Source organism: Vicia villosa, linkage group LG6 (assembly GCF_029867415.1).
Source record: "Vicia villosa cultivar HV-30 ecotype Madison, WI linkage group LG6, Vvil1.0, whole genome shotgun sequence".
In the NCBI taxonomy this organism is placed as follows: Eukaryota; Viridiplantae; Streptophyta; class Magnoliopsida; order Fabales; family Fabaceae; genus Vicia; species Vicia villosa.
The window spans coordinates 133,113,783-133,185,871 of record NC_081185.1 but is presented as its reverse complement, the minus strand read 5'-3'; the positions used below and the strand labels follow the sequence as shown (position 1 = coordinate 133,185,871).

Below are 72,089 nucleotides of genomic sequence, written 5' to 3'. Positions count from 1 at the left end.
AACCAAGACCTAATCAACGGTCTCCTATATTTTGGGCCCTAAAGTTACGCCCAGACCCACAAATATAAGACAACCTAGTCCAACATTGAAGAGAACATTATAAATAACCGTTGTACCTTTGTTCTCGCTCTTACTTTGGCAGTATGTTGCAGGTACAACTCCCTTTTTTCCTCAACCATCACCGAAGATCAAGCCGTCATTGCTGGTAGGGGTGGCAAAATGGGCGGAGGCCCGCCGGCTTGGCCCGCTCACCCGCAAAAAATGGCGGGTCGGGTTAGTATTTTGGACCCGCCGCCCACCAAAGTCCGCCCCGTCAAAACCCGTCGTCCGCCTAAGCTCGCCCCGCCAAAGCCCGCCTCACCTATTCGTTAAGCTGGTCTTTTTTTTAGTTAATTCTAGTAATTATAATTCTTCATGGTCTTATTTTATACATTTATTTGTAAATATATGAAGTATTTTTTTAGGTAAAATTTGTTTAAAAGATGCTTTATAAAAACTTGTTCTAAAAAATATGTAAAAAATTTAATGGAAAGGTAAAAAGAGACTATTAATCTATTAAAAAACAAAAGAAAAATAAATAAATAAAATAGAAGGGCAAGCCCGTCGTCCGCTAACCCCCGCCACCTTGGTGGAGCGGGCATGATTTTTATGCCCATTTTATTTGGTGGGTTTGCCCGCCCCGCTCATTTTTTGGCAGGCTTAAGGTGGGGCGGGCGCGGGGCGTGGCAGGCGGCCCGTTTTGCCACCCCTAATTGCTGGTCACCTGTTCCGACTCATTTCGAACACTTATGTTAATAGGTAAACTTGAACAAGTAAATGCAGATAAGCATTTAGTCTTATTGGTATTTTAATTTGTTAGTCTATTTATACATTAGTTTAATTGCTTATTTATAAATGTTTAAATTAAATAGGCTCTTATGTAGGCTAATAGGCTTAACAGACCTTCGAAAATGTCAGTCTCAGTCTCTCAGGTCCAAAAATAAGCCTATGATATGTCACAGACCAGACTTAGACTTTGTAATTTTTAGCAGGCCAGACTCAAGCCTGGCAAATCCTAGTTCGGCCTAGCCTATTCCCGCCCCTAATGGTTAGATCTTATTCCCATGAAAATATAATATTCTCATCCTTTTGCATGGGAATACAAAATAAAAAAATCAAGTGTAAATTAAGTTCCATGGAATAAAAAGTTTCAAGGCATAATTGATAAACACTTGAAACAAACATGGGAATAAAAAAATTAATGTCACATTCTTACGAATAAATTAGTAATCCATAAAACAAACGTCCCCTTAAAATTTTATTTAATTTTGGAATGATGAGGTCAATTTTGATAAGTTTAGTTTGATTTGGACTATTGATAATACACAAAAAGGAGAAGGGTATTAGATTAAGACTCTTTCAATATGATTTTTTTTAAAAGAAACTCAATCTAAGTTAATTCTTTACAAAATCATTATTAATTGTTAAATGAATTGAGCGTGTGTTTGGCATTTTACAGTATCGCATTTACACCACACGTTACAACGAAGTTAACACTTGGAGCTTCCAAAAATTGTGGTGGAATAGCGTTTTAACGCGAGGTAGCCGTGTGCTACCGTATAAACAAACACGCAATGAGTACAAAAGAGTTAAAGACAAGAAGTACAGCCTAAGCTAGAAAAAAATCACACAAGAGTTTTCTTTTTATGAATATGTGTGAAGTGTAATGACAAAAGACATATTAACAATGATTTATTATTATTTTTTTACAATGAAGTCATCTATTTCTAAAAGATGCCAAGAAAGCAAAGAATCTTTTGAAAAAACTTATCACAATAAAAGAGTCGCTCTCAATCCAAAACTTAAGTCATCCTCTTTTTCTAGCAATTTCCATGACTATAAAAACTGCAGAAAGTTCTACATATAAGAAATTGATACTTATAGTTGGTCCAACAAATCCTAATATAAAATTACCTTTTGAATCTTTAAAGATACCTCCACACCCATTTGCTTGAGGATCAAAGAGACATCATAATTGCATTTACGCTAATTGTTAATGGGAGACTGTCAAATGACCTCTTTCACCATAGGAACAGACATATAATGGATGTTGACTATGAAGGATTTGAGGAAATTGAAGTTCACAATAGAAGAGGAAGAATAAAGCGAGGGATTGTTTCCAGTAATTGTGATTTGGCCAATTATATTTACAGTGGTTATGTGAAAGGGAAGAGCCTTACCTTGGTATTTTTTTCACGTTTCGAGCCAGACAAATGAAAAAGAAGGTGAACACTATGGCAACTAGGGGTGGAAGTAGGCTAGGCCGCCAACAGGGGCCTAGAGTCTGGCCTATTTATGGTCTGGCTTGACATGGCCTATATAATAAAAATGCTAGGTTTAGACTTTTCAAAAAGCCTATTTAATTAAGCAGGCCAGATTTAGGCTTTTAAAAAAGCCTATTAGGCCTGATAGACCAACCTATTTAGTAGTATATACATGAAGTCCAAGGGTTTTTATATTGAATAATATTAATACCTAAAAAATGAATTATAATAATGAATGAATTAAAATTTATATTAAGAATTGAAGAGTCATCCGGACAAAGAAAATGTATTGGTCATTCGAAAAGGTGGAAAGTAGTGAATTAAATAGGTAATTCAAAATTTACTAGGCATTAAACAAATAAGAAAAGTAAACAACATGTTATAAACAACATTGAGCAAAAAGGAGAGAAATACAACCTTCGTTGCTCTTTGTGTTCTCCATACCGTTGGTCCATCTCCACACCGTTTGTCACCGCAAGTCCGTCGCCAGTTGTCTTTAAAGTAAGCACGTAAAGAGGTCCCTCTCACATCGAGCATCTCTATCGCCACCGTTACTAACACCGTCATCATCACCATCTTTTCTCAGATAACATAAAACTTCTTTTCATTTTTTAAACTTGTTATAGTTTTTAATTTTTCTTTCTTATTTCGAAGGTGGCGGCTGAACAACATCAGGAGACCACCTTAAAGATTTGAGTCCCTTTTTATGTTTAATGGTGTCTGGGTTGCTGCATATTTATTAAGTTATTGCAGCAAGGTTTTCTTATATTATATGTTATATAATTTCAAAGACTAGTTGTTATATACAGAGCAGAGTTATGGTGTTGTTCCTATTAGATTTTATATATATTTAATTGAATGTAGTGTTGTTAGAGTTATGGCGTTGTTTAGAGTTATGGTGTTGTTCCTGTTAGATTTAAAATTTTCTGCTATTTCATGATGAAGCATGTGAGTTGAATGGAGTAAATTTTCTACTATTTCATGATGAAATTTTAAATAATAATTTTATAATTTTAATTTAACTAATTTAAATAATAATTATATAATTTAAATAATAATTATAGTTATAATTAAGAATTTATTTGACATTTTATAACTAAATTTAAATAATAGTTATAATTTGGAATTTTAAAATTTTAGAGAGTACAAAATAAAATAGGCTTTTAAATAGGTTAATAGGCCAGACCAGACTTATAAAAAGGCTAGGCCAGGCCTAAATTAAAGCCTATGATAGATAATAGGCCAGGCTTAGGCTTTGAATTTAAAAAATAGGCCGAGCCTTTTTATGAAAAGTCTGGTCTGGCCTGACCTACTTCCACCCCTAATGGCAACCTTGATAATAATTTATGCTTGAGGGGATATACTCTTGTTGCATAAGGGCCAAACATCTTCTTTCGAAGCAATGATAATGGAAGAACTGAGGGTCGTGTAGAGCCATTTCCAAATTTTAATTGCATCAGAACAATGAAAAAAAAAAGACACGAGCATATGTTTCAATATGTGACTTGCAAATGTTGCATTTGATAACCAAGGTGCAACCTCTATGTTGTAGCAGATCGGGAATGATTTAGAATGAGTCAAGTCTTGATTTCAAATGCATCCAACCCTATAAGATTTGATTGAAGGTGTTGACTTGCTTATATACGCATCTTTTAAGGAGAGTTTTCCATTTAAGGAAGCATGCCAAATCCTTCTATCTAACTCCTCTGGTGAGGGGCTAACCAGAGTCATATCTTAGTTCAAAAAGGAAACAATTTATGCTAGTGATTAGGGATATATCAATCTCCATTGTGCTGCATGTCACAAACCAACAAGTTAGGGTCAATTCCATCCTCATCCAACATAGTTATATTATTTTTATATAGCAAGGTGTGACCACACCAATTATCCTTCCAAAACCTAATTTGTCTACCTTTACCCAAGAGCTAGGCAGTGTTGGTATGCAGGAATTGAAATTCAGGTTTGACGGTGAACCAAATAGTCAAAGGTATATGGTGCTTTATTATGCCATGCTTCCTTAAAACCCCAACTCTCACCAGAATAGCCCAATGCTTATCATTAATGCTCTTGTCCTAACCCGGTTTAAAGTTGATAGTATTGTTTAGAGTTATGAGAGATCTTATGCTTAAGCCTCCATGATCTTTAGAATGATAGGCCTTTTTCCAAGCAACTATTACAGACCTCCTAGAGTTGACATTGCCACACCATATGAAGAGTATATTGTTATTAAATGATAAATCATACTCTTCCATCATAAGTTAGAGTTGAACCTTTCTAAGCAGACAACTTTGCCACCTTTTTGTCTACAAAAGCTTAAAGGTGGATTCTCTTGACATTTCCTTTGAAGATTGGAACTCAAGTAAATGAAAGACAAAGTACCTCAGTTAAATCTAGTGAAATGAATAAAGAGATATGCCTTTGTAAAAGACATTGATCCAAAGAAGATAAAAGACTTCAAGTTGTTAATGATCTAGCCAAAAGCAGCAGAGTATTCATGGAATAATTTCTAAAGAGCTATAATGTTGGAAGTTTTTCCCATGCATAAGACAATAAAATTACCTGCATACAATGTATGTGTAGGAATGCTAAGGTCCCAGTTGCCTTTATAAGAGTGAGCTTGTCCGTACAAACCAGGTTGGTTATATTCCTACTCACTTGTCTAACCCCTTTCTTGACATATAGGTATAATAAGTGGATCCATTCAAAGCAATAGAGACTTTGGCAGATTCCTGAATTGTTGTTATCCAATTACAAAAAGTAATGTTAAGTCCATACTTCTTGAGGACCTTGATGAGGAAATCCCAATTGATGGTATCAAAGGCCTTTGTGACGTCAACCTTGAGGGTAATGTTACCTCCATGAGGATTCTTGTCTAGGAGATTAGCTACTTCAGATGTTATACATAAGTAGTCTTTTATGTTTCTCCCTTGAACAAGCCCTTTATGTTCATTGGACACCAAGAAATGCATGATTTTGGTGAGCCTTTCAGCAATAATCTTAGAGATGAGCTAGGACTTGTGATTTGCAAGAGAAATTGGCATGAACTTGCCCATAGAGTCAACAACACTAGTTTTTGGGATAATAACTCTAATATTTTCATCGAAATTCGAAAGCTTCCATCCTGGACAATTTTTAGACTGCATTGTAGACATTAGCTTGAATAGTACTCCAATATGCTTGGAAAATTACTTCTCCTAAGCCATATGGACCAAGAGCACTATCCTTCCTAAGACAAAAAACAACTACAATAATTTCTTCTATGGATGGCATACTATTAAGAATTACATTCATAAAGTTATTAACCAATGTAGGGATAATGTCATTCAGATCAGAATCTTGAACAACACCTGCAAAACTAAAAATGTTATATAATAAATAATTGCATGTCCTAAGGCTTGTTATTTTTCTTCTAAAGTCTTTTATTTTGGTAACTCTGTGAAAGTATGAGGCATTTCTTTCACCATGTTTGTGCCATCTAATTCTTTACTTTATCATCCAGAAGAGTTCTTCCTTATCTAAAGCTTGCTCCATGTTTTATTGTGCTTTAATATTCTGCTCCTTTAGACATTTATTCATACCAATCAACTTAATTTTCTCTTGAACTTTGTTGAGATTAAGAGTGGAGGTTTAGACCAATTGGTGAATGTCTCGAAAACCTCCTTGTTCCAAGTTTAAGATTGTTTTTCAGGTTTTGAAGCTTTTGGGAAAAAATGTACATTGGGTATCCTACGATGGGCTATAACCAAATATTTTCTATTAAGGCTCTACATTAATCATGGAGAGTCTACATGCTAATAAATCTAAAGCTAGTTTTGAACTTGATTGTATTGAAGGTACCTTCCTCAAAAATGGGAAAATGATCAGATCTCAGCTTCGGAAGAGTGACTATATGGGTGGTATTTCATGTCGTTATCCAGTTTTGATTGTAGAAAACCCTGTCCAATTTGCTTTCCATGTGAGCTACCCCACACCTACCATTGAACCATGTGAAAAAGAAGCCCTTAGTTGGCATATCAATAAGCAGTTTTGGTTAACCCAATCTTGAAAGTCATTGATAGAGGCTCTAGAGGGAGGAAGTTTGTCTATATGTTCATGGGCTCCAAGGATTGCATTGAAATCCCCTAAGAAACGCCAAGGTATAATATGGTTATTTTGGGGACTAGTCAGGACAGTCCATAAGGTTTTCCTTTTGTGGTGACATGTGGAGGCATATATAACAATTATACCAATGTTCCGATTGTCTAAGTTAATAGAAAAAACAACATATTGGTTAGTAATTAAAAGGATTTGAGGGTTAACTTTTTTAGAGTAAACACACCAGAGGCTGGAAAGGCCATTTGGTATGGATTGGTGGATTTTTTTTTTTTAAGGTTGAGAGAGTCAATAAGCTTAGGAGGAAAATGTTGCAGATCCATACAAAGTTTTGCCAAGAAGTAGAGATCAAGTTGGTGAGTGTTGAGGGTATTATAGAGAACAAATTTGGTAGGGGTATTGGCTAGACCCCGTTCATTAAAAAAATGAACTTCATGAGGTATATTTAGAAGTACCAAATTTGGATATGGTGAGATAACTGGATTTAACTTTGGCTTTGTAATCATGGCACTTGCACCACATGTCACTGTTGATGTCCCAACATCAGAGCATGACGTCAATATGTTACAACTCATGTGAACAGACATAACAGAACAAATCAAACCAGATTGTAATTATGCATACATAAGTTACACAATCACAAATCACAATGTCAAGACAGATGTATTGACATCGTCTGCTCATACAACACACATATACCAAATAGAAAATCATGTAGTATTAATTGTAGAATGGTAAATAACACCGTCAATTGTTAACTCAGCTTGGTGTAACATCACCTATTCTTGGGGCTACCAAGCCAGGAAGAAAATCCACTATAATAGTATTAATTCAAAGCCTAAACTGTCTCAGTTTAAAACTTATCTTCTAATCACTATCCCATGCAACTTCTAACTAGAAATCAACATCTAGATATGAGAAATCCCATCTTACTTCCAATCATCATAGTGATATACCTGCAACCAAAAACCTTGTGACTGGAATCAAAAGAACCCAACAGAAAGATTACACTCTCAAATACACAATACTTAGTTTTGCTTAAAAGCTTTAACCAAGAACAATACTCAACTCTACGCTTAAAAGCTTTAAGAGTGAGAACAATAACTTGACAAACAGTCAAGTAACAATCTGTCTACCACATGGTATCAAAAGATACATGGGTGACTTAAAACACAAGAGACTCTCAAAACCTAAGACTTCAATTTAGGTTGGCCACACCTCTTTTCGAGTTGATTACCATACTGAATTCTCTCATGTAATATCCAAAAATTCAAAAGATGGTCAGACTCGAGTATCATTCACCCTCACTTGACACTGAAGGAAAGATAAAGTTCACCTAGTTTGCACTTAAGATGGATGACGATTTAAAGATTTTGTGGAGTACTTTTCACTTATACTCTACTAAAGGTCTGATTGAAGTTGAGCAAAGCTTCAAAGATCGGGAGAAGATGTTATCAAAATGTTGCAACGTCCTTAGCTACTCATTTATAACAATATGTAATGTTAAGCTACTTTGGTTTTAAGGTTTTTGTTTCTGATTAGTAGTCAGTGTTTACTTCGGATATGTGTGTCCGAAAACTATTATTTGGTGCATTCAAATATGTATCTTTGCATTTATTCAATAAAAAACTAAAATGTGTTAAGTTCGGATATGTATAATCGAATTAGGAAAATATTACATAAAATTGACCAAGGACTCCTAAAAACCAAGAAACTTCCAACTTATTGGTTCTCATATAGTTAGGCCCACTACAAGCCCAAGATCCCGGAAATAAGATCTACAAACGCGTAAATTGTGCCCAATCAAATCCAAGGACTCCCATAATATAGACTAATAGAATATTCTAGAAGAACTTTGAAACCCTAACTATATAAGCTAACTTCCACTACTAACAACCTCCTTTCACTTCTAATCACAGTTTCAGGCTGTGATTTCCATCCTCTTCCTCTCAGATCTCTCTCTTTTGCGTAACGTACCAAAAGAGCGAAATCCAATGGCCGGAAAGGGAGAGGGACCAGCTATCGGAATCGATCTCGGAACCACATACTCTTGCGTCGGTGTCTGGCAACATGACAGAGTTGAAATTATCGCCAACGACCAAGGTAACAGAACCACGCCGTCGTACGTCGCTTTCACCGACTCCGAGCGTCTCATCGGTGATGCTGCTAAGAATCAGGTCGCCATGAACCCTATCAACACCGTTTTTGGTTAGTTATTCTACACCTTGCTACTTTGCTCAGTTAACTCTTCTATTTGCTAGATCTATCCGTTATTTTATGTTTAGTTACTTGTTTATCTGCTTTTGATTACTAATTAATTAATTAGTTACTTTTTACTTAGATTCATATATAGAATTTGTCAAATGTATATATTGCTAAACTTGCACATACCTAAAATACTACGTATTTTAATTGCTTTGCTATGTTGCTACGTATGTATTGTGTATTGTCTGGAATAATATTTTGGATGTATGTTTGATATGATGGATGTTGTGCTAGAATTTATCTCTAAATAGATGAATTTTGAGTTTGTGATTTTAAGACTATTTTCTCTTTTGTAGATGCTAAGAGGTTGATTGGACGTAGAGTCAGTGATGCATCAGTTCAGAGTGATATGAAGTTGTGGCCTTTTAAGATTATTGCTGGCCCTGCTGAAAAGCCAATGATTGTTGTTAACTACAAGGGTGAGGACAAGCAATTTGCTGCTGAAGAGATCTCTTCAATGGTTCTGATGAAGATGCGTGAGATTGCTGAAGCTTACCTTGGCTCTGCAATTAAGAATGCTGTTGTTACTGTCCCTGCTTACTTTAATGATTCCCAGCGTCAAGCTACTAAGGATGCTGGGGTTATTGCTGGTCTTAATGTTATGCGTATCATCAATGAGCCAACAGCTGCTGCCATTGCTTATGGGCTAGACAAGAAAGCAACCAGCGTTGGTGAGAAGAATGTCTTGATTTTTGACCTTGGTGGTGGTACTTTTGATGTCTCTTTGCTTACTATTGAAGAGGGTATCTTTGAGGTGAAAGCCACTGCTGGAGACACACATCTTGGAGGTGAGGATTTTGATAACAGAATGGTGAATCACTTTGTTCAAGAGTTCAAGAGGAAGAACAAGAAGGACATCAGTGGCAACCCTAGAGCACTCAGGAGATTGAGAACTGCTTGTGAGAGGGCGAAGAGAACTCTTTCATCTACTGCCCAGACTACCATTGAAATTGACTCTCTATTTGAGGGAATTGATTTCTACTCCCCTATTACTCGTGCCAGATTTGAGGAGCTGAACATGGATCTTTTCAGGAAATGTATGGAACCAGTTGAGAAATGTTTGAGAGATGCTAAGATGGACAAAAAAAGCATCCATGATGTTGTTCTTGTAGGTGGTTCTACCAGAATTCCCAAGGTTCAACAACTTTTGCAGGATTTCTTTAATGGAAAGGAGCTTTGCAAAAGCATTAATCCCGATGAGGCTGTTGCATATGGAGCAGCTGTCCAGGCTGCAATCTTGAGTGGTGAGGGAAATGAGAAGGTGCAGGATCTTCTCCTTCTTGATGTCACCCCTCTCTCTCTTGGTTTGGAGACTGCTGGAGGTGTGATGACTGTTTTGATCCAAAGGAATACCACCATTCCAACAAAGAAAGAACAGGTTTTCTCAACCTATTCTGACAACCAGCCTGGTGTGTTGATCCAAGTCTTTGAAGGAGAGAGAACAAGGACTAGGGATAACAATTTGTTGGGCAAGTTTGAACTTTCTGGCATTCCTCCTGCACCCAGGGGTGTTCCCCAAATTACCGTGTGCTTTGACATTGATGCCAATGGTATATTGAATGTCTCTGCTGAAGACAAGACTACCGGACAGAAGAACAAGATCACCATCACAAATGACAAGGGTAGGCTTTCGAAGGATGATATTGAGAAGATGGTTCAAGAGGCTGAGAAGTACAAATCTGAGGATGAAGAGCACAAGAAGAAGGTTGAGGCCAAGAATGCATTGGAAAACTATGCATACAACATGAGGAACACCATCAAGGATGACAAGATTGCAGGCAAACTTGATTCTGAAGACAAGAAGAAGATTGAGGACACCATTGAGCAGGCTATCCAGTGGTTAGACAGCAACCAACTTGCTGAGGCAGATGAGTTTGAGGACAAGATGAAGGAATTGGAAAGTGTCTGCAACCCTATCATTGCCAAGATGTACCAGGGTGGTGCCGGTCCTGACATGGGTGCTGCTGCAGATGATGATGATGCTCCTACTGGTGGAAGTGGTGCTGGCCCCAAGATTGAGGAAGTCGACTAAGTGTAGTTTCTTTCTTCCTAACTATGATTAATTTTTTTCAAGTTATATTTTGTCTGATGCATTTGCCATGTATTCTGTTTGCTTTAGCTGGATTTTGGAGCTATTTAGGCTATTTCGTTATGTTGTACTGTTAAGGATTATGTTATTGTTATATTGCAAGTTTCATATACATTGTGTTTCTGTTTGTTTTGAGATAACCCGAGCTGAGTGCTAATATTTATGCAGAGATTTCTCGTAATACAATCTGTCACTCTTAGAAGTCGATAGACACCACTCTCTCTTTACTGATACTGAAATCTATCGGTTGGAAATCTTTTTTAATTTAAGACATCCGAACAGTTTGTGTTGTACATTTTACTATGAGCTTGATTATTCTGTCACGTAAAATTAGAAAGCGTTCAGAGTTGCTAATTGATAGATTATGGATAAGCATAGTTAACTATTTGCTGCAGAAGGATAAAAGTGGAATATGACATAAACGCAAATGACAACAGTATTGTAACATGCTTAAACTGAAAATGCAAGTAATTGATTAACACTAAGGTTAAGTTATACATTCAGTTGTTACTCATACTCTATGGCAATTATGAAATCAGTCTCCATATCCGCAGCTTGAAAAAATTGCCGTACCCGAGTCCATATTCGCATGGAATCTAATCTGTATCCATTTATCCGTGTTTGTAGTAAAATTAAATCGATTAATTACAAAATATCATATAATTTTAATTTTTTTAACAATATTAAAAAAATTGTATTTTATTATTGTTTTAAGAAATAAATAAACATTTTTATTAATACTTATTATTAAACTGTGTAATAGTTAATAATCATATATATTTTAAAAATTGATATACAACTAATTTACATTGTCAATGTATTTTCTTTTTTCTCATAACATAAATGACTTTACATAAATATGTAATGCGGGTATGAGACGGAGTGGGTAGTAAAATATCCGCTTATTTTAATGGATAATTACTCTTGTCAGTATCCGTATTCATTTAGTGGATTTTTAGCCTACCCGTTGTAGGTATTTTTTGCAGGCACCCTATTCAAGATTAAGGAGAAAAGACCATCTACCAGGTTTGACTTGTATCTCTTGGAGACCATCTACCAGGTTTGACTTGTATCTCTTGGAGACATGAGCTATTTCTCCATTTTTAAAAGTTAAGTTCCGTTCAGACCAAATTTAAAAAACTGAGAACCATTAGAGTTTGTCGATTCCTTGTTCAAGATATATGGCATGTTTGGATTAGCGTCAATAAAATCATGTTCCAATGGACTTCTAACTACGAAAATACAAAAGCTAAGCTACTAATTGAAGCTTCCACTAAAAACATGCTAATAATCAACAACAATAACAACAATGTCCAAGATTTAAAATCCAAAATCCTTGACCTCTTCAATTTCTCTTTAGTCAAGCTGTCTGTTATGTCTATTTAAGTTTCCGTCTCATCCTTTAATTTTCCTTCTCGCATTCCTTTCTCTCCTGTTATGGTTCTCTCAGCCATTCCAATTAAAATCTGTTGCAACAGCTTCCTATTTAATCACTAGATATAAAGCCGACTTTTATTTTATTTTATTTTATTTTATTTTATTTGAGCTTAACAAACTATTATTTGGACAGCTAATGTATACTCTCAAACAACAAAATAAATTATACATTGTTCTTGTAGTATATTTCTTCTGTTTCACAATGAGTGCCGTTTTTGCAAATAAAACTTCTTTTAAAATGAATGTCATTCTCACTTTTCAATATAGTAATAATTGTTATTTCTCCAATTCTATCCTTCAATTATTACTCTGTACACTACTTCCAATACATTTATAAGGGTAATTTAGTATAAATACAGTGTCACATGACAATATTATTACATTCCTTAATCTATGTGAAAAACCTTAAACAACACTCATTTTAAACAGAGGAAGTAACTTCTAAAAATGATCCAAGTCCAAACAAAGAATAAAAAGAGCCTAATAATGATAATAAATGTCTATACAATAAAAGAAAAAGATGATCCATAAAAATAAGGGACTAGGATAAGACCCTCTAAAAAATTGTCATACAATCAATCTATCAAGAAGTAGAAAATGTATAAGGTATTCCTAGCCTATTTATACAAAATTCTTTATAATGTCCATCGGTATAGATTCAAAAATGGTTAGGTAGTAACAGGTTAAGCTAATTCGCACAGGAGTTTCCTTCTCTACACATATGGGAGATGAAAATGCTTCTATGCGCAAAAAAAGTTAGACAAACATTCCCCTTGTTTCAAATTTTCCAAGGAACCAAAGAAGCTTTGAGGAAAGCTTGTACGACATTGATTGAGTCTATTTCAATCCATAACTTATTCCAAACCTTTTCCTTCGTAATTTATATTGTCTTTAGGACTGCATCAAATTCTGCTAAGTAAGATGGAGGCCACACCACCTCACCAACGAAGATGGGAAGAAAATCCCCCGACTGTTACAAAAAAATGCCTACACAACTGGCCGAATTAAGGTTGTACGAGCCATCACAATTACATTTTATCTAGTAAAGAGGGGGAGGATGTCTGATGACTTCAGAAGTTTTAGGAGGATTGATACGAACATTGAAAGCTTTCATGATTTAAAAGTCTTCCATGGAAGAAGAAGAGGTAGTTGTGGTCTATCGCCTTGTTAGAACCAATTGCTGTTGAATTTTAACAATTGTATGCTTTAGTATGAAATGATGCTTATGAACCTGTCCTAATTTATAGCTTCCCAAATGTAATACAATATATAAATGATGCCAACTTTCAAGATTAGAGCACACTACTTTGATTTGTTACTGTTAAAACAATCCACTAGTCCTTAAGCGTTGAAGGAGGGTTGATAATCTTGGCAGAGGCATAAAACCAAAACCAAATTCTCTTGGCATAGAAGTAATCAAAGAACAAGTGTTGTGATATTTCTTCTTCAATCTGCAAAGGCTCCAACGAGTGATAATCTGGCAGCCTTGCACCCGTAATTGGTCATCATTAGGGATCTTGTTCAACATAAGTCTCCAAGCAATCGTGGATTTAGATGGAGGGATATCTACACACCAAATAATTTTTGGCCAAGACTGAGGCAAAGTGGGAGCCTTGAATTAATAAGCAGGCTCTAAGTCTAGAATATTTGACTGAGCAAAAGGCCATATTGCCATATCTTCAGAGTTTATATTGCTTAACATTGTTTGATTGAGTTTGTGCTAGATGGTAGGATAGTGGATGTGCCAATCACTAGGTAAATTCCAATTCCCATCAAAGATAAAATTTGCCATCTTCGAGGAACTGGAGATTCCACACCATAAATCCTGCCAAAAATTAATGCAATTACCATTCCCAAAAATCCAAGTGATGTGAGAGGATAAGGTACTTCACTTATATTTTATGCTAGACCAGAGAGAGGAGAAAATGTGATATTTAATTATGCCAAGATGTTTAAAAATCCTAGCTTTAAAAAATAATGGATAAAGGATCAGTACTTTTTAAAATATCCCAAGCGAATTTTAGGCTGGAAGCGACATTAAGGTTCATTAGAGACCTCAATCCTAGCCCACCATGAGATTGAACAGTACATATCATTTCCAAGCCACTGATACAAGGTTATTCCTGTTAACAACACTTGTCAAACAAAATTCCTAAAATCCTTCTCAATTTTTTTAAATAGAGAGGTAGGGCAAGTGTAACAGGTAATAGTGTCTGTGAGCATACTTTGAATAACTGATTTACCTAGCAAAACCCTTCCAGCCATAGATAGGGATAATACCTTCCAAAAGCTCAATTTTGAGATGATCCTATCTGCAACGAATTTCATATATATATATATATATATATATATATATATATATATATATATATATATATATATATATATATAGATTTGACTATACCTTTAAAGACTTGACTCTATCTGGAAAAGCACCAAGAGGTTCCTAGAGATTTTGGAGCAATTATTTACTTAAAATGATAAGGTTGCGGAAATTTTTTCTCAAAATAAGAAGGCAAAGGAACAACCTAAGGAGTCCACTTGCTTCTTTTGCAAAAATGTTGGACATATGATCAAGGAATGTTCCAAGTATGCCACATGACGTGAAAAAAAGGTAATTTTATCACTTATGAAATTAATGTAGTTTTTGTACCTAAAGATACTTGATGGGTAGATTTTAATGCTACTATTCACATAAATATGTCCATGCATGATTTCTTATGGGATTGCCGCCAAGTGATGTTGAAAGATTCATCTATGTGGGTGATGGCAATAGAGTTGTAGTAGAGGCATAGGGAATTTTAGATTATTATTAAATAGGCTTAATTGCAATTTTGGTCCCTCTATTTTATCTTTTTTGTTTTGTTTTGGTCCCTCAACTTTAAAAACCACGATTTTGATCCCTTTTTTAAGTTTTGTGTTGGATTTTAGTCCCCTCTTCAATTTGGAACTTATATTTAATGATGTAGTGCTTAGTTTGCTGATGTGTCGGTGCCAAATCATTTAAAAATTAATCCAATTCATTTTTTTAATTTAATATATATGTTAATGTTTTTTTATAAATTTTCAAAAATAATAAACTAATATAATTATATAAAAATATAATGATTAAGCCAATAACTTAATAATTCAGATTTTTAATCTTCATTTTTCTAAATCTTAATTTTTATTCCAAATATATTCATCTTCTACGGTTCACCAATCTTAAATTTTATTTTCATCTTCTATTTGCATAAACTCATTTATTTTTAACATTAATTCATTCCTAAATCTTAATTAATCTTAGTGGACAAATTATTTGGATTGCATCTTTATAATTCTCATTTGAATTATTGATATTGTGAGTGACTGGAATATAGTTTGGTGGTATTACATTTTCTTTTCTGTATATTTCTGTATATGTAGTTATAAATAAACCCAAAAATATATTAAACCCAGAAATCACAGTAGACCAAAATAATCTCATAGATCTCAAAAAATTACATTAGTATTAAATCCAAAAATCACACCTTAAAAAATCTCATAGATCTCAAAACAATCACAGTAGTAAAAAAATGACACCTTAAAACATTAACATATATATTAAATTAAAAAAATGAATTGGATTAATTTTTAAATGATTTGGCAGTGACACATCAGCAAACTAAGCGCCACATCATTAAATATAAATTTCAATTGGAAAGGGGACTAAAATCCAACATAAAACTTAAAAAGGGATCAAAATCGTGGTTTTTAAAATGAAGGGACCAAAACAAAAAAAAAAAGAAGATAAAATAGAGGGACCAAACTTGAAATTAAGCCTATTAAATATTGGTTTTCATCTTGATTTGATTGAGACTTTTGTTGCATCGTCTCTTAGACGAAATTAAATTTCTATTTCTATTTTAGAAAAAGCAGGCTATGCTTGTTCATTTAAAGATAATAAATTCACGCCCTCCATATTATTCAAATGTTGTTGGTTCTGGTTCTTTGAATGATAATCTTTATATGCTTAATGTTAAGCTTCCTTATAAAAAAATAATGCAAATAGAGTCATATGGTATAAAACGAAAATTAAATGAGAATTCTGCCACTTTATAGAATAAGCGATTAGGATATATCTCTATGCAGAGAATTCATAGGCTTATGTTTGAAGGTATTCTTGGATCCTTTGATTTGCCAGACTTTTCAAGTCTGTATTCAATTTATTAAGGGTAAGCAGACAAACAAAAGGAATTTCCATGCTAAAAGAGCTAATGATGTCTTAGAACTAACTCATACCAATATATGTGGTCCTTTCCCTACAGGTTCTTGGAATGGACAACGATATTTTATTATGTTCATAGACGTTGAAAAGAAAATAAAGGCTGTCAAATTCAATCATGGTGGTGAATACTATGATCGATATGATGGATTAAGGGAACAACATCCATGACCCTTCGTCCTTTTCCTTGATGAGGGTGAAATTATTCCGCAGTACATTATGCCGAGAAAACCTAACATGAGTGGAGTTGTAGAACGATGAAACCAGACTCTTAAGGATACGGTGAGGAGTATGATTAGTCATTCTTTTTCAGAGTCACCTTGGTAATAGGCATTAAAGACCACAATTTATATCCTTAATAGAGTACTTAGTAAAGTAGTAGCTAAGACACCTTATGAGCTATGGACATGGAAAAAGCCCAGCATCAGGCCCCTACACATTTGGGGATATCCAACTAAAGCAATTCCTTATAGGCCCCATGAAGGTAAGTTGGGCACAAAGACAAGATAATAATGAGTTTCTTCCTTAAGCACCACCTATAGTTCAAACTCAACAACCTCAAGAGCTACCATTAAGGAGATCCACTAAATAGAGGAAGAGTGCAATTACAAATGATTATGTTGTATTTATTCAGGAACATGAGGATGGAATTGGTTTGAATGAGGAAGATCTTATTAAATTTAGTCAAGCTATGCAAATTCCAAACTCTCTTGAGTGGGTTGACACCATGAGGGATGAAACGAAGTCGATGGCTGTCAATGATGTTTAGGATATCGTTAAATCACTCGAAGGAATGAAACCCATTTGTTGTAAATGAATATTTAAAACCAAAATGGATTCAAAGGGTAACATTTAAAGATAAAAAGCTTGTCTTGTTGCCAAAGGCTTTACTCAAAAGAAGGCATTGATTATAAAGAGTCTTTCTCTCCAGTTTCTTCGAAAGATTCTCTTAGGATCATGATGGAATTATTAGCTCATTTTGATTTAGAGTTGCATCAGATGGATGTAAAGACTGTGTTTTTAAATGGAAACATTGAAGTGAGAATATATATGGTGCAACCAGAAAATTTGTGTCAGGAGACCCAAAGTCTATGGTTTGAAAACTCAAGAAATCCATCTATGGTCTTAAATAAACTTCCCATCTAGATAGATTCTTCATGAAAGATAGAAAACAAGGAGACACACCCGTTCCTAGAGGAGACAAGTTTAGTCTTATACAATGCTCCACTAATGTTCTCGAAAAATAAGAGAAACATATGGTTTCATATGCTTCAGTTGTGAGGAGTATTTTTTATGCTCAAGTTTGCACCCGTCCCAACTTAGCATTCATCATAGAAGTTCTTGGCAGATATCTGAGTAACCTGGTATGCAACATTGGATAGCAGTGAAGCGTGTATTGCGCTACCTGAAGAGAACTAGAGACTTTGTGCTCACTTAACGGAATTCATATAATTTGGAGATTTTTGGGTATTATGACTCCAATTTTACAGGATGCCCGAATAATATACGTTACACATATGGTTACATCTTTCTCTTTACTAGAGAAACCATCTCTTGGAAGTCTTCAAAATAGACTTTAGTGGCTCCCTCCACCATGGCAACAAAGTTTGTTGCTTGCTTTGAGGCATCAAATCATGCAAAATGTAGAATTGTCACAAGCCTACATATCGTTGAGAGCATCAAAAGACCCTTAAAGGTTATATTGTGACAATATTACAGTTGTGCTATACTCCCAAAAATATGAGTTCTACAATATCAAAGTTATTATTGATATCAAGTATGTTGTTGTGAAATGAAGAGTTTAGGAGAAGAAAATTTTGATAGAACATATGAGGACATACTTAATACTAGCTGATCCACTAACCAAAAGTTTGACACCTTGGGCTTTTATAGGGCATGATTGTCACACAAGTCTTGATTTTTAGATTTTCTTAGATTAGTGGGAGTCTTTTTCCTAGTTTTCTATGTTCTATGTTTTGGTTTTGTTTTAATATAAACTTTATGTTATGTTTATCTTTATGCAGAAATAATAACTTATGAGGTACTATTGTTATAACAATATCAAGTTTTTTTTGGTTATGTGCAAATATTTTAATTTTGAGTTGCACCCATGAAACTTTAGTTTTATCTCACTAAAGACTTCAGTAGGACCAGTTGAAAATATGCATGATTTAGAGAACATATTGCATGAAATTTCCATGCCACTCATCCATATAGATCTATGTCATCGAGTACATTGGTGTGGTTGTCGTCGGGGTTCCGTCATGATATACTTCAATGACAACAACCGTGCTAGTCCCATTATTGATGTATGAGGTGGACCAAATTATAAAGTTGAAATCTAAGGATAAATAGCATTCGGATGCGCGTCTAAACTATGATATAATTATTAAGATATATCACCCAAATGGGAGATTGTTGAAATATTTTTATATATTATTTTAACATGTATATATTTTAATTATATTAGCTATTTTATTAAATTAAATGCTTTAAATAATTAAGTGTTCAAATAAAGTTAAGAGGCTAATTAGATTTCATTAATTAATTAATTAATTAATTAATTGGATATGAGTTCAAATATGAGTGAATATCAGGATGACCCATTTCAAAATAATGGGAACCCTAATTGGCCACCACTCTATAAATAGGCTATGGTCTCCAATATATCGTACATAAGCAAACAACCTCTTATCCTTAACAACCTCTAACCTCTGTATTTCAGGATTACCACAAAAAGTTTTTTTCAATGGATCTAGGTATTCCTAATATTATTTTGTCAATCATTCAACCCTATACATGCTTGTATGACTCTTTGGTTTCTGCAATATATTATATTTAATATTTGGTTGAACATGTATTTCTGATTAATGTTAATGGTTTAATTCTAACATATTCATCTCCTATTTATTAGTTTTTAGTAATCAACATTTCCTCATGTTTCTTGTAATTCCTACGAGACAATCTATGGGGATATTATTTTTTATCTTGTTTACCTTTTTTGATTCACTTTTAACCTGTTATAGACATAGTAAAAATATTAATTTGCACGGTTGTATCTATAAAGCATAAGCATAAAATTATCAAAAAATAAGATTACTACTAACCAAGAAATCAACAAAGCTACGAGACTTAACAAACTTTTCCCAAACCTTCTTGTCAATAAAATTATATTTCACAATTGGATGCTCAAGGTTAGATTTAGATTTCGTAATTTAGTCATGTGTGAGTTGTGTCTTATATCCCCTCAAACGCTCGCCAGCGTGATTCCCTTTTTCTTCAACTCATCATCGACAAACTCAAAATTTAACTACAATTACATCATTAATTATGTATTAATAATTATAAAAATACTATCGAATCATGTAAATTAAATTTAATACCTTAATGTATGTCCATATGCTTTCTTTCATATCTTTTGATACCTGGATCCAATCATCTATCAAAATATTCACTATGCTACGTCCAAAGAATGCAACATAATTCCTAAAATGTGAATAATTGAGATCATAACATGTCCAAGTGATGACACTAAACTCGATCGATAATTTGTTACCAGAGTTGTGGGCTTTTGTTAATTTAGCCATCACTGTAGCACCTCTTTTTTTTCTTTTCTTTTTTCCTTCTATAGTTTGAGATTCACTTGTGCGAGTTTCATTTTGTATGTATTTCATTTGTATGATTTTCGTAGTTAAATGAATAGTCCATCTATGTTCAAAACTACAACAAAAGAAATTCACACCATAATATTAAATCAATCTTAACAACAAAATATATTATCCTCCAACATTCGTGCAACAACATAACTAAATATATTATTCTCGTTAATTAATATAGTAAGCATAATTACCTTGAAGACATATTAAAAACCTATTAATATTCAACTAGAACCACTTTGATCAAATTCAACTCTTTCATCTAACTCTATAATACTATTCTCATACACCATTTTCTTACCTAAGTCTTTCCTAACTAAGTCTATGTTCATCGGTTTGTTCCTCAACAACAAAAACAACAACAACAATACCATAAACATTCAACAACAACAACAACTTAATATTCTCCTTAATTAATATAGTAAGAATAATCACCTTGAAGACATGTCAAAAATTTATTATATTCAACTAGAACCACTTTGATCAAATCCAACTCTTTCATCTAACCCTATAATACTATTTTCACATATAACCATGAATACAAATGTGTCTCATACACATTCAACAACATAAACATAAACAACAACAATAACATAAATAACAAGAACAACATAAACACAACAACAACATTGAAGGATAGAAAAACACTTAGAAAGGGGGGGTTTGAATAAGTGTAGCTTTAAAAACTTGACAGATAAAAATAAATTGCACAGTTATTTTTATCCTGGTTCGTTGTTAACTAAACTACTCCAGTCCACCCCCGCAGAGATGATTTACCTCAACTGAGGATTTAATCCACTAATCGCACGGATTACAATGGTTTTCCACTTAGTCAGCAACTAAGTCTTCCAGAGTCTTCTGATCACACACTGATCACTCCAGGAACAACTGCTTAGATACCCTCTAAGACTTTTCTAGAGTATACTGATCCACACGATCACTCTAGTTACAACCTGCTTAGATAACCTCTAAGACTTCCTAGAGTATTCTGATCCACACGATCACTCTAGTTCCTTACAACTTAATGTAATCAATTCTAAGAGTATTACAATTGCTTCTTAAAAGCGATAATCACAAACTGTGATATTTCTCTTAACGTTTAAGCTTAATCTCACTAATATATTACAACAGCAATGTAGTGAGCTTTGATGAAGATGAAGATTCTGAGCTTTGATTTGAACAGCGTTTCAGCAAGTTAATATTCACAGAATAGGTGTAGAATTGGTTAACCTTGCTTCTCATCAGAACTTCATATTTATAGGCGTTGGAGAAGATGACCGTTGAGTGCATTTAATGCTTTGCGTGTTCCGTACAGCATCGCATTTAATGTTATACGCTTTTGTCAACTACCTCGAGCCTTGTTCACGCTGTGTCTACTGACGTAGCCTTTAATAGCTTTTAACGTTCCTTTTGTCAGTCAGCGTAGCTTGCCACTTGTACTTCCTTCTGATCTGATGTTTGTGAATATAACGTTTGAATATCATCAGAGTCAAACAGCTTGGTGCAAAGCATCTTCTGATCTTCTGACCTTGAAGTGCTTCTGAGCGTGATACCATCAGAACTTCAGTGCTTCTGTTCTCTTGTTCTTCTGATGCTTCCATAGACCCATGTTCTGATTCTGCTTCGACCATCTTCTGATGTCTTGCCAGACCATGTTCTGATGTTGCATGCTGAACCCTTTGAGACAAAGCTTCTGAGCGCTGAATTATGCATACTCTTTATATATTTCCTGAAAAGGAAATTGCATTGGATTAGAGTACCATATTATCTTAAGCAAAATTCATATTATTGTTATCATCAAAACTAAGATAATTGATCAGAACAAATCTTGTTCTAACAATCTCCCCCTTTTTGATGATGACAAAAACATATATAAATGATATGAATTTGCGATCAGAAAGAACAGACGGCAAAAGACAAATTACACAGCTATAACATAAGCATATGAATATGTCTCCCCCTGAGATTAACAATCTCCCCCTGAGATAAATAATCTCCCCCTGAAATAAATACTCGAAGAACTTTAATAAAAGACTTCCCTGATTATTTCGGTAGAGACGATCACATAAGCTTCTGTCTTTAGAGAATTCATAGCTTCTGACTTCTGCTTCCATTGGACAGCTTCAGAACTAGAATTTCTTTAGATCCCTAGAATACTCACAGCTTCTGATTCCTGCTTCCATCTAGGACAGCTTCAGAACTTGAAATTCTTTGATCTTCTGAACATTCACAGCTTCTGACTTCTGCTTCCATCTAGGACAGCTTCAGAACTTGAATTTCTTTGATCTTCTGAACATTCACAGCTTCTGATTTCTGCTTCCATTTAGGACAGCTTCAGAACTTGAGTTTTCTGGATCTTTAGAACATTCACAGCTTCTGATTTCTGCTTCCTTCGGATAGCTTCAGAGCTTTGAATTTCTACCAACATCACTTCATGCTAGATTTGTATCAGAACATTGTTGAATGTACCAGAGCATCATCCGAGCATCTCTACATCCTGAAATGTTATAGAACAAAAACTAAACGACAAAAGTCAGCATGAACGAGTCAGAACATAAAATGTATATTCGAACACATGATATGTATCAGAGCCATATAGGCTGAAATAATGTATCAGAGCAAATAGAATTTTGTCAGAGCAAATAGACAAATATGGATCAAATTCTATTATCAGTGCTTCTGATTCATTCTTCTTTCTTGCTTCTGATTTCTGAAGCTTGACAGCACTCAGCTTGCTTCAGTTTCCATGAGCTTATTCTTTTTACAGAATAACACTTCTTATGGTTTTGCTTCTGGTGTTTGCTTTGAAGATTCTCTTCACTTCTTTATACCTGCAAAACACTTAAACCATATAGAACTTGCAGTTCTTGTTAGTAAATGTGTGGGAGCTTTACCCAGCAACTGATAGATTAATCAAATCATTTATCATTTATCTTCTCCCCCTTTTTGTCATAACATCAAAAAGAATATATCAAAAGATTCAGATGAATAAAACGACAAATAGAATCACTGGAATGTAAAACAAGGAAACTTTTCATTGATAATCAAAAAGGATTACAGGAGAGGAATGCAGGAAAACAGATGCAACAAGGAAAGAAAACTACAAAGACCAAAGGACTAAGATCCTAGCCTACGCAAAATCCGCGCCAGAACATCATGAATCCCGTCAGTGCTTGTAGCTTGCCTTGCCATGAAGGAGCGAAACTCAGCATTGGCTACTTCTTGCGCGTCCAAACGAGAAGCCAGCATAGCTTGATTCTGATGAAGAGCTTCCAAGGTCTCCATCAGAGCTGAGGTTTCACCAGAAGAAGAGGCACCTGAATTTCTGCCAAACTGGACAGCAATCTCAGCAGGGTGATCTTCTGGAAGATCTTCAGCTTGTGCATCTTCCATTTCCTCATCTGAGTCTGACTCAGAAGTCGCCTTAGCATATTCTGGTTCAGGCAGCTCAGAAGTTCCAGCTTCCAACGCTTGAAGAATAGCTGCTAGGTTTGTTGGAGGAGTAGGACCAGCAACTTCAGCAGGATAAACCACTACTGGAAAGACCATGTGAGGTGCTTTTTCAGAAGGGTTCATTCTGAACCAGTTGAACAGCCACTGAAAATCTCCAGTCAGCATAGGAAACCATGGTTTCCACACCACGATGTCTCTGCAGAGATTTTCTTCTTCCAACTTATCTGCAGGTATCTTCTTCTCAAGAACACTTTTGTTCCTGATGAGATGGTGACAGCTGCTTTCACCAACTTCCAACCGAAGACCACGAATACCAGGAGCTTCAGACATGATCCTTCTCTGAGTGTCTGTAGCCCTAACCAGAAAATCCTGACGAAAGGTATCCCAAAGGTTGCTTGTAGCATACTCATCCAGATGATTAAGGTGAGCAGCACCCAGAATCTCCAACCAGTCATTTACATCAGAATGTAAAAGCTCCAGATATGATTGAGTGGTAGGGGTTGGAGGGTTGACAGTGAACCTGGAGTCGGGAAGAACAACACTATAGGGATTAGGTGTTCTGGTGGGAAAAGGGTGTGAGAGAGATGAAGAAATATCTGATGGATGGGTTGAAGGAGAGGAGATATCAGATGGTGAAGAAGGTGGTTCCGAGAGGATGAATGAGGAGGAAGAGGTGGTGAAGGTCTTTGAAGAGGGAGGTGATTGAGGGGTACCGTCAAGGGAGGTGATCCTTACTCTTTTTGGTTTGGTTTCTGGATCAGCAGTTGCCTTTCTCTTTAGTTTCCGATCATTATCTTGATTCCCAGAGCTTGACGGTGGATTCATGATGAAGTTGCAGATATTTGAAACTGCTAGGGTTTATGATATGAATGTAAAGAGAGAGAACGAAAAAGAAACTAAATGCAGAGTGAGAGAAATATAAGAGGGAAAAGAAACGTTTGAAGAATATAAAAAGAAAACTGAAAGAGAGTAAATGATGAAAAGCATTTAATGTTACGTGACGTGAGGAGAGATAATAATGACAAAAGACGTGATTTGCACAGTTACCTAAGTAGACGTCCCCTCAACTGCACGCACGCTTGTCCAGGAATAGTGAACACGTGTTTACCATCTGGATAGCCAGTTACAGCTGTTTTGCTTTTAAAGAGATTCTGAATCAACTTAGACAATGAAACGTTAGTAATAACTGAATCACAATTTCTAATTGATTTCAATCAGAACTTCTTAAGAAAAAGATTTCATTTCAGAAGATACCCATATATAAGAACTTCTCATCTTCTAATTCTGGGCTTGTTTCTGAAGACCCATTTTGTACCTATTATATTGAATCCATCTGGTCTAGGAACAAGATCCCAAACATCATTCCTTGTAAACTGATTCAGTTCTTCTTGCATAGCAATTATCCAGTCTGGATCTTCTAGCGCATGATCAACAGAAGTTGGCTCGATCAAAGATACAAGACCTAATTGACAGTCTGCATTGTTCTTAAGGAATGCTCTTGTTCTGATTGGATCATCCTTCTTTCCAAGAATGACATCTTCTGAATGACCAGAGATGAGTCGGGATGATCTTCTGACAGATGGTTCTTCAGAAATGCTTAGATTCTCCAGAGAAGCTGATACTTGATCTTCAGATTCTTTGCTTCTGAGAAGCTCTGCTTCTGATGCGTTGCTTCTTGGCTCAACAACTTCTGATATATCAATATCACAATCTGCAAAATTATCAAACTGCTTTGGTTTTTCAGAACCAAGCTTATCATCAAACCTGATATTGATTGATTCTTCTACAATCAATGTTTCAGTATTGTATACTCTGTAGCCTTTTGAGCGTTCAGAATATCCAAGAAGGAAACACTTTTGTGCTTTGGAATCAAACTTACCAAGATGATCTTTAGTGTTCAGAATAAAGCATACACATCCAAAAGGATGGAAATATGAAATGTTGGGCTTTCTATTCTTCCACAATTCATAAGGAGTCTTATTTAGAATAGGTCTGATAGAGATTCTATTCTGAATATAGCATGCAGTGTTTATTGCTTCTGCCCAGAAATGCTTAGCCATATTGGTTTCATTGATCATGGTTCTGGCCATTTCTTGCAGAGTCCTATTCTTTCGTTCTACAACTCCATTTTGCTGTGGAGTTCTAAGACAAGAGAAATCATGGGCAATACCATTTTCTTTGAAGAATTCTTCAAAGGATCTGTTCTCAAATTCACCACCATGATCACTTCTGACCTTTATGATTTTACACTCTTTTTCAGATTGAATCTGAATGCAGAAATCAAAGAACACTGAATGAGTCTCATCCTTGTGTTTCAAGAATTTTACCCACGTCCAGCGGCTATAATCATCTACGATGACTAATCCATATTTCTTCCCTCTGACAGATGCTGTTTTGACTGGGCCAAACAGATCAATGTGCAAGAGTTCTAATGGCCTTGAGGTAGAAACAACATTCTTGGACTTGAATGCAGGTTTGGAGAACTTGCCCTTCTGACATGCTTCACAAAGAGCATCTGATTTGAATTTCAGATTAGGGAGTCCTCTGACAAGATCCAGTTTGTTAATCTGAGAAATCTTTCTCAAACTAGCATGACCTAATCTTCTGTGCCAGACCCACTGCTCTTCAGAAACAGACATAAGACAAGTCACCTTCTGACTCATAAGATCTTGCAGATCTGTCTTATAAATGTTGTTCTTCCTCTTGCCTGTAAATAGGATTGAGCCATCCTTCTGATTTACAGCCTTGCAAGACTCTTGATTAAAGATTATATCATAACCATTGTCACTCAATTGACTGATAGATAAGAGGTTATGTGTTAATCCTTCTACAAGAAGTACATTAGAAATGGAAGGAGAGTTACCAGACTTTATAGTTCCAGAGCCAATTATCTTGCCCTTCTGATCTCCTCCAAACTTGACTTCTCCTCCGGACTTAAGCACCAGGTCTTGGAACATAGACCTTCTTCCTGTCATGTGTCGTGAGCATCCAGAGTCCAGGTACCATGACATGTTGTGCTTTGTCCTTTTTGCAGTCAAGGATATCTGCAATAGGAATAATCTTATCCTTAGGTACCCACATCTTTTTGGGTCCTTTCTTGTTAGATTTTCTCAAGTTCTGATTGAACTTGGGTTTAACATTGTAAGCAATAGGAGGAACAACATGATAATTTTTAATGTGAGTTTCATGATATTTCCTAGGTTGTGTCACATGCTTTTTGGTGTGTGTTATGTGAAAACTTTGAGCATGTGAAGTGTGCCTAATATCATGGGAGTGGCCATACTTGAACTGATCATACAATGGCTTGTATGTGAATTTCATTTCATCAACAGGTTCAAGTTTGTATGGGGTTTCACCCTCAAAACCAATGCCGACTCTTTTGTTTCCAGACACAGCATATATCATAGAAGCTAGCTGACTTCTGCCAATACTTCTAGATAAGAACTTCCTGAAACTTAAATCATATTCTTTCAGAATATGGTTTAGACTAGGAGTGGATTTTTCTGAATCAGAAGGAGATCCAACATTATTGGATAATTTTAAAAGTTTTTCTTTTAATTCAGAATTTTCCAACTCAAGCTTCTTTGTTTCAAATTCAAATAGCTTTTTCAGCTTTTTGTATTTGAGACTAATCTGAGACTTGAATTCCAGAAGTTCTGTTAGACCGGAAACTAACTCATCTCTAGTAAGTTCAGAAAATACCTCTTCAGAATCTGATTCTGATGTAGATTCTGATCCTTCATCTTCTGTCGCCATCAGCGCACAGTTAGCCTGCTCATCTTCAGAGTCTGAATCATCTTCTGACTCATCCCAGGTTGCCATAAGACCTTTCTTCTTATGAAACTTCTTTTTGGGATTTTCCTTCTGAAGTTTTGGACATTCATTCTTGAAGTGTCCAGGCTCATTGCATTCATAGCACATGACCTTCTTCTTGTCAAATCTTCTGTCATCAGAAGATTCTCCACGTTCAAATTTCTTTGAACTTCTGAAGCCTCTGAACTTCCTTTGCTTGGTCTTCCAGAGTTGATTTAGCCTTCTGGAGATCAAGGACAGTTCATCTTCTTCTTCAGATTCTGATTCTTCAGGATCTTCTTCTCTAGCCTGAAAAGCGTTAGTGCATTTCTTGATATTGGATTTTAATGCAATAGACTTACCTTTCTTTTGAGGCTCATTTGCGTCCAGCTCTATTTCATGACTCCTCAAGGCACTGATAAGCTCTTCCAGAGAAACTTCATTCAGATTCTTTGCAATCTTGAATGCAGTCACCATAGGACCCCATCTTCTGGGTAAGCTTCTGATGATCTTCTTTACGTGATCAGCCTTGGTGTATCCCTTGTCAAGAACTTTCAATCCAGCAGTAAGAGTTTGAAATCTTGAAAACATCTTTTCAATGTCTTCATCATCCTCCATCTTGAAGGCTTCATACTTCTGGATTAAGGCGAGAGCTTTAGTCTCCTTGACTTGAGCATTTCCTTCATGAGTCATTTTCAAAGACTCATATATGTCATAGGCCGTTTCCCTGTTAGATATCTTCTCATACTCAGCATGAGAGATAGCATTCAGCAAAACAGTTCTGCATTTATGATGATTCCTGAAAAGCTTTTTCTGATCATCATTCATTTCTTGCCTTGTCAGCTTTACGCCACTGGCATTTACTGGATGTTTGTAACCATCCATCAGAAGATCCCATAGATCACCATCTAGACCAAGAAAGTAACTTTCCAGTTTATCTTTCCAGTATTCAAAGTTTTCACCATCAAATATCGGCGGTCTAGTATAACCATTGTTACCGTTGTATTGCTCAGCAGAGCCAGATGTAGATGCAGGTGTAGACTTTTCACTTTCATCAACCATCTTTTACTGAAGCGTTTTTCTCTTCCTGAATCTTTTCTAAACACGGTTAAGTGCTTGCACCTTAGAACCGGCGCTCTGATGCCAATTGAAGGATAGAAAAACACTTAGAAAGGGGGGGTTTGAATAAGTGTAGCTTTAAAAACTTGACAGATAAAAATAAATTGCACAGTTATTTTTATCCTGGTTCGTTGTTAACTAAACTACTCCAGTCCACCCCCGCAGAGATGATTTACCTCAACTGAGGATTTAATCCACTAATCGCACGGATTACAATGGTTTTCCACTTAGTCAGCAACTAAGTCTTCCAGAGTCTTCTGATCACACACTGATCACTCCAGGAACAACTGCTTAGATACCCTCTAAGACTTTTCTAGAGTATACTGATCCACACGATCACTCTAGTTACAACCTGCTTAGATAACCTCTAAGACTTCCTAGAGTATTCTGATCCACACGATCACTCTAGTTCCTTACAACTTAATGTAATCAATTCTAAGAGTATTACAATTGCTTCTTAAAAGCGATAATCACAAACTGTGATATTTCTCTTAACGTTTAAGCTTAATCTCACTAATATATTACAACAGCAATGTAGTGAGCTTTGATGAAGATGAAGATTCTGAGCTTTGATTTGAACAGCGTTTCAGCAAGTTAATATTCACAGAATAGGTGTAGAATTGGTTAACCTTGCTTCTCATCAGAACTTCATATTTATAGGCGTTGGAGAAGATGACCGTTGAGTGCATTTAATGCTTTGCGTGTTCCGTACAGCATCGCATTTAATGTTATACGCTTTTGTCAACTACCTCGAGCCTTGTTCACGCTGTGTCTACTGACGTAGCCTTTAATAGCTTTTAACGTTCCTTTTGTCAGTCAGCGTAGCTTGCCACTTGTACTTCCTTCTGATCTGATGTTTGTGAATATAACGTTTGAATATCATCAGAGTCAAACAGCTTGGTGCAAAGCATCTTCTGATCTTCTGACCTTGAAGTGCTTCTGAGCGTGATACCATCAGAACTTCAGTGCTTCTGTTCTCTTGTTCTTCTGATGCTTCCATAGACCCATGTTCTGATTCTGCTTCGACCATCTTCTGATGTCTTGCCAGACCATGTTCTGATGTTGCATGCTGAACCCTTTGAGACAAAGCTTCTGAGCGCTGAATTATGCATACTCTTTATATATTTCCTGAAAAGGAAATTGCATTGGATTAGAGTACCATATTATCTTAAGCAAAATTCATATTATTGTTATCATCAAAACTAAGATAATTGATCAGAACAAATCTTGTTCTAACAAACATAAGCATAAACATAAACATAAACATAAACATAAACAACAAGAACATGAACATTCATCAACAACAACATAAGCAACAACAACCCTCATGATCAATATTTTACTATACATGCATGGTAGAGAAAAGTTTACGTACCAGAATGCAGTGAAGAAGTAAAAAGAACTAAATATTGTGAGTTTCGTCCTTCTTTCTTGCAAGTTTCTTCGTGCTCCTCCTTCGTGTTTTTTGCGTTTTCGTTGCTTTGCACGCTCGCTGAAGAACGATATTGATGACGTTTTTTCCACGTTCACTAAAGAACGATATTAATGGTAGGTATAAAAATAATGTGGAACGAGTTTAGTTGTGTGAGTGTTTCATTTCTTTAATGGAGATAAAAAATGGTTATGGTTTAAATGGTTTCTCAACGCTGAATGTGTTAGGATTTAAATGGTTTCTCAAGAATAGACATGACAAGATAATCTAAGTTTCTTGTTTCTGAATAAAACATTTTATCACAATTGATTAAATCAATCGAGGCAATATCTAATTTATTTAATTAAATTTTATAAAAGCGTCAATTTTTAACCATTTAAAAATAAAATGGAAAGTATATCACCACGGTTGATATAATCAACCGTAATGACATCTGAATTACTTTCAGATTAAAAAAATAAAAAGATATATGCCACTATAAAAAAATAAAAGGAGGTATCTTATATCACTATAATTGGATTAAACAAGTGTATTAAATCCGATTTGTATTTAATTTAAAAATAAATTAAAAAGAAATTTGCCATTATAATATTAAAGAAATCATAAATGTGTTGGCGCTGAGATTCGAATCCATAAGTACTAAGAGCTTTCACCAAAGTTTTTTTATGCAACCGTTAAAAAATAAATAAAAATAATTAAGATTGGAGTCATAGTATATACTTTTTGTAGCATTGAAGACCTATAATCATAGGGTACCGTGTTACCTTTTATATATATATATATATATATATATATATATATATATATATATATATATATATATATATATATATATATATATATATATATATATATATATATATATATATATATATATATATATATATATATATATATATATATATATATATATATATATATATATGGTCGGTTCTTTGAATTTGGATGCCTTGAGCAAATTAAAAGAGTGATGTCCTTATAATTTTTTTAACAATAAATACATAAAGATAAAAGAAATAATTGGATAAAAATACATTTTAATTTTAGATTGTGCAAAAAGAATACAAGTATGGATAGTTGAATCAATGTTTATATACATCAAAACATAAACCACTGTAAAGAGAGTTCTTCTTCTTGATTCGATCTTTTTTCTATAAAAAAATTGATCAAACCTTTAAAATTATCTAATTATCATCCTCTTAGCATTTTTTGTTGCAAAATCATTAATAATTTGGTCATAATCAAGGTTCTTCAAAAAATTATTTTCAATTGAAATCAACGCAAGACTGTTTAATTATCTTGTGACATAGTAGATCTCAAATAAAATTTTAATAATTTTAATTTAGAAAAACTTCTTTCAGCAGATGCAACTCTGATAGGAATAGTCAATATTATTCTATAAATTATGCATACATTAGGAAAATAATTAAAAATGTTTAAAGAACTCAATATATATAGCTTGATTTTTTGGTGAACGCTTGGGTCTTGAGGGTGTGTTCCCTTCAAGGTCTCAGGTTTGAATCCTGCTAGGCCCAAATTACTTATTAAAAAAAATATATAGCTTGATAAATAACATTATCAATAATATAAAATATTTTCTATATCATTATTTTATTTTTAGTGTCTCAATTAAATTGTTTAGTTGCTAAAATTATGAATATATTAATTGATTTTATTTTAGGGGAATTAAGTGATTTTATTTTACTCTATATTTTATTTTTGGAAAATTATGTTCTTTTATTAATTTTGACTCTGTAGTGCCTCTATAATTTTGTTAGCCAATATTTTTTTTAAAAAAATTCTAACAAGTTTTTTTTTTTTGCAATATTATATTACTTTAATCAAATTCAATATCAATCTATCTAACTAGATCAATTTAACTTCACCCTAAAGCAAAAGTAAGGTCCTGCACATAACTATAAGTTACCATCTTTGATCCACTCAAAATTGAGATAGGATAAGTTTATACCATTTTATGACTCCAACACCGTATTTTTTATATGTTTTTGATATGTGTATGTATAATTTATATTTTTAAAAGAGTTATGCTATTCTTATAATTTATTTTCATACACCCTTATATTACACCCAGAATTTTAACAAAGCAAAATCTTATTATACAAAATTCGAAACAAGATAAATTATTAAAAAATAGGTCTTATACGAATTTTAACAAAGCAAAATCTTATTATACAAAATTCGAAACAAGATAAATTATTAAAAAATAGGTCTTATACGTATGAAAATACGGTGTGGTGTAACAAAACAATGTAAGCTTATAATTTCTCTTTTTAAAATAATTTATTTTGCTTTGAATTTTGTGCAGAAAGTATTCTTTTCGTTAAAATTTTGGATGTAAGATACTGTGTATGGAAAAATGAGTGTAAAGATAGCATAGCTGCTCAAAATTATACATACACATACGTATATTAGGGTAAGTATATACTCCAGTTTGCGAAAATTATTGCTGGTATAATAACGTGTCTGTGATAAGGTGACAGCTATAGCAAAGTTCTGCAATGGCAATAAATTTCATTTACCATGCTCAACTACCCTCTCACCAATCAGGTCTTAGTATTTTCCCTATAAAAAGACACTCCCCCAACCACACTTCGCCACACAACTACTCAGGGTAAGAGAGAGTGAGTGAGTGAGTGCAGTTATCATATAAGATATACATTCCTAGGAAGTGGGAGAGAAAGAGAGGGATATGGCTAAGTGGTGTATGTTTTTGTTGGTTCTTGCTCTTGTTGTTGTTGCTACAACAAGTGCAAGAGATGTACCAAGTGATGCTGGTCTCAAGGACCAGAAGAACTTTATGACATACGGTGGTGGTTTTTATGGAGTAGGAAACAACGGAATACCTTTCGGTGGGATCGGAGGTGGTATTGGTGGTGATTTAGGTGGTGGTGGTGGACTTGGTGGTGGTGGTGCTGGCTTAGGTGGTTTAGGCGGACTTGGTGGTGGAGGTGGTGGTGGTGGGCTTGGAACTGGTATTGGTGGTGGTGGACTTGGAAGTGGTGTTGGTGGTGGAAATGGTGTTCTTCCTTTCCCTTAAGATCATCAACGTTCAACTAAACTTGCATGGTTTTTTTCTTTGTTTCTTTGAAATTGTTACTCTTTATTTTCAGTGGATGTGTTGTTATCGTTAAAGTATTCTAGCTAGCTAGCATTTCTTGTTTATTATTTATTAGTATTATTGAAAATTAGTGGTAACTTTTGTAAGTTGTAATGTGTCCTTTTTGCAAGTAATGCAAGCAATTTATGAGTTTATTTAATTTTGTACTTTTTATGTTTTTTCCTCTTTTTCTTTCATCATATGATATGGCCCCATGGGGTTCAACCTTCAATTCAAGATGTTATAACTAAATGGATAAAATATATCAATGAACTTTAATAAATTAACATATTTACTATTATAAATGAAAAGGTAAAAACTAATAACTTCAAGTGGTGCTTTTATAATTCATCTTTACAAAATGGTCCACATAATAGACTCTGACACTGTATTGAATTTGTATATTAGGTCCAATTCGTTTTTAGATAGGGATGGTAACGGATTGGGTTAGGTGTAAGTTTCATATTACTCAAATCTGCATTCGAAATCGACATTTGAATTTAAATTCAAACCCAAATGTTGTTTGAGTGGCAAAATAACACCCACGTCCACACCCTTTGGGTTCAGGTTTTTTCACCCAAACCCGAACCCGCAATAATATATATATATATATATATATATATATATATATATATATATATATATATATATATATATATATATATATATATATATATATATATATATATATAGCGGGTGTGATTTCGGGTACAGATTTCACACTACCCAAATTCACACCTGAAATATCGGGTGACACTCGAACTCAAACTCAGTCAATTCGAATTTTCACCAATTGACTCGGATTCGGGTACGGGTGGGCCCCGCGGATGCGGGTCTGATCTCTATTTTTAGATAATTGATTTGTAAGACAAAAGATGTTACAATTTGAAAAACGAAAATACTTAAATTAAAATAACTTCAAAATTTTGAAATAAGTGACAATTTTTTTGAAAAATACTTGCATGAAAACAAACTTAAATCTATACTTTTAGGAACAAGCAATAAGAAAAAAAAAATTTAATTTAATTTTGTTTTTAATTAGAATCATGAGATATTTGTAATTATGGAGGAGAGATATAATTTTATTTTTAAAAAAATAATAATTAATTATGTGTATGATGATGTGTTATGTTTATCTAAATATTTTTTTATTTTTTTTAATTCAATTTTGTACAAATTTTCCGTGATTATGAAAGAAAGTTAATTTGTATTTTTTAATATACTAGATAAATTACAAATATATGAAATTAATTTATACGTAAATTCTCACATGGAAATTAAAACTCAATTACTACTATAAAAAGAAAACTTAATTAGTGCACGTATAGGAGGGTTGAGATATATTTATTGCATATATACATAGTTGAATATTAATTTGGTGTTGCTTTCGACCTGCCCAAGTGAGTAAAAAATATGGTGCTATTCCGGGCTAAATACTCCAAACAAATGTTGACTAGGGATGGCAGACACGCATCCACGGGCCCACCCGCACTCGAACATGAGTCAACAGATGAAAATTTGAGAAACTCGAATTCACACTTGCTTATATATATATATATATATATATATATATATATATATATATATATATATATATATATATATATATATATATATATATATATATATATATATATATATATATATATATATATATATATAAATATATATATATATATATATATATATATATATATATATATATATATATATATATATATATATATAATATGTTGTGAAAAGTTGTAGGAAAATAGTAGAAAAAATATATTTTATATATTTTGCTGTGTGTTCGGGTTTGGGTGAAAAAATCTGAATCCAACAGGTATGAGCGTGAGTGTTATTTTGCCACTAAAACAGCATTTGAGTTTGGGTTCGAATTCGAGTGCGAGTTTGGATAATGTGAAACCCGCACCCGATCTGACCTGTTGTCATCCCTATTGTTGACTCCTTTGAAAACATATTTTGAATACATGGGGCTAAACAAAAGATACCAAAGGTATCTTTCTTGAGTAAATAAACGAAGTAAAACAGACAATAAAAATAAGTGCTAAAACCAATAACTAAGTCATGCTAAATATTGAACCATGCAAACCATGTTAATCTAAAATATGATAATCATCTATACATCACTCCCCAAACTTTCAGGTCAGATAATGAATTTGAGTTCGTGTGACACCAATTTTATATATTTAAAGGTATTATGCATCACAGGTTCTATGTTGAAAATCCTCAACAAACTACCAAGAACATATTGGTCCCAAGCCCTTCAATTTGCAACATTTATCATCAATAGAGTACCAACACACATTCTCCATGATATATCATCTTACCAACACAACAAAATATCTGACTTAGACACCTTCAATATCTTTGGATCCTTATGCTATGCATCTACACTCCAAGCTCATAGAACTAAGCTAGATCATCGAGCTAGGAAATCTATATTCCTAGGATATAAACATGGTATAAAATGTTACATCTTACTCGACTTTCATAAAAATGAGATCTTTGTCTCAAGAAATGTTATCATTCATGAACATATTTTACCATACAAATCCACCAACCAAACACTACATACTTCTTGGTCATATTTTCCATCCAAATCTGATAAAAACTCTCCTAATCAAACCACATCCACTTCACCTGAAATTTCCACACACTAACCTAACACAAATGCACATGATGATACATTTCACAATCCCACACCATCATCACCTGACCACTCTCCATGCATCAACACAAATAACATACCTAACATCCCTGATGACCAAGCTAACATCATTTATGACCAGATTGCTCACACAAACCCGCGTTCTACTTTAGCAAATGATCCACCCTCTACTCTAGTAATTGCTGCTCATGAACCTCCACCTCCTAGAACCTCTTCAAGAATGAGACATGTTTCCTCTTACCTGCAAGATTATATATGTAATTCTCTTATTACTTCAAATCAAGCTTCCCAATGTATTTCTTATCCATTGTCAAATTACATTTCATATGAATATTTGTCACCTTCATATTCCCATTATGCATTGTCTTTGGTTTTCAACATTGAATCTAAAACATACACCGAGACATCCAAACATGAATGTTGGAAGCAAGCCATGCAACTTAAACTTCCAGCCCTTGAAAAGACTAGCACTTGGAAGATTGTTGATCTCCCACCAGGTGTTAAACTAATAGGCTGCAGATGGGTTTACAAGATTAAATACATTGTTGATGGTTCTATTGACAGATTTAAGACACAATTAGTAGCTAAAGGATATAATCAAATTAAGGGTCTTGATTATTTATTATTGCTTTAGCTTCATACAAACAATGGCATATTCATCAGCTCGATGCCAATAATGCATTTTTACATGAAGAAATTAAGGAGAATATATATATATATATATATATATATATATATATATATATATATATATATATATATATATATATATATATATATATATATATATATATATATATATATATATATATATATATATATATATATATATATATATATGATAATCCCTCCTGGAGTTTCTGGAGTTTCCACAAGCAAGCCTAACCAAGTTTGTAAGGTTGTTAAATCCTTATATGGGATTAAGCAAGCCAGTAGAAGATGGTACGAAAGGCTCACAACATTCCTTGTTGAGCATAATTACAAACAAGCCTCTTCAGATCATTCATTATTTGCATTGATACACGCAGGTCTATCTCTGGCCAGTGCTTCTTCCTTGGTCGATCCCTCATTTCATGGAGAACAAAGAAGCAATTGATTGTGTCACGTTCTTCATCTGAAGCTGAGTATAGAGCCCTTGCAGCTACCACATGTGAACTCCAATGGCTCTTATACCTCATGAAAGTTTTACATGTCACACGTACTAAAAATCTTATTATCAATTGTGATAATCAAAGCACGTTGCACATTGCTTCGAATCCCGTCTTTCATGAATTCAAGAAACACTTGGAATTCGACTGCCCCATAGTTTGAGGGAAGCAAAGCCAAAGAGTCGTAAAGCTACTTCCTATTAAGTCCAAAGACCAACTTGCAGATTTGTTCACAAAATCTCTCCATCCTCAACCATTTCATGCTTTGTTAGTCAAGTTGAAGATGATAAACATCTATCAACCTTTAACTTGTGGGGGGATATTGAATCATGCAAACCATGTCAATCTAAAAACATGATGATAATCAATCCATATATCACTAACTAACTTGAAAATCAGTAAGAATATAGTTAGTTGGTTGTTAGGATTAGTTACACACTAAAAGCTCTAATATAGTGTGCTAGGGTCTAGCTTACTTATGGTGCAAGTCACCATGTTTATATATAAGAACCTAGCTTATAACTATTATATTTCAATGAGAATTCACCAGTATCGTGTTCATTTTGATCTATTAATACGAAAGAATAAAAAATCAAAGACATCTCTGCAAAAAAGTCAGGAGATTAGCTTCGGATGGCCAACACCTAATAGAAAAAAAAACAACAATTTATTAGATCACTAATTGAGACAACTGACTTTCAACATGTTATCGGTTTAAGCTGAAGATAAGGTTCCTCAATCACTCATAGAAGGTGTGAACGCAGTCAAAAGTCTCACCAAAATGCCACTTTTTGGAAGAGAATTTTCTCCTACAGACAAAATCCTCCACGGTCATGGTCGAACCCAATAAAAAATTTAGAATCATTATGGGATTTTCAAATAAACCATACCATGGAGTGTTAAGTCATTGTCAAACTGACTATATGCCTAGACTTAATCCTGAACGATCTAGTAACCTCAAGTTATGATGAGAGGTCTCTACGAAGAACCAAATCCCACCCAAACCACCTAAAAACCATATACCACAAACTAGGTGCCACACCCAAAAGTAATAAAGAGATAAAAAGTTGACCCTAAGGATTGAAGATACAAAGAGTGCATGAGATTCCTTCTAGGTTTAGAAAGACATAACGTTTGAAAAGTTTCTCTCTCGTGGGGATCATATCCTAGAGGAGTTATCGTGACAAGACAATCACATTATAGGGAATCTAGCTATTCCAAATACTAGGCAAAGAATGAGCAATTCTACTAGTAGAGGTTTTCACACTTGGTATATAATCGACTACCAAAGATCCTTTTCGGGGGAAAAAGTACCATGAGTAACTAAATGAAAGTCGTTTACCAACTCTTTTTCTCATACAAAGAGCCTCCTTCTCCACCTAAGATCCTAAAGCAGTATCATGTCCTCCAATTAACTAAGTACCCAACTTTACGATTATGTTGAATAGAAATATGAAAGTTTTCAGGAAAATAGACTCTCAACAGAATTAGACCCAACCTAGGGTCATCCTAAAAGAAGTGAGTTGATCATTCCCCACTTTTTTGGTCTCACTTTCCACAAATGAGTCATCTTGGACGACATGATCAAAGACAAGGAATGAAACCCCCTTTTGTCTAGTAAAATTTGATTTAAAATCAGTTGACCTTCTCCCACTAAGAGAGCATATGACCACAGTCATATATCTTGCAGAAAGAATTTTTCATCAAAGTCTCGAGGTACCTGAAATTAATTTTGATTGTCATTTTCCAAGAAATGCCAAATTGACCAAATAGAGATCAGGAACATCTATCCCTCTCTTAATTTAAGACTTACAAACATCATACCACCTAACCCAAGATATTTTTAACTCATATTTCATTCATCTCCCAAAGAAACCTCCTTTAAAGCCTCACAATCCTTTTCCAAAACTTAACCAACATTTCAAGAAAAACAAGTAGAAAATATGGATCAAATTAAGTACTGAGTTGATGAGAACCACCCCCAAAACTAATAAAGATGACTATACAAAAGAAGTCGTATAGAAATAAGCCTAATTAGAGGCTACCATGATGATTCAGAACTACGATTATCACCCACCAAAAGGCCGAGATATTTGAAAAGGAAAGAATTCTTTTTACAATGTAGGAAGCTTTACATCAAATCCATAAAATTCATGTTATATTGTCTCCAACTCTTAGCAAAATTAATTTCAAAGACCCTGAGGGTGGTTTTGATTATCCAAATATTCTCCATTGTAGCCTCTATCAAGATATGACGGCCATCTATATAGTATGGATAAGAAACTTCCAAACTAGAACGCCCCACCTTAAACTTAGTTAAGCGATCCAAATCCACCGCTCCACCAAGCAGACCATTGCGCCCTTCCACAACTAACAAAAAACGAAACAGGGCTAGAAGATTTTCCTTACTTAAACCCCCTTTGAATATTAATCTCTAGAATGGGACTACCATTAACAAAGATGGAAATATTTTAAGAGAACACGTATGTATACATCCATATATACCATTTGTATTGAAAACCACACCTATTAATCATATAATCGATAAAGCTTTGGCTTACCAATAATAGGACTTTTTTTTGGGGGGGGGGAGATTATTTTATCCATAACACTTGCTATTCTAGCAACTCGGGCCTTTGCCACAAGCCTATATAGGGAGCCAACTAGTGTGATTGAACGAAAATACCTTAGTTGGGTGGGAGAATCAACTTTAGGAATTATCCAAATGAACTTTAACATTTGATTAAAAAAATCTCATTGGATGATTTTCTCAATGGTAGGATGATTACACAAAACTCAATTATTAGGTAGGAACTTCTTCCAATTGTATCTAATACAACTTTCTAGTTTTATCAATTTGATGAATAAATCCTTATTCTAACCCCTCATGTGGATTATTCTCAATTTTTGCTTCTAAACACATATAATCTTATTATAATTAACTTAGTTAAGTTAAACTCAAAGTTTTAACAATTGGATATTAAGTATATCCCGTAACATATTCATATATAGAACATGCACCTCGTTATGGGCGAAACTTACATTATTTGATATTAGTTTTGATGAGTGCTAAATATTGGAAAGGTTAAACTTAATATTTATTTTGAGATAATTTCGAATTAATTTGATCTCACCTGATTATTTATCATATAAATCATCTCTCACATGCATCAACATACATTTACATGCATTAAAAAATATTTATATGCATCAACATACATATAAAATGATATGGATATGCCCCCCATAAAACAATTGTTCCCTCAAGTCAATTAGAGAACCTTAGCTAGACCTAAGGGCGGTTTATGCTTTTCCACCTCTATTGTTGTTCTCCTTTGATCTTGTCTTATTCTCTTTCTTTATTATATTACATAAAAATACTCATTTTACATACGAGAGAATAAAATGAGAAAATAAATTACATATAGAGAATAGAGAAAGGCCTGACACGCATGCCGTATTTAAAAATCTCAAAACAAAGAAAAATAAAAACTAAGGTCATAACCGCTCACCCAAAGATAACAATAATAAACACATTATTATTATTATTATTATTATTATTATTATTATTATTATTATTATTATTATTATTATTATTATTATTGTTATTATTATTATTATTATTATTATTATTATTATTATTATGATTATTATTATTTTTGTTGTTGTTGTTATTATAATTGTTATTTTACTATTATTATTATTATTATTATTATTATTATTATTATTATTATTATTATTATTATTATTATTATTATTATTATTATTATTATTATTATGTTACAACAACAACTACCAAGCCTTATCCCACTAAGTGGAGTCGGCTACATGGATCAACTTGTACCATAATATTCTATTTAGGACAATGCTTCTATCCAAATTTTTAATATGAAGATCTTTCTTAATAACTTTTGTCTAGGTCTTTCCTTCCCCCTAATTGTTTTACTTCTCTCCATCTGATCTACTCTCCTTACCACATAATCTACAGGTCCTCTTTTTACACGCTCAAATCATCCAAGTCTATTTTCCACCATCTTCTTTACTATAGGTGCTTTCACAACACTCTCTCTAATATTTTAATTTCTAATATATCATGTCTAGTCTTACCACAAATCCAATGCAACATCCTCATCTATGCCATACTTACTTTATTCTTGTATTGATTCTTAATTACCCAACATCCCGTATAATATCACGTCTTATTGTAGTCCAATAAAAACTTTCCCTTCAACTTGAGTGGTACCTTTACGTCACATAGAAACCTTGAAACAATCTTCCATTTCAGCCATCTAACTTGAATTCGATGATTTACATCACCTTCTATTTCTTCATCATTTAGAAATGCTTCTTATTTTGTTGAACTTACATTCCATATACTCTGTCTTACTCCTGCTTAAGTGAAAAACCATGGGTTCTTGAACCTCGTCTCTAAGTTTGCAACCTCTCATTTAAATCCTCCTTCAACTCTCCAAGTAGGACTATATCTTCTGTCAAAAGTATGCATCTCGGTGCTAGCTCCTGGATGGGTTTCATGAGTACATCCAAAATTAAGGTAAAAAGATAGGGTATTAGGGTTGAACCATGATGTAAATCTATTGTAATTGGAAAATCGTCTATTTCTCTGCCCTGTGTTTGCAGGCTAGTCAATGCTCCTTCATACATATCTTTGATAACTCAAATATATGCAGTTCTAACCCCTTTCTTCTTTAGAGCTTTCTACAAAATATCTCTAGGCACTCTATCCCACACTTTCTCCAAGACAGTAAAAATTAAGTTAAAGTCTTTTTGATCCATCCGATACTGCTCTGTTACACGTCATAGTAGATAAATCGCTTCTATGGTCGACATTTCAGACATAAAACCAAGTTGATTTCCAGTCAATTGATTATTTTTTCTTAGTCTTTGTTCAATCACTTTTTCTCATAACTTCATGGTATGCCTCATAAGTTTAATCCCCATATAATTTGCACAATTTTGTATATCCCATTGTTCTTATAGATTGGAACTAGAGTGCTTCTTCTCTATTCATCTAGCATTTAGTTTGACCTCATAATTTTATTAACGAGTTTGGTAAGACACTCAATAACTTTATCTCTAATAATTTTCCACACTTCAATAGGTATGATGTCTAGTCCAACCACCTTATTGTTGCTCATCCTTTTCAATGCTTCCTTTACCTCTTGTTTTTGAATTTGACAGTAGTAATTATTGTTTCAATCCCCTTCTCTAATGTCAAGACTACTAGATTCCAGTAAGATATCATATCCTTCATTAAATAAAATATAGAAATATATCTTCCACCCATCCTTTATATCTTTTTCCTAAACAAAGACTTTGCCTTGTTTATCTCTAACACACTTTATTGATTCAAATCTCTTGTATTTCTTTCTCTTTCCTTAGCAAGCCTATATATATTTTTATCCCTCTTTGGTTCCTAAAAATATGTATAATCCGTTAAAAGCTTAGGTCATTGCTTCACTCACTGTTTTCTTGGTCTCATTCTTAGATTTCTTATACTTTTCTAACTTTTATTCCACCACCATGATTCTTTACCCTCCCAACGTCTCTTAAGTCATATTTATGTTCTCTTAGGAAATCTTATTCCACGTGTAATTTTCACTTCTTTGAGGTCGTCCAAACCCTCCCTCCAAGATCTTGTGTTGGAAACTTCCTTGTTTTTCACCCTTAAAATTCCACCATAAAAAATACTCTATGTTAGGTACTTAAGTTCTCTCTTAGACTAACTTTATAGTCCAATAAAATCTTAATGTCTAACTTCCTAATGAGAAATATATATATATATATATATATATATATATATATATATATATATATATATATATATATATATATATATATATATATATGAGAACATGTCGCCCCATTTTTATATGTGATAAGATGCCCATCTCTTTTTCTAAACTAGGTATTTGATAATGTAATATCTAAAGTTAACGAAAACTCCAAGATGGATTTACCCTATGCATTCCCCTCCCCTAGACCATACCACCCAATGCACGCCCTCAAAACTCGTTTCTACGCTCCCTACATATCCATTTAGATATCCTCCTAGAAAAAGCTTCTCTCCTTGGTTATATCCTGGTGTAATCCTTCTAAATCCTCCCAAAATTTTACCTTAAGGTGTTATGTTAACCCAACCTAGGATGCGTAAGCACTAATAACATTAAAGGTGTTATGCTCCACTACAAATTTTAAGGCTATGATTTGATCTCCTACTTTTTTCACATCCATAATATCTTTCTTCTATTCTTTCTCGACTATGATCCCCACCATTTTTCGATCTAACTTTTCTGGTGTACCAAATCTTAAATCTTGAGTTGTCTAATTATTTTTCTTTTTCACCATGTCGCGGCGCGAAAAATGCCCGAGTCTCCAGTGAACTTTATTTATTCCAAAAGGAAAGGAAAAATATCGATAAAATCCACAAACAATGACAAATGGTCATCGCAACCAAATTAGAGTTCGGAAGTTGGATATGCAAGGGGAATGTATTAGCACCCCTCACATTCATTGTACTCAATGAGACTCATTTAGTTAGTCTAGTATGCGATAAAAAAAGAAAGAAAGATAATTTTGGAATTTTTGTAATTGTGCTCACCAAGATTTCAAAATTCTGTACCTACGTATCCTCATGTGCAATGAGGAAATTAGAATTTCGTAATTCGTAATAACAAATGTTTGTTGGCTGGTTAATTTTATCGAGAGACACTCAATCGCATTTTAACGGAAAATATTGATTCTACTACAAAACATGAAGAAGTGAACATTTACCCTTTAATTTTTAGTCATTTACATTTCAAACACATTTCCTTTCCTATTATCTAACTTAAATTATCATTTTATATATTCATTTACTTTTTCTTACAAATTAAATATTCAAATATTTTTATAACAAAAATCAACCTTCAAACCCAAATCAAATGCAAAAATATTTTCAAAATATTTTTATAATAAAAATCAAACTTCAATCCCAAATTAAATGCAAAAATATTTTCAAAATCACCATCAAACATATAAGTTACAACTTAAACCAAAATGAAAACTTCAAAATCACATTATTTATTTATGTTTCAGATTTAATCAACTTGTTTTAAAAAAAATAAAAATTAGAGTAAACACTAAACACTCACCTAATCCTATGCCTCACATGCTAGACAAATTGTAAAAATAAAATTAAAGCCAGGTGATACTGATTATTTACTATATATTTAAAGTATAGTGTTACAATAAACGACAAAAACAAATAGTCCTAGACATGTTTGAATTCAAAATATTCAATCTTTTGGATAAGAAGTGGCTCTCATGCTACTAGGATAGGATGAGAGTAGAACTTGTTGACCAATATTAACTACAAGAGAAAGTTTGGTGAAGTCGTAAATGGTGAGAGTAGAACTTGTTGAGCAATACAGGAACCAATTTACATCCTGCAGATGGCAACAGGCTCTGTGTTGCATTTACAACCTGTCCCTGACAACACTCAGCATGGCAGCTATCATGAAATTCAATTATCATGGAATTCAATTTTCCCTCCAAACGTTCCACAATATTTATTTCTTAATTGTACTATTTAACTACATTTAGTTACTATTATGCACATTATATCTGTTATATAGTTATGATAATGAAAATTTACCAAAAGTAAAATAAAAATAATTAATCATATTTTTTAAATTTATGTGAATTGATTCATTTCATTATTCATTTTGAAACATAAAGATATTAAATATTCATCCCCTACTATTTATTCTTGCTTCTATGTTACACCTAACATAGTCTCAGGTTTTTTATTTTTGCTATTTTTTGTGTGTGGAGGAAAGTTAGTATACGAGACCCACAAATTGTACAATATTTGTTGCTATCAAAATATCTTACTTGACATTTAATACTCTGAAGAAAAAATAAAGGGCATAAGGTATGAGGTGTTTGTAGATTGATTTTGCACAGGTGATTTAAGAATTGAATATGATTTAAGAATGGGTCTCAGGTTTTCTGTTTGTTTTGTTGATCGTTTATTCAATTGGGTTGATTTGAGAATTGAATGTGATATGATCTTAGGCTAATTTATTTCAATTTTGATCATCATCTATTCTTTGTTGTGTAATATTTTTTCTTAAGAACTATTAAGAAATGGGTCACTTATTTAAAAAATAATGAATATTTGATAAATTAATTTTGAAGGTTAGAAAAACATGAGAAATTTAAAGTTTGAATTGTGTTTGTTTGAGATAGAAGATAAAATAATTTAAATAAAATGAATGAAGATAAGAGACTAGAAAAAAATGACATAATTATTTATTCTTTCTTTTTTTAATGGAAAAACTTATTTTTTATTAAGCAAAATGTGTTCAATACAATAGGATATCTTTATCATAATTGAAAGTTAGCTAGAGATGTGGTCGTCTTAGTTAAACTATGAACAACTTTGTTAATTTGTCTCTAGATAAACTCAACATTGAGGTTACTATAATAGATAAATTGGGAAGATTATTTGATTTGTAGGAGTGTTTTAATCTTTTGTGATAATGTTGTTGTTATTTGTTTGACAAAGAATTCTATTCAATATTCTTAAACTAAACACATAGAAATAAAACATCATTTTATTAGAGATTATATTCAAAAGGGCGTAATAGATTTATAGTTCATTGATATTGATCATCGTCAATGGGCTGATATATTTACGAAACCTCTTACCATAGAAAAATTTGATTTCATTAAAAAAAATTGGGTTAAATATGTTTTTGGTCTCTAGAAAATAGCAAATTTTGTTTTTGGTCCCTATAAAAACAAATGACATGTTTTGGTCCCTACAAAATTATTATACACGTAGTTTTAGTCCCTATTGCTAAACCAATATGTATTTTTTAATCATTCTTTTGGAGACATGTTGAGAACGTTTTAAAAAGTTTCTAGAAAAAAAAACTCAAAATTTGATTTTTAAGTCGAAATTTTCACTACTTTTATCATTATTTTTTGAAATTTAAAAAATTCATATTTAATTCTTGTCATTTTAAAAGATTATAAAATTTGGTAAATAAATATTTTACAGGATTCTAAACATGTGTAAAAAAAATTATTCAAAAATTTAAAAATTAAAGGGTAATTTAACAGTTTTTAAATTTTTAAAATATAACAGGGACTAAAAATGCATGGAAAAAATTTAGAAGGATCATCCATTGAAGAAAAATTTTGTAGGGACTAAAATTAAATGTTGGTTAATTTATTGAGACGAAAAACATATTTAACCCAAAAGAATTTGAACATGCATTTTGTAAAAGATTAATGATTACTTCTGAATGGATAATCAGAGTCTGATGATGATCAATAGGTACTGTGATGAGAAGCTCTGAACCAACTCCTCACTTACCATTTTTAAGAAAATGCACATATATCACATAGCATCGGCTTGGAAGTCTCTTGACCATCAAATTATAGAATCACCAAATCACACAACATCAACTGGGAGTCCTTGACTACACAAATCCAGAATCATTAATCCACACAAAAGTTAGTGGAACCAAGTATGCATATTTGTACCCACGTATGAGAGAATCCAGAAGTGGTATATGCCTTCTCACACTAGCTAGGGATGTAAATGGATATCCATGGGAGTGGGTAGTAAGATATATTTGTCCATCATGTTGGATAAATATGATATTCATAATCGCCACATATATTTGCGGGTATCTGCTAAACGGGTAATCCGCAGATTTTAAGGTATCCGCGAATATTTACAGATATCCATGGATAACATTTTTTAAAAAATATTTATAAAAAAATCAACTCTTTTAAAGACAAAATTATTATCCTAAAACATCCATATATTTTGCTCTTATTTTAACAACAAAATTTCATCACATTAACTTACTTATTTTTCAACAAAACACAATAATATTCATACATTTTCTTTTTAATAGAAAAATTAAAGACATTATGATTGTGAGTATTGTAGAAGAACAGACAATAGAGAAATGGGAAGGGAGTCATTGGTTGAACGAATGAATGGTGGTACAAGTTGGTTGAACGATGGAATTGTTGAAGTAAGGTATGAAGTATATAAGAAGTTTAAATATGAAATGACCAATAAATTTTGTATGGAATGTAAAAGATTTTCTTGAAAGAAAACATTAAAAAAATATATGTGGAGAATAATTTCTTAGAAAATGAACAAACAAAGCATATTAAACTAATTATATTTAAATAATTTTTATAATTAGTTAAGGATACGGATATTCGCGGATACGAATATCATTAAATTCATATCCATTAAAAAATGGTATTTAAATATCTATTTATTTTATCTGTGGATATCTATTAAGCTAATTTCCCCGTATTCATGACAGATTTTATCTGCAGATATCCGTGGGTACGCATTTTTTTGTCATCCCTAAGCCACACAAGCACACCATTGGTGAGTGACGTCGGACTCAAAGTCCATATCCCAATTGCATAACATTAAGAGAATACACATGCACATCGCTTTCAATGAGTCAGGTGAGTACATCAGAATCTAAGTCCGGAAACCCAAGTGATTTAGGCCTATATGGCTACATAAGCATGCATGTGGTGAGTAATTCAATTGTAATCCGCCTACATAGTTACATAAGTACACCAATCGGCAACGCATCTGAATCACATGTGCACAACGTCTACATGGCTTCACGAGCACACCAATCAATACCTCGGGTGAGTCACCAAGTGATTTACACCTATATGGCCACACAAGCACACTTGTGGTGAGTAATTCAAGTGTAATCCCTCTATATGGAAATACAAGCATACTAATCGATAACACCAATTTGTAACACCAAGTGGGTATACACCGCATCAGACCCCCACAGGCACATCGCTCGATATCTCCGATGAGTCCCCAAGTGATTTTCCATCTAGTAGTATAGGCACACTTCGATTCAAGTATACGCAAACAAGTCATATCCAAATGTTCAACCAGAATGAATAGACAACATGAAAAAGAAGTGGAGACGTCATAGTCTCCACTACATCACAAAGTCTCAGGTTATTCACATAACACAACATTTCGTACCGAGCCACAGAACTGAACAACATTTGGGAAGTATTAATAAAACTACATTTGTTGAGGCTCGCTGAGAGAGGTCTCAATCATGTGTACACCAAATATGTCAATAAATACAAGAATCATACATAAAATAAATTTATACCATTATATTATTATTCCAACATCAATACATTAGATTAACACAATGAAACAATATCACGTTTACATGTTATCAAAGCATTTCAATCTTAACCTTCAACATGCAATCAAACATGGGCTTACCACATATCACCAACTATCATACAAGCATGATATTAAACCATATAAAGATGCATCATTGGAATAGCAATCCAACGCTTCTGACTGTGCCTCATTTCGAGTTACAAAACTAAAGTTACATCACAAATAATGTTAGGGAAGAAAACAAAAACCAAGCGCGCTAAGCGCCATTGAAAGAAAATGTCATGCATGTAGCATGCTTGAAGACCCCATAAAGGTGGTTGTAGATGCGATGAGCACCCCCAGATTGGGTTGAGCGAGCGTGACAACAATTTTCACGAAAATCACCGTTTTAACATCAATTTTAGCACCCCCAATCCACCATTCATTCATCCCTAACATGTAATAACATTCATTCATCCCTAACACATAATAACATGTTCGGGTAACCAAAACATATAGAAATCAGTACATACAAGTTCAATAATCATATCACTGACAATTTTTCAGGCTATTTATCATGAAATTAACATGTTTATAGCCTACAAATTTCCCCAAGGTCCTAACTAGGACTCACCTGATTATTTGAACTCGACGAAGATGATGGTAAAAGAAGAATATGGATATTGAACAAGTTGAATTACCACTCTTACTTCAATGGTTCACTCTTGATTTGCACATGCAAGTTGATGATGAAGCTTGAACCCACTTTCTTCCTCTTCCTCTTCAACTCACGTTCTACTCTCTACCTCTCTCCCAATTTTGATTTTTGTGAACCATAATGGTATGATAATAAGGAAAAATGGAAGAACTCTACTTAAAAAGAGATTATGCAAGAATGACTATATTACCCTTGCAAGAACGTATATTTAATATGATAAAAAATAAAATTAGTATTCATATTTTTAAAATTTTAATAATTATTTTATTTTTAAAAATTCTAATTTTTTATATTATATTAAGTTAAAAAATTATCCTTCTGACAATCACATACATATATATTTTAAAAATTATTATTAATATTTTTAATTTAATATCAAATTAAATTTTATTTATATTTTGTCATATTTAATTTTTTATTTTAAATTATATTTTATAAGGATAAATTAATAAATCATTTTTTTATCTTATTCTGTCGGATTCTAACCCAGCTCAGATTCAGGATAACAATTTGAATTAGTGAAACAGAATATGATAAGTTTCAGAATTAACTTATTATATCCTATTGTGTCAGCAAACACTGGATTGAGATAGAATATGATACAAATATCATATCCTGTCTCTTATCTGCATATTAAACGAAGCGTTAAGTTATTATTCTATCACCGCCTAAATATGACATCATGACAACAATGACCTAAGCACCGCCAAATTAAGTTGACACAACCAAGAAAATGCAAGTGGGGTTGGAAACCAAGAAAAAATGAGAGTAATATGCATTTTTTTTCACTGATATACATAATTTGTGAATGATTCACGAATTTATCTTCGTGACATTAATCTTTACCGTAAATGTAATGGTGTATGTTATTACATTAGGATGACTCGTGAATTTATAGATTTTATTAGAATTAGTAAGGGGAGTTTTCTCTCTAGTTAGGAGCATGCTGTTCTGGTAAAGAGCTCTTGAACTCTGATTTGTTTTCTCTCTTGCTTGGAACTTCTTGCAACTGTTTGTTTAGCTTATAGAAGAAAAATGCGTATAGAAGGAGTCTCATAGGGTTATGTTTAATTTGATTGTATATAATATATCATACACATATTAACAACTACCGGTGGGCGGAAGAAATAGACTGAGTATATAAATCAACCCAATTAGTATGTTTTTAAAATTTCTATTTGTTAATTTCCATACCCATATGAATTTCTAAAAAATTTTAATGAAAATATTAATGAATAATTTGTTTATAAAAATAACGTGAATAATAAAAAAATATTAATAAGTCTAATGTCACATCATCAAAAAATTCCACATATTAAAAGTAATTTACACCAATAAGAAAATTAGGGATGATCATGGACAGGGTACTATATAGTACCGTTCTCATACTCGTAGTTTGAAAAAAATCTTTGTATCCGAACTCAAATCCGTTTGGACACTAATGTTCATACTCAATATTCGTACTCGTGTCCGTTTATTCGCGTTTGTTTTAAAATTAAATCAATTAATTATAAAATATCATATAATTTAAAATTTTAAAACTATATTAAAAAATTATATGTTATTGTTGAGTCAAAAATAAATAAACACTTTTATTAAAATGTGTAACTGTTTAATAGTAATATTTTTTTATAAAGAAATTGATAAATGTGTATTTTCATATATTAATATGAATGACATTATATAAATAGGTACTGCGAGTATGGGGCAGAGTGAGTAGTAAGATACACGTGTCTACACTCAGACCCGTTTATTTTAATGGATAATTGTTTGTGTATGTATTCATTTTGTGGGTTTTTACTCTATCCATTATGAACTTTTTTTTATAGGTATCTACTTAGTATGAGCCAAAATGTCATCCTTAAAAAATATTAATTTTGTGAGTCCAACAAAATAGGAGAATTAAAACTGAAATTTAATCTAAAATTGATCATACAATATAATAAAGCAAGATGAGTTCTTTGGCAAATTTGTCAAGTGTCATCTTCTTAGAAGCTTTGCCATTTTAAAATTTGCTATTAATAGTAAACTTCCTATAATTAACTTTAATTATTTTATTATTATTTAATTAATTAATTCCCATAATCTAATATAATCTCTATTTTTTTAATTATTGAATAATTTCTTATTTATTCCTAACTACTATTTATTTTTATTGTTTATTATTCATTATTATTTAATACTAATAATAATTTATTAATTTAGACTTTGAAAACACTAAAAAAGGAAACCTCCAATTCAGTTTCTCAATACATAAATGAATTATTTGGAACCGTGATAACAAATATGCATGTTCACTTTCAAATTTGTTTTCCAATACAAACCATAGAATTTCACCAGTGAATTCAAACAACACTGCCGGTTCACTTCTAAATTGAGTTTCTCAATGCAAGTTCATCTCATCATCAATGTCATTTCTTCAATTTTCCAGGTAATTCAATTCAATTTTTGTTGATTTCAATTATATAAATAGGACAAATTTCTTCTCCTAATTCACACTTCTTTCATTTCTTTCATCTCTGGTAAAATTAGGGAATTAACAATGGTTACTAGGAGTGAACAACATTAAACAATATCACTTTCGCTTCTTTTGAAGCGCGAATGGATGAATGGGGAAAATGAGAAACTTGAAATTGTTGATGGTCAAGCTGGGCAAAGCAAGAAAAAGATAGAATTTTACATTGCTGAAGTCTGAGTGCCAGAGGATGGTTTCTGATGGATTCTATGCATATTATGTTTATGGGGTATGATAATTAATGTTTCTCATACTTTGTTGCTTACAGGATTTCTAATTATAGTATCTTTAACATGTGCCCTAAGGGCACATGTTAGCATGACCCTTTACATATATATGGATTAGATTAATTTCTAAGTTATATCAGCAAATGAAATCTTTGTTTTTTTCTTTAGTAAAACACCCTGATATATGCTTATAGAAGTGATTATTAATAGAGAACTTATTAAGCCTGAGATGTAAAACCTAAATTCAATTTATAATTTTATTTTTTTTTAAATACTTATAGTAGTTACATGATTAGTGTTGAGAAAGTTTAACTGAACTGGCACTAAAGTCAGTATTGCATTGCTATGTTTGGTTATTTCGTGAACATAATATCAATTAATTAAATTCCATATTGCTATGTTTGGTTAAGCTAGCATTAATGATCCAATTTACGTGAATGAATTGTGTATACTTTTAAATCTTTTTGCAATGTTATTTTTATATTTTGTTCGATTGATTATGATTCTTAAAATTGCTTCTAATGCTTAATTTTATTATGTAGGCATTTCATGATATCATGAATGAAGGGAGTGGACTAAAAGATTTGACTCAGTTCTTGATGGAGCAGGGATTTAGCTTTCTACTTCTGCTATCTATTAGTTACAGGGTCGGTCCTTTGAATAAGGGTGCCTTGGGAGAATCAAAAGAGTGATACCCCTAAATTTTCTTAAAACAATAAATACATAAGGACAAAAGAAATAATTGGATAAAAAATACATTTTCATTTGACATTGTGCAAAAAGAATACAAGTATGGATCTTTGAATCAATGTTTATACTACATCAAAACATAAACCACTATAAAGAGACTTATTTTCCTTCTTCTTCTCTATATTTTTTCAAATACTTGATCAAACTTTTTACTAGTTTTATAGCCACATCAATGCACATGTATTTTTTTGCAAACTTTTGCTAATTTCATTAACAACAGTTAACAATTCAAACCAAATAATCATAGCTCTACTAAAAATTCATAGTTTTCAATTCCATGAGTTGCTAAAGATTCAGCTTCACTCTTAATTTTGGGATCATTATCTAGTTCAAATAGTTGAAGTAGTGCTTCTCTTACATCTGAAATTTGAGATTTAATTGCATATTCACATGACTTTCCTAACGTGTTTGTGACAATGGATAAATAGTTTAAACTTTCGCATTGTCTCTAAGAATTTTCCAACATTTTGTCGAATGAGAAAATACAGTATAAATACGTTGTAACACTCCAAAAAAATCTTTAGCTTTAGTACAAGAATTTGCAATATCACAAAGTGTCAAGTTAAGGCTATGACAACCACACGTTGTGTATAATGCTTTAGGGTTAACATCTAATAATTTTCTTTGTACACCTTGATGTTTATCTTTCATGTTTGATCCATTATCATATCCTTATCCTCTCACATTATTAATATTTAGACCAAGAGTTTCCAATACATTTTGTAATTCTTCAAACAATCTTTGACCTGTTCTGTCATAGACTTTCAAAAATTCTACATAAAACTCTTCAATTTTTATTGGACTTGTAAAAACATCCACACAACGTATAATGGGAGTCATTTGTTCTTGATGACTTACATCATGAGTACAATCAAGAATCACAGAAAAATATTTTGCTTCTTTGGTTTTTTCGACTGTTGCACTCTTGACTTCATTACCTAACATGTTAATCAATTCATTTTGAACCTTATGACTAAGATATTGATAATGAATTTCATTATTCTTAATACGTTCAAAATATTTTTGCATGACAAGATCCCATTTAGCAATCATTTTAAAGAGAAATAAAGGTTCCATTTTTTCCATATTAATCCTCTCATTTTTTTCACAAAATGCTAAATTTTGCTCAGCTAGATATCTAGTAACAAAAACTATCCTAAGTAAGATTATCAATAATATAAAATATTCTCTATATCATTATTTTAATTTTAGTGCCTCAATTAAACTCTTTAGTGGTTAAAATTATGGATATATTAATTGATTTTATTTTAGGGGAATTAATTGATTTTATTCTACTCTATATTTTATTTATGGGAAATTACATTCTTTTATTAATTTTGACTTTGCAGTGCCCCTGTAATTTTGTTAGCAAGTATTCAAAAAAAATCGAACAAGTACTTTTATAATAGAAAATTCTCTTTTAATATATATAGGGGTAAAAAAAATATTTTTTTGTGCCCCTAAAATTATGGGGCCCTGGGCTCCCGCCCCGCGAGCCCGTGCTTAGGGCCACCCCTGATTAGTTAGACACTCCAAGACTTAATGTCATAATTTTAACTGTTTTTTTTCAATAGGCAGTAGAACAGCCCTGTGAAGAGATTCATTAACTTGACAGAGGAAGTTATGAAAATGGTATCGTTAGAAGTTGTTAGAAGTTGTGCGTGAACGGTTATAATGAGTATCTTTTTTTTTTAATTTCCACGAGACCAAAGATAGCAAAAAGGGTTGGGTTTTTGTAGGTTTCGTTCCTGGAAGAGACATTCTTACCCTCACTCGTTCAACTATAAAAATTAGAAAGATAAGTTCATATGAGTTCGGGGTGTCATTAATTGCTTCGAGGTTATTTTTAATTATGATGGTACCCAATGGCTTCCCCTCCATTGAACGGTTGCACCTTTATTCATTGTTGTTTATGATTTTGATAAGGTTGGCGATGGCCTATGAGTGAAGAATTTGATGAGGTATGAGAGAGACTTTTCTTGCTCATGAGATTTTTAGGTAAATTATTTTTTGTGTTAACTCGTATAAGTTATATTTAATCAATATTTTTAATTTGAACTCATTTATTGTGTTTTGTAAAAAGAAGAGATCTCTTGCCAGTTAAGGAAAGGAAATAGACGATGGAAAAGGAAAAAGCCCAAAGGAATGAGATAACCAAGGATGTTCAAATTCAAACCGATCCAAAAAAAAAATTGTAAATCAATTCAAAAAAATTGAATATTATTGGATGTGTTTTGATGTAATTTTGTAAAAATAGTTCGTTTTGGATCATATTTTAGATTGGTTTTTCAAAACCAAACCAAACTGACCGCATGTATATATTTTTATACTTATTTATTTTTATTAATATGATATGTTTTGTTAATTTATTATTCGATACTGCTTATTTTTTTAATATTATTTATTAGCTTATTTTAAGAATTTAATTGAAATACACTAACGGTGTAAAAGAAAATTACACTCTTAATTAATCACAAAGGTTGATTAGTTTGAAATATTAAACTTTTATTTTAACTTATTTACAATTGACTGATTGAAGATGAATTTTTTTACAGGTACATATTAATTAAACTATTAATTTAATTTAATTTATCTTTATTATTTAATTTATTTTATCCATAATCAATTATTCTTATTTTATAACATTAATTTTATATATTATATATTATATATTATATCAAATATATATTTATTAACATTTTAATAATCTTAATAAAAAATATATTTTGTAATTTAGATATTAAAAACCGATTCAAATTAAACTGTATGAAATTGAATCAAATAAATTTAAATTTTTTTAATCTATCATTCAAAATTAATTCAGACCAAAAATAAATTTATTTTTGATTCGCATGAATTTTTACCTTCAAAAACTGATCCAAATCACACCGCTAGAAGTAGAAGTAACATTAGAAAAAGCGAAGGAAAATAGGGTGTGAGTAGCAAAAACAGCATAGAGGGGTTGGACTGACCTTTGTTAACTTTTGATCACACAATTAACAGGCCCAACTAAAAAAGTAGCTAAAAAGCACGTCAACGATTTTCATTTTAACTTGCTTACAAAGCCAAGTAGAACGCATCATCCTAATATCATTCTCTCTCTCTCTCTCTCATTTCCTCGTTCACTCTTCGAGATTCGCGATTTCAAAAACGAACCATGGGTCAAGGAACACCAGGCGGTCTGAACCGGCAAGGTCTCCCGGGCGACCGAAAACCAGACGGCAGCGACAAAAAAGACAAGAAGTTCGAACCGGCAGCTCCACCGGCTCGGGTCGGTCGCAAACAGCGAAAACAGAAAGGTTCCGAATCAGCTTCGCGTTTGCCGACGGTAACCCCTCTCTCCAAATGCAAGCTGAGGCTCTTGAAACTCGAACGAATCAAAGATTATTTGTTGATGGAAGAAGAGTTTGTAGCGAATCAGGAACGGCTTAAGCCTCAAGAAGAGAAGGCGGAAGAGGATAGATCTAAGGTCGATGATCTTAGGGGTTCGCCTATGAGTGTTGGGAACCTTGAAGAGCTTATCGATGAGAATCATGCGATTGTTTCTTCTTCGGTTGGACCTGAGTATTATGTTGGGATATTGTCTTTTGTTGATAAGGATCAGTTGGAACCTGGTTGCTCTATTTTGATGCATAACAAGGTAGGGTTTGGCACTTTTTTTTCGTTTTTCTTTTACTTGTTAAGCTAATTACATGATTCTTAGGGTTTTGTTTGGATTTAATTGAAGTTTGCGATGAATTTTAGGGTTAGGGTTTGGGAAATAACAAATTGATGTGTAGCCCCTTATACTCAAAGTAGCATAGATTAAGTTTGGTTATTAGTGGATTTTCGTGATCTATACTGAATATAATCTTTCAGCCGAACTTCATTGTAAAATGATTCTCTTTGATGGAAATTCTATATGCTTTGTCTATGCTTACACTTGTGGAACCCTTGAAATCTAAGTGAGGAACAGTTGGTGATTTAATTGGGAAACCCAGGCTAAAAGGCTTGTATTTTGATTGTTTTTTAGGGAAAACACTTTTCTTTGAAAGTTTATCTTATTAAGAGTTTTATTTCAAGTTGTTTTGAACATATATTATTTGAATCAAGAGTGGTAGGTAACATACACTAGGGTTTAAGTTTAAACACTTATTGTATTATGAAAACCTAACATAAACAATTTTGTGTCTGAGATATGGTTTCTGTTCATGGTTGATATAATTATAATCAATATGTAAAGTGGGACAAAGATCAGATAATGCTGGGTTAATAACTCATATAATGCATACCTTGTGTACTTTCTCAGTTAGGATTTTCAATTGCATTTTAAGAGAAATTTGATATGTTTCTCATTAATTGATAATGATATTAGGGTACCACCTCATGTTGAAATCTTTCCTCAGCAGGGTGAATATTTTTAGTTAAAACACCTGCAGTCCCACTAGAAGAAAGGTTAAATACAACTAGTAATATTTAAGTTTTTATTGTGTCAAGCTTTAAATGATACACTTCTCATTGGGTTTTAAATATTTTGAACAATACAGTATTTGTTTCTTGAGACTAGGGTAGTCAAATTTGCAATTTGAGATTCCATAATTCCATGATTTTATTATGTTGTCTTGCTGGAAGAATAATACTTTTATGAATGACTCTTTAACAGGTTCTTTCTGTTGTTGGGCTTCTTCAAGATGAAGTTGATCCAATGGTTTCTGTCATGAAGGTAGAGAAGGCTCCTTTAGAATCATATGCTGACATTGGTGGTTTAGATGCCCAGATACAGGAAATCAAAGAAGCTGTTGAGCTTCCCCTGACACATCCTGAACTGTATGAAGATATTGGTATCAAGCCTCCAAAGGGAGTCATTTTATATGGAGAACCTGGAACCGGAAAGACGTTGCTTGCTAAGGTGTGCATTTGTGTGTTTATGACAGGGCTGTTGAAATAGAATTTTTGTCTTAAACAATTCATTTTTCTGTTTTTCATTTTCTCGGCTTAGTGTTTGCTGTCTCATTTTATTAGAAGTTTGCTTTGACATATGTGCAGTGATGAAATTGTATTTTATTTTATATATACTTCACATCACTTTGCACTATCGGTTTGGTCTAAATACAAAGCTTTGTTTGCTGTCAGGCTGTAGCCAACTCAACATCAGCAACATTCTTACGTGTTGTTGGTAGTGAATTGATACAAAAATATTTGGGAGATGGTCCAAAACTTGTGCGAGAACTTTTCCGAGTTGCCGATGATCTTTCTCCTTCTATTGTCTTCATTGATGAAATTGATGCTGTTGGAACAAAAAGGTATGTTATTGGGTATCAACTTTAGGAGTCACTTGTTTTAAAAATCTGCTCTTGAATGTGGTATTTTGTCTAGGACAGAGGAGGTGTGGAGCTAGTAGAAGAGTGGTATATTTGGATCATGTCTTATTATATTTTTCTTGTGCGCCTTGCAGGTATGATGCTCACTCAGGTGGAGAGCGTGAAATTCAAAGGACAATGTTGGAGTTGCTTAACCAGTTAGATGGTTTTGATTCTAGAGGAGATGTTAAAGTTATTCTCGCAACCAACAGAATTGAAAGCCTTGATCCAGCTTTGCTGCGACCAGGTCGAATAGACAGGAAGATTGAATTTCCTCTCCCTGATATAAAAACTAGAAGACGTATTTTCCAGGTAGGCATGACTACTATTTAAAAAGCACATTGGTTGCTGTGTTATCTGATACTGTGGTAATTTATATGTATATTCTGCTTATTTGCATGGCTAAAAGCTTTCGTTTTTTTGAAATTTAGATACACACTTCAAGGATGACATTAGCAGATGATGTCAATTTAGAAGAGTTTGTTATGACTAAGGATGAGTTCTCTGGAGCTGATATAAAAGCAATATGTACCGAAGCTGGCCTACTTGCTTTACGAGAACGCCGCATGAAGGTTAGAAGTTACTTCTATATCTTTTGTACTGTTTTTGGCCAAAACACTGATCCTGTGGAAATATTTGTTGGTACTTTGTTGCTGTTTGTAGTTTTGAATTTTGTACTACTGATTCGAGAGGAGCATTTTATGGCCCATATTCATAAATTATGCTAAAATAAGAAAATATAGCGTAGATTGGTCAGATATCTCGAGTGTACAATACCAAACCTTTGAAGAAAGTGGCTGGAAAAATGGAGGTGATGGATTTGGGGCCATATATTGAAATCATGCTCTTTTCCTAGGTACCATTGTTATTAGGAAGATGATTCACATACACCCTTTTTTTACTGTACACTGTGCGGCACTTGATTAATCATGTGTAAATATGGCTTATTCATGTATTTGAATGAACCACAATTGACAGAACTGAATTAGCCATATGTTTCACTGAATTAACCACATTTTTACATGTGATTATTTAATTGCCGTATGAGTGTAATACAAAAAAGAGGTGTACATGTATCATTACCCTATAAGCCCTTGTTATTAATAGCTCCGCAGTTTCAGTGCCCCATCCTGAGGCTGCCACAGAATTCCCATTGCCAGGTAGAAAATACACCTAGACTGTGCATTGGGGCAGAAAGCCCATGTGGCCCCATTTTTATCTTTGTTGTGCAGTTACTCTTTTGGGTTATTTCAAGATTCCTCCCTTTCTTCATCAGAAGAGGTTAAATACTTTAAAAACCCTTGTTATGTTATGATGGTACATCCATATGCTTGCTGGCATAGTTCTGGCCAAGCAAGGAAGCAACCCATTTTTCTCTTGATCACAAACTCTATTTTGGATGTTCTCCTCATTTTAGTTTTCATTCAAGAACTACGAGTTATTGTTATTCTCACAATGGCTTTCCTTTGATCTACTTGTGATTTTCCATCCTTCTGTTTTTATTTTGTTTGTTGTATTTTCTGACATTTGTATTGGTCATTTATCATCATCATTGACGTTTATGGATGCATTGGAATGTTTTAAACCCCTTCCTTATTATCAATTGTTTCTCTTCTTTTTCAGGTGACACATCCTGACTTCAAGAAGGCAAAAGATAAAGTCATGTTTAAGAAGAAAGAAGGGGTGCCAGAAGGGTTGTATATGTGAAATATCTTCCTCATTTACCCTGCCTCCTTTGTTTTATCATTGTCTTTTTCTCAGTGTTCACAGATGTACTATTCAGCATTGTGAATTATGGTCGGTTATTAGGCCTGAACTATAGTTTTTTAAATTCAAAAAATGGGATTTTTTCCATGATTCTTAGCAGACTTTCATTCGTATTAACAGCACACATTCCTTTTCTTACTGATATTGTTCGCTGGTGACTACAATTGATTTAGTTCTACGTAGAGATGTCAAATAAACTCTTTAACGTTGAAAATAACTTTTAAATACTTGTGGAAAAATAACTTTTAAATATTGATCGAAAAATATTTTTAAAAAGGCCTAATTCATAATCAAACAAATTAATGTAAATAGTAAGATATTAGGTTATTATTATTTTTTTATTATATAATCATTTTCATAGAACAATTTCTTTCCCAATTTTAAAATATATGTTAAAAAGACATTATATAAAATATATTATTCAATTTATTATTATATTGTTTGCTTTAAATATTGATATAGATAGTGCAATTTTAAATTGAATTTGGTAATTAATAAAATTAAGATATAAAATCAATTAATGAAGAAATATTATTAATTGATTTCGGTACTATTAATATTAATATTGAAAAAAACATTATATATAGTGCAGTTTTAAATTGATTTTGATAAAAAAACTTTATATATAGTGCAGTTTTAAATTGATTTCGATAATTAATAAAATCAATGTGTGAATTAATGGAAATTTATTGTTAATTGATTTTGATATTTTTAATTTAGGAGTAAGTTTAATATACTTGCTCCAAATTTTGATTTTCATTAATCTAATATAATTGATCATTTAATCTAATTATTTTTGGAAATATTTTTTTATTATAAATAATAAAACAGTTGTATTAATAAAAATTAAGGATTAAAATTTGGAGTAAGTGTTTTAAACTTACTCCTGAGAGTGTGTGTGTGTGTGTATATATATATATATATATATATATATATATATATATATATATATATATATATATATATATATATATATATATATATATATATATATATATATATATATATATATATATACTTACTCTAAGAGTAAGTGTAGAAAAGTTACTCCAAATCTTAACCATTGATTTTTATTAATCTAACAATTTTAATTAATTTTTTATATAAACAAAAATTTCCAAAAAATAATTAGACTAAATGATCAATTAAAGTCGTTAGATTAATAAAAATTAATGGTTAAGATTTACAGTAACTCTTCTACACTTACTCTTGAAGTGTATATATATATATATATATATATATATATATATATATATATATATATATATATATATATATATATATATATGGGGACGACTCAAGTGAGAACACTTAGTTATTATGAGAAATGAGAACAATGAATCACGACCATTAAATTTTGATTTTGTTGATTTTAATGGATTGGATTGGTTTCTCTTTCTACGATCCTTAATATTTATTTTAAATCAATATAGAAAGAGAAACCAATCCAATCCATTAAAATCAACAAAATCAAAATTTAATGGTCGTGATTCATTGTTCTCATTTCTCATAATAACCAAGTGTTCTCACTTGAGTCGTCCCCTATATATATATATATATATATATATATATATATATATATATATATATATATATATATATATATATATATATATATATATATATATATATATATATATATATATATATATATATATATTATGGGAGTTTCTTGCTCAAACAAATTGTCTGAGACTTTACAAATTTTAAAAAAAGTGTTTAGAATTTACAACAAGATTTACTTGATATATAATCAAAGGTACAAAGAACACAACACAAACAAAGACCTTGTTATTTGAGATTTCTAAGATGTACAAATGTAAGAAATCTCAACTCCCTGTGCAATACAACAACTATGTACGAAAGCTTGGTGATCAAATCAATTCTAGTGCTTTGTTGTAATATCTTGTCTCTATTTCCTTATAGAGAGGCAACAAAAGAAACGTTGGAAAATAACTTGCACGAGTGTCTTTGCTGAAGAAGCAGTTTCCAAGAGAGAGGCGTTAGAAGTTGGTACAGTTAGCATCTTCAACTTCAGGAAAAAAAATTGTCCATTGTGTCTTTCTCAAGTAAGGCGACTATAGGGATGCTGGAGCATACTAAAGAAGTCGTGTCAAACAACCTTGAGCCTTGTGCTAGAATCTCTGGTTGACTTTCTCCATAATCTGACAGTAGACAAGATGGAGTTGTATTACACAAAGTACGGACATGAGGCACAATATTATGTTCACCAATGTTCATTTTCTTCAATCTTCTCTCTACCTCAGCAGCAATTTGTTCTTCCATTTTAACTACCTGATCAGCAAGCTTCAAATCAATTTTTCCTTCTGGTTGGCTCATAGCGCGGTCATATAACTCAATGTGCTCATTGGCGGCAATCGCTTCTATGATTCTCTTGATACCAGTGGCTGTTGAAAAGTTAGTTGAGCCACCGGCAGCAGTGTCGATAAGCTGTTTTGTCTTAAGTCGGAGACCATTGACAAAAGTCTGCATTTGCTCGGTTGGATCCATGTTATGAGTAGGACAAGCAACCAAACACCTCTTGAACCTTTTGTATGCATCTCCCAGCGATTCCCCTTCTTTCTGCTTGAAATTCACAATATCATATCTTTTTCGAATAAAGACTGATGCAGAGAAATATTCATTAAGGAAAGCCATTTCCATTTGTTGCCATGTTGTGATGCTTCCAGCTGGAAGTGAGTAAAACCACTCTTCCGCGTCTTCAGATAAAGTGAATGGAAACATCACGAGTCTCTTGGCTTCTTTAGAATGGCCTTCAATCTTCAATGATGTTGTTGTGGTGAGGAATCTTTGTAGATGCTTATTTGCATCTTCATTGATTCTTCCCGCAAACGGCTTGCTCTCCAACTGTCGGATAGTTGAAGGATGGAGTTGGAAGTGTGCCACGTTGACCGGTTGGTTTACGATGGTCATTCTTCCAAGCGGGGCAATAGCCCTTCCATAGTCTCCTAAAAGCCTCTCTAGGGGAGGTGGATCAGCTGCCATAGTTTCAGGCTCAGATTCTGACTGTTCGGATGAAATAGATATTCTTTCTTCGTCTTCTGATTCTGAAACTATAGGGGATTCTCCTTTTGAAGCCAGTCTTTTCCGTTTAACTTCGCGGAGTCGTGCTCGCAATAGCCTTTCTGGTTCTGCGTCAAAAAGAAGTTCAGCTGAGGCCTTACCTCGCATACAAGATTAGAAGTCGATTAGTTTGAAGTAAATAAATAAAACTAAACAAATATAAATTCAGCAAAAATAAAATTTTAATTGCAGAGCAATAAAATTTTAATTGACTAGTTAACACTTATATTTTGGCAATCCCCGGCAACGGCGCCAAAAACTTGATCGGAAAAATAGCAAGTGTACTATTTTTACCGATGTAGTAATAATGGGTTTTACCCCAAGTATCGATCACGAGGATTGCGTAGGAAATACAAGTGATTGGACCCAGTCAATTAAACAAAAGTTCATATGAGTGTTGTCTCAAATAAGTGACAAAAGAGATTAAACTACTAAGAAATAAAGGAAATTAAAACTGAACTTTTTAATATGAGAAAATAATGCTAAGGTAGGGTGTGTGATTCTCTCTCTAATTCCTCTGGATGAAGATCTCGTTAACCCGTTCATATGGTTCAATTATTCATTCTCAAGTATGATTGTCCTAAGTCCTTAGTGACAATCTTATTTGATTTAAACTCCGATTACTTAAGTCCTTAGAGAAATCAGACAAAACCAAATCATTAATTTATCAAGAATTTCCGAATAACCAGATTATATCCCTAGTCCTAGGTGATGTTCATAAGGTTCAATTGTATACAAACCCTAACAATTGTAGTCCTATGAATTGTTAACCACAGAACAATCCTTATTGGTCCGATAAAGAAAGCATTATAAACATTATACAATTGAATTGAACAATACAAATTTAAATTAACGAAATACCAGATCCAGAGTTATTACAGATCGAATCAGGGACACCCCCTAGCATTGGGGGGTTTAGCCTATCATAGTATTCAAAAAGCACAAATGAAAAAGTTTAGACATTACAATCAATTGGGAGAACTAGGATCTTCAATGGTGTCCACCGTTGAATCTCTTCGCCTTCCAAAATCTCGCTTCCGTCTCTTTTCTCTCTGCAAATCTCTATTACGATCTATCAAAAAGTGTCTTCTCCCTTTGCCCTAGGTTGTTCTTATCATTCACTTCCATTCAGGTTGCAACGGGAATACCAAAAATACCCTTGCCGGTCCCCTTCAAGTGAGGAAAGTCAAGAAAATAAAATCAGCACGCCTCAACAACACGGGCCGTGTTGCTGCACACGGGTGCCCGTGTTGTTCCTCTGCTCCTTTGTCAAAAATTCACTTTCCACGCATCTTTTCACACGGACCGTGTGCAGGAACACGGGTGCCCGTGTGAAACCTTTGCCTTGCCTTCAAGAAATGCTTTTCCAGCCACTTTTTGACACGGACCGTGTGCATGCACACGGGTGCCCGTGTTGACCTCAGCTTTGGCTCTTTCGGCTTCTTTTTCCGCTCGTACGCGCCATAAGTTTCTATCTCTCCCGTGCATCAACCTGGCCAAAAACAAACTAACAACCAGCGCATAAAACGACACTTTTATAATACTCAAAACACATTAACATGCAACAAAATCACACAACCGAAAAACAAGAAACTTACTTTAAAAACATATGCCAATGCCACTTAGTATTACCAAGATTACGAATTTCGGTCGGAAAAAGGTGCGGAAACTTACTAGAAATGGTGACCGATCAATGATCCTGCACAACACACTTAAACAAATGTTAGTAATTGATCTTTAAGTACTTTATAATCATCAAAAGCCAAGGAGTATGAACAAATTTAGTTCCAACACGCTAGAGGTTCGGCCGACACACTCTTATTCTCTCTCTATAAGTTGGATTGGTATTACTTGTTGTCTAAGCTCGCAATTCAGTGGCTATAAACTTCCCTAACTCATCCTTGGAGTCACAATTTATCTACATGGTTAACCAACACTTTCCTTCATGTAAATCTCAACACATCCTTCTTGCATGATATTGGTAAGTGTATGTGCGTCTTTACTTAAAGAGTCACATTCTATCTACATAGTTAACCATCACTTTTCTTCATGCTAATCTCAATGCATCCTGCTTGCATGATATTAGTAAGTGTGTATGCGTCTTAACTTAGAGATTATCATGATCAATCTCAAGTTCAATGTTAGGTAAATTCTTAATGTAATCCTACCAGTTCTAGATCTTATGACATGCGTTCCATAATCTGACTCGCGACACATATGAATTTTCTCTATACAAATCTTGAGCTTCTTTGATTCTTGCTAAAATGCATCATGTTATTCAAGGGTTACTTTCGTACTACAACACCCCCTTCTCAAAATTATTAGATGTATGAATCTCGATCACCCTCAACCTTGACTTCTTGGTAAGTACATATGTGTTAGGTCCAATGGAGACTTTAGAGGTACTTCATATCCTCTGTTTGGGTTGTTTGACTAAATCATGATATCCTCACAATATGGAAATTTCATTCTAGACATATATTCCTTATAATTCGTAGACCCTGACTACTCTGAGTCCTTCATAGTCGAGCATAATGTATGGACCATCATTGTCCCTTTACCCCTTTATAAGGTTGTGTTTGTGTAATAGAGTATATGACCAGGACAATATCTTGACATACACATCTTCTCGCATGTATCTTAACTCGCTGCTAATCATGTTGTGAAGTCATATCAACCTCAAAGACAACTTAAAGTGAAACAGATGAGTTGACTTTGTCGCTCTACCAATCACTGTGCAATTGTAGTCCTTACATCTCATTCACATTAGGTATTCCAAGTGCAAATTTATGAAATTCTTTTCCTATACACATTTAGTACTTCCCTTGGTCGTTGTATAACACTTGATTGTAGTGTACAACCTTCACTAGAGAAATAACTAATTATAGAATTCTATTTAATCTCATCTTACTTCCACGATAGACCACCAACATGTCTTACCCAACTCATGGGACATCTTGGTTAATAGGTTAGGACAATTCTATTTTTGTAGCAAATCACAATTAAAAACTGCAACGACAACAACCATTATAGCAGTAAGAACATAACCGTGACATCTATTTTTGTAGCAATGTCAGCGACATCAAAGGCTACGCATAGATGTGAATAACAAAGGTGTTCCAAGTGTCATTACCCTGTGTTGGATGATTCAATCTTCTTATATAGTTCTTAAAAAGAGACGTTGAAGGTTAAGAAGGTCTTTTGAATCCCAACGACTAGTTCCTAACGGATAGAATCAAGCTTTTGTTGTGGATAGTACTTGAATAATAATTTATTTTCGTCTTGTAGCTTGATATGTTGCAGTTGATGGGAGACAGCTTATGAGGAATAGTACGTATAGATGGTTGAGAGATGTACTACTGTAATATTTCCTTCTTGGCCAAGTTCTTTTGATCTTATCCTCATATAATGTACTTCTGGTTCTGAAATAGTAAGCTTGGAGGAGATTAATTTGTCTTCTTCTTTCCGATAATGATTATGATGTGTAGTTCAGAAACTACTTTGAGAGAAGAGAGAATCATTATCCCATGAGAGTTAGAGCCTCATTTATCAGAATTTACAGTAGCATCTCTTCTGAAGAAACGATACTTGACTTATGATCTGGAGTAGATTTCTAACATTGTAGCTTGTCCAGATTTCGCTTCAGAGTCCTTAAAGTTGGAACCTTGCTTTTCAGATATTTATGACAGCAGCCAATCTGAAAATGAGTTATTCCTTTGATGAAGGAACTTTTGATTCTTGAATCTTCGTCTTCAATATATCCTTGAGTCTGATCTTCTTATGATTGACTTGACCTTTGATGTATCTGATTTGTATTCAGAATCTTCGACTTTGTCTTCAGAAATGGAGGCAGCAGCTCTTCTGACGAACAAATCTCAACTTATGATTTCTGATGTTGGAGTATATGTTCTGACTTTGACTCCTTCTGATTACTTGTAACTTCTGAAGCAGCAGCTTGTGGAGAAGTTCACAGTAACTTCTTCTGATGATCATTCAGCAACAAATAGTGTTTCTGAGTTGCCTAGATTGTTTCTGATGATTCTTTGTGGACAACAATTCAGAATCTCTTTGAACATAATATCTGCACATTCAAGAAAACTATTAGAAACTAAATTGTTACATACAAAATATATGTGTTGTTATTGTCAAAACATAGAGATTTATTGCTTAAACAAACCTTGTTCTTACATCCACTCACTTATAAAATGTTCAACCTTCATTTTTCTAAGTAATGTGAGACTTAAAACTCACACTTGTTCTCAACATAATTCACTTATTTCTCAACTCTTAGGAACCTATAAGTTTATTGTGTACTAGGAAACCTGTCATATTGCTATCAAACATTATGACTGCAACAAGTTGTTCGACTATCAGAAATATACAATTCATATCTTTTTGCGATTGAGCTATTTTTATACAATTTGGAATAGGGTTTATCAACGACTTGATTGTCCCTTGATATATAAATTTGTAATAAAAATTATATTTAATCATTTTTAATAGGCCTAATATCTTTTTTTTTTTTTCCGTGTTTTAACTTGATGATTTATTTTGACCTCTTATTTTAAAAAAGTTCATATTAGTTTCTTAACTTTTGAAAACATATTATATTAGTCATTTTTATTTAATTAGCAACGAAAAAATTAAAACCAATGAAAATGTAACCGAATACATTTTAAAAAATTAATAAACCAATATAAATTATTTTTAATAGACCAAAATAAATTAAGATACAGAAAAATATATATTATTTGTCGGCTAAGTTAAATATAAAAAAAAAATCTAACCGTAAAACTGTGATTAATTATATATTTACGTCTAGTTATATATTTGAATCAATTTGTATCTCAGATGAAATGATGACATGTATCTGTATCTATTTATATAAATAATGAAATAAAAACTCGTTTTATTTATTAAAGGTGAATTCTTTATTAAATCCTTTTTCTTTTTACCATCAAATACAAATCATATTATCACGCACCCTTTTTAATCATTTGTTGTGTTTTCTTGATACTGCCACGTCATCGATCCGCATGAAAAACGTTATTCGGGCATTATAATATCAAAGAAGGGATACCGTCCATCTTCTAACATCAACGGTAGCACTCAAACCAAACGAGACGACGCGGATCGCCATCGACATCCATCGATTGGATTATAATCGACGGTTAAAAATACTCTTTCCACTTGCAGTCTTCATATATAAACACGACCTGAGTAATTAATTTCATTCAATCGCAATTCTATCTTCTTCAAAATTTCACAGTTGATAATTTTAAGAGAAAAATGTCAGGTCGCGGTAAGGGAGGAAAGGGTTTGGGTAAAGGAGGAGCAAAGAGGCATAGAAAGGTGCTTCGTGACAACATCCAGGGTATTACCAAGCCTGCAATTCGTCGTTTGGCCAGAAGAGGTGGTGTGAAGAGAATCAGTGGTCTCATCTATGAAGAAACCCGTGGTGTTCTCAAGATCTTTCTCGAGAACGTTATTCGTGATGCTGTTACCTACACTGAGCACGCTAGGAGGAAAACCGTCACTGCTATGGATGTTGTGTATGCTTTGAAGAGACAAGGAAGGACTCTTTACGGTTTTGGTGGTTGATTCTTGTTTTCAGTCTAGGGTTTCGTATGCACTGTCTGCGTTTAGATGTAAATGTTGGGTTGATTTCAGGGAATTATGTAATTGTATTCTTCTTTCGGTTCTTTCAATTAGGGTAGTCTTGATCTGTTTGAACTGATCTGTTACCATTAGCTGTGATTCTTGTTTTTGAAATTTTATCTTAATGAAGAATACTCTCTTCTTCAATTGCTTTTTATACACAAATTGTTTTGATTTTTTTCAATTATAAAATTGCTAATATTTAGTCTTGTTTCTTGCTTCTGCTTCTTATGTTGCGTTTTTAATACATAATTTTTGTGACGGCTATTTCAGCATAAGTGTTGAATCTATATGTACTCTCTGAAAGGACTTTTTGTAACCTGTTTATCTATTTCAACTTGTTCTTATTATACCTACATCTATATCTTGCGAACATTTTCAATTTCAGTTGTAGGAAAATTATGTATTGACATTGTATGTTATTATTAAAAGAAGAATCTTTTACGATTATTGGTTTAAGCCATCTAAAGACTACATTATATTTTTGAAGAAGTTTTGGTTTCTGTTAACCGTTTGATTCATATAAGCCATCTAAAGACTACATTATATTTTTGAAGAAGTTTTGGTTTCTGTTAACCGTTTCATATAATCACTGAACTCGCACGATAATAAAGATCATGTTTTCTTTAGCTCTACGCATTAAAATTCTAGTCAATATAGGTTGATTTATGTCTTCTTTAGATTGATGTATGTCACAGTATACTTGAACATGTTTTCAACTAGTACTCACAGAATTGTAACTGTTTGCCACACATATTTAAGTGTTTGCAAAAGGTATATCCTTATTTCCTTTTATTAGAGATAGTGTTTTGCATAACCATTTTTATAGGCTGTTATCTCTCTTTCTACGGGTAGTTAGTTTGTTGCTACTTAGCACCATAATTTCATATATAAACAACCCATTGTAATTTTTTATATAGATGTGTAAATATCTATAGGTAACTTTTAATATGACATCCGAGCACAACGATATTGATGATGATGATTCTGAAATAGAATCTCCTTTCATTATCATCCCACCCAACCCTGCATATTTAGGATTAGGTTTCACTGACTGTGTCATCATTACTTTCATAACTTTAGTTCAAAACTTATTTTTTTCACACCAATATAATATTCACTATTATTCATTCATCTATTACACCAAGCAATGTTATCAAAGTCACTTCACATTAAATTCACCCAAGCCACTCTCCATATGTTATGAATAATTCTGATAATTCAGGAACCCTTCTTGTTTCCGCAACCTTGAATGGCAACATCTACTGCACATAGCTTCGAACCAAGAAAATGGCTTTACACGTAATGGTGAAGTTCGGTTTCGTTGATGGTTCTATCTAGAAACCAACTGTGATTATGCAAACTTTCCCAATTGAGAGAATGTTGATTCCATGGTCATGGTGTGAATTGCAAACGCGATCAATCCCATTCTGCATGGAATCATCTCTCACGCATCAACTACTCGTGACATTTGGATCGACCTTGAAGAACGACTTGCTCTGATCAATGCACCACACATTCATCAAATATGGTGCACCATATGCCTTATGCAGAAAGATTCTTACATGAGTATAACGGAATATTACACCTTATTCAAAAGCCTTTTCGACGAGTTTGATGGACTCCAACCGATACCAATATGCAATTATGGAGCCTCTAAATCTTATAGCAAAAGAGATGATGATTAACACATTCATCTGTTTCTTAGTAGTCTTAACGACGACCAATTTGCTCAAATTAAAGGCATCATCCTCATCTCTGATCCTCTTCCACCATTGCGCTGTGTTTTCAATCTCATACAACGAGAGGAGTCACGATTGAAAACTGACACAAAAACACGCGTTAACGCTAATACAAGTTCAGCCTATCACTCCTCCAAACACGAAAAATCAAAGTGGCGTGTGAAGGTGGAGAAAAACACAAGAAAGGGGGGATTGAATTGTGTTCTTTATCAATTAAAATTCTGATTCTTTTACTTTAACGTCTTTTCTTTCTTTTGTTTAATCATCTATTGGATTATGCTTTGATGTTGCGGAAACATGAAGATGTAGAACTACATAACCAATAAGATGTTCATTTTAACTTCTAAAGGATATCAGAACTTCTGACTTGCTCAGTACAGTTCTGAAGAACTTTTGTTTGAGTGTTCGAAGTTAAAAAATGACATGTTGTTTACTGTGGAAATTGGTAAACAACCGCTGGTCCTCCCAAAGCCTCAAAACTAAGGGTTACTTGCAAGATCGACCAGTTGATCTTAAGACCAAGTGCTAAAGCTTGGAATTGTATCTGTTTTGTCGAAGTGTCTGCCTGAGAAACGGTTTTCTAAGACTGATAACAAACACATCGTTTTTCCACACTGAAATGCTAGATCTAACCGACAGGTGACTCGTGACCGACGGGACAAACCTAGACCTACTGGTTTTTGGTAAAAGTATGAACGTTTTGGCCTTGACCTTCTGGGGGGACTCGTGACCACCAGACAGCGTGGACTCAGAAGTTGTTTTTTGATCGTAACAACCGGTCTCAGCCTACTTGGTTGAAATTAAAATTAAAAGACAAAGCAAATGCTGGTTAAAGAACACCACATAAGTAAAATCTTCTAAACATACAATTAAAAGGTAAAGGATTTGCATTGAAAATAAAGGTGGTGATTCACATACATCAAGACTTTCAGCAACTCTTGTTTCCTTAAGGGCGAAAATTGGGCAGAGTGTAAGCAAGCGGTTTGATTGTAATAGTGAACACACTTTTTCTACATTATTCTGATCTATATATAGGATTTACATGAAATAACTACCTAACATAATCTACGGCTAAGATTTGAGTTTGCACCAACTGCTTTCTGTGTTTGACGCTCTTGACACACGACCTTGGGATGATAACCGTCCCTTAATCATTTCAAACTTTGAAATTTGAATTCTCGCGCTTCAGCAACTTCTGGTAACCGTCTCCAGTTTCGACGTCTCTTTTACAATCGAAGGCTCGGTCTGAAAATCTAAGTATGGAATCTTTACATTCGACTTTCGCTTTCTACTTTGAATGCAGACGACCTTGACACCCTTCTATTTCGACATTCACTTTATTCTTTGCTTGTAAATTTTCTTGTTAGAAGGAAATGGTCTTCTGCTGGAGACATGTGTTCTGCTTTGTCTCTAGAGTTTTCCCAGGGTAACACATGTGCAGAAAGTAAAAGACACATTCATTTTTATCCTGGTTCACCTTCTAACTAAGGCTACCTCCAGTCCACCTTCTTCAGGTGATTTGCCTCTCAACGAAGGTCTTAATCCACTATAACCAAACTTGATTACAACTGCACGATCCTCCGTCGTGACAAACTATCCTGCACAACCAACTGCTGTGACTAACCATCTGTACAATGACCCGTTCAGTGATCTCTGCGAGATATAACGTTCATTGACCCAGGCACCCTACACAAGCCAACTGCTCGTGACTGACTGCATAGGACTGTTCAGTGATCTCCCCGAGATATAACATCCCTTGACTTCATGCACAACCATCCTGTTGTGACTAACCCTGCACAGCAAACCACTGTGACTAACCTTAGATGATGAACCGTTTAGGGATCCCAGCAGGATATAACGTTCATCTATCTTCTGGAGATTATAGGTGTGCTTCTTAATTAAGCAGATGGTCTCCTATTCTCAATACGTATGTTTACGACACACTGACTTAAAGTCACTTCTGGTGCTTAAACAGTCTATAAGAAGTTTCTAAGATATAACACACTACGAGCAACAACTCTATGTGTTTTACATTTAAATACAAGAATAAAATATCTTGCAGTATTCTTGTCTTCAACTTCTGTGTGGGATCTTCTTCTTATGTAAGCGGATTAAGAGCGACAACTCTTGTAAAGATAACTTCTTCTTTGATCTTCATCTTTTTCTTCTTAAGCAGAATTAGAGCAACAACTCTATTTTGAGTTGCTTCTTCAAGTGATCTTCATCTTCTTCTGAAAGCAGATTAAAAGCAACAACTCTTGTATTAATTGC

The 72,089-nt window shown here is 33.2% G+C and overlaps 4 protein-coding genes across 4 annotated transcripts; all 4 read left to right on the top strand.

Moving 5' to 3' along the window:
• The first annotated feature begins 8,270 nt into the window (after positions 1-8,270).
• LOC131610060 (heat shock cognate 70 kDa protein 2-like) lies at positions 8,271-10,872 on the top strand. The gene is made up of 2 exons (XM_058881929.1): positions 8,271-8,603; positions 8,957-10,872. The coding sequence occupies exons 1-2, from the start codon at positions 8,390-8,392 to the stop codon at positions 10,690-10,692; spliced, it is 1,950 nt and encodes a 649-aa protein (XP_058737912.1). The 5' UTR covers positions 8,271-8,389; the 3' UTR covers positions 10,693-10,872.
• Positions 10,873-32,508: 21,636 nt separating this feature from the next.
• LOC131610062 (uncharacterized) lies at positions 32,509-33,152 on the top strand. The gene has a single exon (XM_058881931.1). The coding sequence runs from the start codon at positions 32,592-32,594 to the stop codon at positions 32,937-32,939; it is 348 nt and encodes a 115-aa protein (XP_058737914.1). The 5' UTR covers positions 32,509-32,591; the 3' UTR covers positions 32,940-33,152.
• A 22,127-nt stretch (positions 33,153-55,279) lies between these two features.
• On the top strand, positions 55,280-59,424 carry LOC131610061 (26S proteasome regulatory subunit 4 homolog A). The gene is made up of 6 exons (XM_058881930.1): positions 55,280-55,868; positions 56,871-57,116; positions 57,341-57,510; positions 57,663-57,879; positions 57,999-58,139; positions 59,191-59,424. Exons 1-6 carry the CDS (start codon positions 55,386-55,388, stop codon positions 59,272-59,274), a joined length of 1,341 nt encoding a protein of 446 aa, XP_058737913.1. The 5' UTR covers positions 55,280-55,385; the 3' UTR covers positions 59,275-59,424.
• Positions 59,425-67,667: 8,243 nt separating this feature from the next.
• Positions 67,668-68,190, top strand: LOC131610063 (histone H4). The gene has a single exon (XM_058881932.1). The coding sequence runs from the start codon at positions 67,708-67,710 to the stop codon at positions 68,017-68,019; it is 312 nt and encodes a 103-aa protein (XP_058737915.1). The 5' UTR covers positions 67,668-67,707; the 3' UTR covers positions 68,020-68,190.
• The last annotated feature ends 3,899 nt before the right edge of the window (positions 68,191-72,089 follow it).

Coding starts and splice junctions, on each gene's coding strand:
- LOC131610060 (XM_058881929.1), top strand. CDS start 8,390: ATGGCCGGAAAGGGAGAGGGACCAGCTATCGGAATCGATCTCGGAACC. Junction 8,604..8,956: donor CCCTATCAACACCGTTTTTG/GTTAGTTATTCT, acceptor TCTCTTTTGTAG/ATGCTAAGAGGTTGATTGGA.
- LOC131610062 (XM_058881931.1), top strand. CDS start 32,592: ATGGCTAAGTGGTGTATGTTTTTGTTGGTTCTTGCTCTTGTTGTTGTT.
- LOC131610061 (XM_058881930.1), top strand. CDS start 55,386: ATGGGTCAAGGAACACCAGGCGGTCTGAACCGGCAAGGTCTCCCGGGC. Junction 57,511..57,662: donor GATGCTGTTGGAACAAAAAG/GTATGTTATTGG, acceptor TGCGCCTTGCAG/GTATGATGCTCACTCAGGTG. Junction 57,880..57,998: donor CTAGAAGACGTATTTTCCAG/GTAGGCATGACT, acceptor TTTGAAATTTAG/ATACACACTTCAAGGATGAC.
- LOC131610063 (XM_058881932.1), top strand. CDS start 67,708: ATGTCAGGTCGCGGTAAGGGAGGAAAGGGTTTGGGTAAAGGAGGAGCA.